Source organism: Natator depressus, chromosome 20 (genome assembly GCF_965152275.1).
Source record: "Natator depressus isolate rNatDep1 chromosome 20, rNatDep2.hap1, whole genome shotgun sequence".
Lineage (NCBI taxonomy): Eukaryota > Metazoa > Chordata > Testudines > Cheloniidae > Natator > Natator depressus.
The window spans coordinates 7,001,489-7,062,436 of NC_134253.1; the positions used below are offsets into that span (position 1 = coordinate 7,001,489).

Here is a 60,948-nt window from a genome sequence, read left to right on the forward strand (position 1 = left end):
GAAGCTAGGAATGAGCAACAGGGGATGGATCACTTGATGATTGCCTGTTCTGTTCCTTCCCTCTGGGGCACCTGGCACTGGCCACTGTTGGAAGACAGGGTACTGGGCTAGAAGGACCTTTGGTCTGACCCAGTAGGGCCATTCTTGTGTTCTTATCATTCCAGACCTCACACAAAATACCAGTTTCCAAAGTGCGCATTGCATCACTCAGGATCTTCTCATCTTTTCTTGTTGCTGATTTTTGAGATTCATCATTCTCGATGCTGTCCAGTGCTTCAATTATGTTGGGGTATCCCAGAACAACTGCATTCACAGCTTCTGCGTTGGCACTCCGCCCTGTCCCTGAGAGTGATTTGAGCACTGGGCATCCCTTTGGTAGTGAATCTCTAAGGGTATGTCTACAGTATGAAATTAGGTCTAATTTATAGAAGTCAGTTTTTTAGAAAGCGATTTTATACAGTCGATTGTGTGTGTCCCCACTTAAGACCATTAAGACCATTAAGTCGGGAGAGTGTGTCCATAGTACTGAGGCTAGTGTCGACTTCCAGAGCGTTGCATTGTGGGTAGCTATCCCAGAGTTCCCGCAGTCTCCGCTGCCCATTGGAATTCTGGGTTGAGATCCCAGTGCCTGATGGGGCAAAAAACATTGTCGCTGGTGGTTCTGGGTACGTGTCGTCAGGCCCCTCCCTCCCTCTGTGAAAGCAATGGCAGACAATCGTTTCACACCTTTTTTCCTGGGTTACCCGTGCAGATGCCATACAGCTCACCGTCACCGTACGTCTCCTGGGTGCTGGCAGACGCGGGACTGCATTGCTACACAACAGCAGCTCATTGCCTTGTGGCAGCAGATGGTGCATTACGACTGGTAGCCGTCCTCGTCATCTCCTGGGTGCTTTTGGCCCGCTTCGGGGAGGTCTGTCAGGGGTGCCTGGGCAGACATGGGTGCTCCTGGCAGATCTCGGTGAGGTCTGTCAGGGGCACCTGGACATAAATGGGAGTGACTCAGGTCATTCTCTTCTTTAAGTTTTGTCTAATGGAGATTCAGTCCTGCCTGCAATATTGGCAGAGGGATAGCTCAGTGGTTTGAGCATTGGCCTGCTAACCCCAGGGTTGTGAGCTCAATCCTTGAGGGGCCCATTCTGCCTCAGGCTGCTCTCCCAGCCAGCAGCACCGCGAGCACCCAGGAGACGATGACAGCTAGCAGTCGTACTGCACTGTCTGCTGGCGAGCACCCAGGAGACGACGGCGGCTAGCAGTCGTACTGCCCCGTCTGCTGCCAGCCTACCCCTTGCTCCTCCCTTCATGAACGCAACGGCCAACAATAGTTTCGTGCCTTTTTCCATGCGGGCACCATATTGCTGTCAGCATCGTCATCCACCCGCCGCTTCCACTGCCACTCTGCTCTCCTGCTCATGCCGTACCGCGGCAAGCATGGAGCCCGCTCAGGTCACCGCGGCAGTTGTGACCACTCTAAACACCACGCACATTATCCAGCAGTGTATGCAGAAGCAGAACCAGAACCGGCAAAAGCAGGCAAATAGGCGACGGCAGCGCGGTGAGGAGAGTGATGAGGAAGGACATGGACACAGACTTCTCTCAAAGCACGGGCCCCGGCAGTTTGGTCATCCAGGTGGCAGTGGGGCAGGCTTATGCCGTGGAACGCCGATTCTGGGCCCGGGAAACAAGCACAGACTGACGGGACTGCATAGTGTTGCAGGTCTGGGATGATTCCCAATGGCTGCGAAACTTTCGCATGCATAAGGCCACTTTCCTTGAACTTTGTGACTTGCTGTCCCCTGCCCTGAAGGGCAAGAATACCAAGATGAGAGCAGCCCTCACAGTTCACAAGCGAGTGATGATAGACCTCTGGAAGCTTGAAATGCCAGACAGCTACCAGTCAGTCGGGAATCAATTTGGAGTGGGCAAATCTACTGTGGGGGCTGCTGTGATCCAAGTAGCCAACGCGATCACTGAGCTGCTGCTATCAAGGGTAGTGACTCTGGGAAATGTGCAGGTCATAGTGGATGGCTTTGCTGCAATGGGATTCCCCAACAGTGGTGGGGCGATAGATGGAACGCATATCCCTATCTTGGCACCGGACCAACAAGGCAGCCAGTACATAAACCGCAAGGGGTACTTTTCAATGGTGCTGCAAGCTCTGGTGGATCACAAGGGACGTTTCACTGACATCAACGTGGGATGGCCGGGAAAGGTACATGACACTCGCATCTTCAGGAACTCTGGTCTGTGGGAACGGCTGCAGCAAGGGACTTACTTTCCGGACCAGAAAACAACCGTTGGGGATGTTGAAATGCCTATAGCTATCCTCGGGGACCCAGCCTACCCCTTAACGCCATGGCTCATGAAGCCGTACACAGGCAGCCTGGACAGCAGTCAGGAGCTGTTCAAGTACAGGCTGAGCAAGTGCAGAATGGTGGTAGAATGTGCCTTTGGACGTTTAAAAGCGCGCTGGCCCAGTTTACTGACTTGGTTGGACCTCAGCGAAACCAATATTCGCACTGTTATTACTGCTTGCTGTGCGCTCCACAATATCTGTGAGAGTAAGGGGGAGACGTTTATGGCAGGGTGGGAGGTTGAGGCAAATCGCCTGGCTGCTGCGCTGCACATCAGAGAAGCTTTGAAAACCAGTTTCATGACTGGCCAGACTACGGTGTGACAGTTCTGTTTGTTTCTCCTTGATGAAAACCTGCCCCCTTGGTTCACTCTACTTCCCTGTAAGCCAACCGCCCTTCCCTCCCCCCTTTGATCACCACTTGCAGAGGCAATAAAGTCATTGTTGTTTCAAATTCATGCATTCTTTATTAATTCGTCACACAAATGGGGTAGCCCGGGAGGGGTGGAGGAGGAGGGAAGGATGGAAGGACAAGGTCACACTGCATTTCAAAACTTATTGAATGACAGCTTTCTGTTGCTTGGGCAGTAGTCTGGGGTGGAGTGGTTGGGTGCCTGGAGGCCCCCCCCCCACGTCCTTGGGCGTCTGGGTGAGGAGGCTATGGAACTTGGGGAGCAGGGCGGTTGGTTACACAGGGGCTGCGGCGGCAGTCTGTGCTCCTGCTGCCTTTCCTGCAGCTCAACCATACGCTGGAGCATATCAGTTTGATCCTCCAGTAGCCTCAGCATTGCCTCCTGCCTCCTCTCATCACACTGATGCCACCTCTCCTCTCGCTCGTCCTGCCTCTCCTCGCATTCATTTTGTGCTTTCCTGGACTCTGACATTGTCTCCCTCCACGCATTGTGCTGGGCTCTTTCAGCGTGGGAGGCCTGCATGAGCTCAGAGAACATTTCATTGCGAGTGTGGTTTTTTCGGCTTCTAATCTTTGATAGCCTCTGGGATGGAGATGATACGTGGAGTGATGAAACATTTGCAGCTGCGGGAGGGAAAAAAGGGAGAGAAGTCTTTAAAAAGAGACATTTTAGGGAACAATGGGTAGACTCTTTCACGGTGAACCAAGCTGTTAACATTACATAGCATATGTGCTTTCTTTACAAAGTCGCATTTTGCCTCTTATATCGAGGGCCTGCCGGTATGGTGTGAGAGATCACACACACAGGGCTGGCAGGCAACAGAATTCGGCTTGCAGGCAGACATGGTAAGCTACAGTCTTTTGGCTTCTTTAACCTTCCTAACATGTGGGAATGGTTTCAAGCAGCAGTGCCCGCATTTCACATACCAAGCACCCATTGGGTTGGCCCTTTAAAATGGGTTGGCCATTTAAAAGGAGGGACTGCAGTTTTCGGGTTAACGTGCAGCACAAACCCAACTAACCCCACCTCCCCCCACAAACACACGCACCCAATTCTCTGGGATGATCACTTCACCCCTCCCGCCACTTCGTGGCTAACAAGTGGGGATGATTTCTGTTCAACCACAGGCAAACAGCCCAGCAGGAACAGACACCTCTGAATGTCCCCTTAATAAAATTCCCCTATTTCAACCAGGTGACCATGAATGATATCACTCTCCTGAGGATAACACAGAGAGATAAAGAACGGATGTTGCTTGAATGCCAGCAAACACCGGGACCATACGCTGCCATGCGTTGTTATGCAATGATTCCAGATCACGTGCTACCGGCCTGCCATGGTAAAGTGTCCTACCATTGAGGATGGAATAAGGCTGTCCTGCCCAGAAACCTTTTGCAAAGGCTTTGGAAGTCCATCCAGGAGAGCTTCATTGAGATGTCCCTGGAGGATTTCCGCTCCATCCCCAGACACGTTAACAGGCTTTTCCAGTAGCTGTACTGGCCGCGAATGCATCCCAAGTCTTCAGGGCAAATTAATCATTAAACATGCTTGCTTTTAAACCGTGTATTATATTTACAAAGGTACACTCACCAGAGGTCCCTTCTCGGCCTTCTAGGTCCAGGAGCCCACCTTCGGTGGGTTGGGGGGATACTAGATCCAGGGTGAAAAACAGTTCCTGGCTGTCAGGGAATACGGTTTCTCGGCTTGCTTGCTGTGCTTCAACCTTCTCCTCCTCCTCATCTTCCTCGTCCCCAAAATCCGCATCCCTGTTGCGTGAGAGTTCATTGACGGAGTCCACGCACAGGGCTGGGGTAGTTGTAGGGGCACCCCTAGAATTGCATGCAGCTCATCATAGAAGCAGCATGTCTGGGGCTCTGACTTGGAGTGGCCATTTGCCTCTCTGGTTCTTTGGTAGGCTTGCCTGAGCTCCTTAAGTTTCATGTGGCACTGCTGCGGGTCCCTGTTGGAGCTTCATGCCCTTGGAGATTTTTTCAAATATTCTGGCATTTCGTCTTTTCGAACGGAGTTCTGATAGCACGGATTTGTCTCCCCATACAGCGATCAGATCCAGTACCTCTCATTTGGTCCATGCTGGAGCTCTTTTGCAATTCTGGGACTGCCTGGTCACCTCTGCTGATGAGCTCTGCATGATCACCTGTGCTGATCAGCTCGCCACACTGGCCAAACAGGAATTGAAATTCAAAAGTTCACAGGGCTTTTCCCGTCTACCTGGCCAGTGCATCTGAGTTGTGAGTGCTGTCCAGAGCGGTCACAATGGAGCACTCTGGGATAGCTCCCGGAGGCCAATATCGTCAAATTGCATTCACACTACCCCAAATTGGACCCAGCAAGGTCAATTTCAATGCTAATCCACTCATCGGGGAGGAGTACAGAAACCAGTTTTAAGAGCCTTTAAAGTCAGAAAAAATGGCTTTGTAGTGTGGACGGATGCAGGGCTAAACCGATCTAACCGTGCTAAATCCGACCTAAACTCGTAGTGTAGACCAGGGCTAAGAATCATCCAACAACTGGTTGATGCCGAGAAAAAAGTGTACAATTCTTGGACGAATGCAAAAAAAGAAATTGCTTCAACACAACAATCCCCGGCAGCCTGGCCAACAAGGTTGGGTGAGTGGGCAGCACACGGTATGTAATCAGCCAAAGCATTGCGCTCTTTTATCTTTCCCTGCGTCCCTGAATATTTGCCACTCATATTACTTGCATTGTCATAGCTTTGGCCACGACAAAGGCTGATGTCAATCCCATCTTCGGTGAGGAAATCGAGTAGGTACAAGGCAAGTTTCTTCCCTGTGTGGCTGGTGATGTTTGTGAAGGTCATGAAATGCTCAACCGGTCTGCTGGGCAGCACATAACGCAGTATGACAGTCAGCTGATCTACCTGTGACACATCCGGTGCTGAGTCTATGGACACTGAAAAATATCCCACATCTTTGATCTAATCTAAAATGGCTGGTAGCGTCTTCTTTGCCAGCAGTGCAACGAATTCATCACAAATAGTCTTTGATAGATATGATGTATGGCCTTTTCCACGATTTGCATGTTCATTGATGTGCTAAGCTAAGGAAGGGTCGAACTTAGCCATTAGCTCTAGAATGCCAAGATAACTGCCATTGTGTTTCGATTGAACAGTCTCATCTGAGCCGTAGAACGGCAGACCACGCTCAGCAAGAAAAATTATGGTTTCAACTACGTGTCTGAGATCGTTCTTCCAATAAGCACGAGCTTCCAAAAACTGGTTTTCCATTTTGGTATCAATTCTGCCACTAACTTTCTTTCAGGCATGGCAGTTGGCTAACTGACAATGTGTGCGGCTCACTCATTGCATGATTGGTAATGCAGAGAGTATTCTTCCAATCACTGAAGACTTTGCAGAACATTCCCCACTTTTTGGTATCAGAAAACAGGCGGCAATAAAAACAGTTCACTTTCTTCTTAGAAAGCGAACAGATGAGCCGTTCTCGCTTGCCAATCTGTTTGTCAGGCTTCACATATTCAAACATGGCTTTGGTCAGACAACGATTCTGATTGGTGTACTCTTGCTTTGTCAATGAAAAGTCAGCATCTCGATCGGTGTTTCTCAAATGCGGCCACCATGGCCACATGCGGCCACCAGGGGCTTTCCTTGTGGCCACAGACTTCCGGGCTCTGATTGGGGGGGAGGAAAGGGCAAAGTAGCTGCCCCTCCTCCTCCCTGTTGCTCCTGGATGTACTTCCTTGGTGTTGGTTGCATGGGCCGCCAACAGGGGTTGGGATGACAGACACCTGGGGCACAACGCTGGAGGAGCTGGCAGCCGGGGAATTCCCCACCTTTCCGGGGTGGTGGGACTCAGGCTTTGGGCTTCAGCCCTGAGCCCTGGCTGTGTGGCGGCAGGCCCCACCCTCCAGATGCAGGGCTTCAGGCTCTAGCCCCTCCCTGCCTCCCCCATCCTTCCATCCAGGGCTTAATTTGTCCCCAGGCTTGGCAGGGCTAAGTACATCTGTTGTGAAAAGTGATACTTGTGTGTTGGTTAATATCACTGTTTACAGCAGACTTACTAGCTAGAAATGAATAAATGACAGTGATTTGGGTGTGTCTATGTGCACATTTATTTGGTTTTCCTAAAGCTAATTAAGTACTTCAGGAAAAAGTGTGAGAGCGGCCACCAGCAAAAGTTGGTGGCCGCACTCTGAGGCCACCAAAAAAATTGTCCTGAGAACCCCTTCTAGATCCTGGCATTTCTGTGGGCCCTCCTCAGTCCAATACGCCATGAGAAGTCATGTCTGGATGGCTGGAGAAGGATGTGTTTTTGTATTACTGTCACTGGGAAAGTCTTCAGAGGAGTGGGGTGAGGCTGCAGCCAGAGAAGTCACAGGAGGCTACTCCTTTTCATCGAGCGCAGGGGCAGCAGGTTCATAGGCTGGTCTTCGGCGGGACTTCCTCACCACCAGGCTGAGCAGGAGGAAAAAACGTTAGGAGAGAAGGAGCTCCTTTCAGCCCTACATCTTGTCTTTGCCGTCTTTCTTTGGCCTCCTTCAATTTCTGCCATCCTCCTTTCCTCAACATGGTTTCTGTGGTCCACTGTAGGCCTGCTGTGTACAAAGTTCAGTGTTGCCTGGGCCCACAAACACTTACTTAGCCCACAAAGACAAAATCACCACCACCATTAATTGAATTCACAATCTTGATGGATTAATTTGTACAAAGCAATATCTAATGAGACAAAAAAATTCTGATGGCCCTGCTACCGTCGCTCAGCTGTTACTTCAATATGGAATGGAGGACTTAAATTAGGGCCTAAAGTAGGGCCTAAATATAGGAGGGCCTAAGGCTATAGCCTTATTAGCCTATGGGTTAATCCGGCCCTGTAGACAGCCGTTCCTTTGCCTTGCAAGTTAACAATAGGTGCACCCCAGTCCTGGAGCATCTGTGAAGCATTCCCCTGTAGTGCCTACTCCCTGTCCACTGAACACGGAGACTTGGCAGGTCAGCTGTCCAAGGGACAGCGCACACCAGCTGGGATGGTTCAGCGTCGTGTCTAACACCACAGGGCTGAGTTCCAGTTCGGGTGAGAACAGGTGTACGGGTCGTATCGAAGAGCGATAGCTAAGAGCTAGTGAGTGAGGACGATGGAAATGGGAAGGTGACACAAGACAAAAGCGTAACATGATGCTTAGAGACTAAACTTCACTCGTCAGACACGTGGGCCCATCCATCTCCCCGAAACGTCCGTGGCAGTGGTTCCAGCCAAGGCTGGCTGGGAGCTTGTTTTCACTCATGTAAACGTGCTGTGCCTTTACTTCCTGAGTGCAGGACACGGGGCATCTCCTTGCCTCTGCTTGTATCCCCAAAGTTCACTCCCTTTGCTCAGTACTGGGTTTACCATGGCACTGGGCCCATGCTCCAAAGGGGCCCCAGCCCAGCCTGCTCTTCTCCACCCCCCGCCCACTGCTCTCTCCTGCGGGGGCAGCAGGCAGAAGCTCGGTCCTGTCCTGCCGGCTCCTGGGGCTCCTGCTGCAGCAGGGCAGGCTCCGCTGGCAGCCAAACTTCTCCCCCGCCTCTTCCCCCAGCATGCTGCGTTCCCGCCCCTCCCCCTCCCCCTCCCTGCCGCTGAACAGCTGTTTGCCGGCACGAGGGAGAGGGAGGAGCGGAACCGCAGAGTGCTTGCCACTTGAGGGAGGAGGCGGAGAAGAGGTGAGGGCAGGGCCTTGGGGAAGGGGGTGGAATTGGGGCATACCCCCTCCAGCCCCCTGTCATGAGCCGCTCAGCGCAGGGGGCTGGGAGCACCCCCACAACTCCAGCCCACACCCCCAGCCCCCAGCCCTCTGCCCTGACCCCTGCACGCCCCCACATTCCCAAGACCCTAGCCCTGACTCCTGCACCCCCCACACCCCCAGCCCTCTGCCCTGAATCCTGTACCCCCCTCACCCTCCCCAGCCCCCTGCCCTGACCCCTGCACTCCCCCACATCCCCATCCCCACCCTGAGCACCAAATGGGAGCTCCTGCACCTCCCCATTCCCACTTGCACCCCTCGCACCAAACAGGAGCTGCCCCAGGTAAGCGCTCCACACCCCAACCTCCTGCCCCAACCCTGAGCCTCCTCCCTCACCCTAACTCCTGGCCAGACCCTGCACCCCTGTCAGCCATTCTCTGTGCAGACAGCATCACACCTGCCTAGGGCTCTGCAACAATCACTCACCCTTATCCCACCACCTAGATACTTAAGAAATGCATAGGGGAAACTGAGGCACCCACACAGTCTTCAGAGAAAACATTGAAAACATTCCCACTTTGTCACACTGGAGGAGGGGCAGCTCAGTGCAGAGAGAGACGAAGAGAATGGGCTAGAACCAGGGAGAAGGTAGGTGCCTGCTTTATGTGGGCACGGGCGGGGGGGAGGAGATCCTATTTACCCCCTCCCCAGCCCTGCTGCGCTTGCAGTTTACCCCTGGCCCCTCCCTTGCTCCAGGGACCAACCCTAGCTACCGCCCCATTGTGCTTTTGTCCCCGGCCCCTGCCTTGCTCCAGTCAGCAGGGACTAATCCTCCCCCCATGCCCCACTGTGCTCTTGCCCCTGGCCTCTGCCTCCCTCCAGCTCAGGACCAATCCTTCCCCACCCACCATGCTCTGCTGTCAGGGTGGATACAAATCAATGGTTTTTTAAAAAAAATTAAAAAATCGGATTTTTTTATTTAAATCGGATTTTTTGATGAAATGCTTTTTGAGGAAAAAACCTATCTAAATATCATTTTAATTAAGATACATTATATCTCATCATGGAACAGGGATTATAAATTCTAATTCTATAGTATGAGACAATATATTCATGTAATGTTTAAGAAAAGTTTTGTAAATGAGTTCTAATAGTTCATGGATTAGGGACCCAATTTTATGGGGTTCCACAGGCTTCTGTAAAGATTATTTAGGTTAATCTTTCTATCTACCCAATGGGACTCAGTGCTCAGTCTAGAAGAAACCATCAGAGATGCTTAGTGTTGCAGTTCTAAACTGTGGATTTGTGTCTCCAGAGGTAACATGCTTGTTAACAGCAAAAATGTTTTTAAATAAATAAATAATATATAGAGGTGAGAAATAACAGACCTCAACTCTATTGTCCCTCTGCAAATTTGTATACACAGAGTCAATCACTTACCTCTCTCTAAAAGTGAAAAGTTTCAAAAAGTTCAATGAATAGAAGATTGTTGGGGACAGAATAGATCTGGACAAGGAGAAGTCGTCTGGAGATAAATGTGAGAAGTGAGGGACATATGCTTTTTTGTTAAAATATTATGTTTGCTGTTAAAGAAAAAAATCCAGAATACTTAACGTTGTTGTTTTAGTTAAATAAAACAATTTAAATGTCTGTCTGATAATGTTCTCCTCCTAATACAGCATGGCAAGAAAATCATCCAAATATTAATGATTAACTTGTTGAATTGGAGATAGTTCACCTCCCAATGACTTCATAAACATCTGCTTCAGTTACCTTTGGTAAATGAAATAACCAAACAATCATTCATTTTCAGATATAGCTGTAAAACTCATTTGAAAAGTTTTCAAAATAAATCACTGATTAAAAATGTATAGTGTGTACCTTCTAAAAATAAAACCTACATCTACCTCTGAGTTGTGAAGAATCATAGAATACCATGGTTGGAAGGGACCTCAGGAGGTCAGTCTAGTCCAACCCCCTGCTCAAAGCAGGACCAAATCCCCAATTTTTACCCCAGATGGCCCCCTCAACAATTGAACTCACAACCCTGGGTTTAGTAGGCCAAACCACTGAGCTATTCCTCACCCTAATATATTAAGGTTATAACAACCAACAAGGATGCACTTTGATGTAGAAAACCATGATTAAATTGAATCTTCCTGACTGGTGATTTAAATCATGATTTAAATCAAATCCACCGTGCCCGCTGTGCTCTTGCCCCTGGCCCCTTCATTCCCCAGGGGGGCCCACAAATATGTTTGGCACCAGGCCCACAAAAAGTTAATCCACCCTGCTGGCATGGCACCGCCCCCCCTCCCATGGCGCATCGCTTCAGGATGTCAATACCCCCAGTGGGTGCCTGGCATTTGTGCTGTCAGTGTCTGGGAGTGCTCAGTCAGGGTGGGGCAGCCCAACCGGGAAAGGGCAGAGCCTGGCCCCAGGCCGCAAGAGAGCCCGCAATGAGCCAAACCCAGAGCCTCAGCCCTTTGGATTTTTGGGAGGGGGGCGGGCTGATCCAGGTTCTGGTGCTGAGTCACACTGGAAGGGTCCTTCTCCAGATTTATCCAAGGCGGCAGAAACCTCACAAGAATGGGGTGTTTCACAGACTGCACCTGCTTTCTGCAGAAATGTTTGGAAAATGGCCCACGACATCCACGTCCGTCTAGTCCTAACCCAGCAACTGACCCCGCTCTCCAGCCCCACACCCCTCCTCTTTGCCACTCCATACCCCAACCCCATAGGAGCTCCAGCATTTACCTGCCTGCAATGTGCTCAGTGTTTTAGCTTCTTCCAGTGCAACTCAACAGCTGGGAACATGGGGGAGCTGGCACTGCAGGCAAGCCAGTGCTCCAGGCCAACCCAGCGCCCTAGATACCACTTGGGGCCCTCTGCACTAAATACATCTTGTGCCAGGGTGCGGTGCCAAGCAGGGGGAGTCCTGGGTCCAGGTGCTGCTGCCATTCCAGGAGGCAAGTTCGAATTCCCTGGGAACTCACCAGGGGGCGCTGTGGGACCGCTGTCAGGAGCTCATCTGTGGCAGCTCCTCGCGCTTCCTGCAGTGAAGAGCAGTCCCTGGCCAAATGCAGTTCGGAGCTCCCCTCCCTGCCACCATGCCCCGCTGGTGCCACACTCCACGCCCCGGTCTCCTGCTGTCTGACATGCCAGCAGTTCCAGTGGGAGCTGTGGACAGACTGACCGTGCCAGCGCCAGCCGTGCCAGCGGGAATGCCGACGGACTGACCGTGCCAGCCCCGGCCGTGCCAGTGGGAATGCCGACGGACTGACCATGCCAGCCCCGGCCGTGCCAGCGGGAATGCCGACAGACTGACCGTGCCAGCCCCGGCCGTGCCAGCGGGAATGCCGACGGACTGACCGTGCCAGCCCCGGCCGTGCCAGCGGGAATGCCGACGGACTGACCGTGCCAGCACCGGCCGTGCCAGCGGGAATGCCGATGGACTGACCGTGCCAACACCGGCCGTGCCAGCGGGAATGCCGACAGACTGACCGTGCCAGCCCCGGCCGTGCCAGCGGGAATGCCGACGGACTGACCGTGCCAACACCGGCCGTGCCAGCGGGAATGCCGACAGACTGACCGTGCCAGCCCCGGCCGTGCCAGCGGGAATGCCGACGGACTGACCGTGCCAGCACCGGCCGTGCCAGAGGGAATGCCGATGGACTAACCGTGCCAGCACTGGCCGTGCCAGCAGGAATGCCGACAGACTGACCGTGCCAGCCCCGGCCGTGCCAGCGGGAATGCCGACGGATTGACCGTGCCAGCCCCGGCCATGCCAGCGGGAATGCCGATGGACTGACCGTGCCAGCACCGGCTGTGCCAGAGGGAATGCTGACGGACTGACCGTGCCAGCACCGGCCGTGCCAGCGGAAATGCTGACGGACTGACCGTGCCAGCCCCAGCCGTGCCAGTGGGAATGCCGACAGACTGACCGTGCCAGCACCGGCCGTGCCAGTGGGAATGCCAATGGACTGACCATGCCAGCACCGGCCGTGCCACTGGAAATGCTGACAGACTGACTGTGCCAGCAACAGCCATACCAGTGTCACTGGTGAGGGACAGCAACAAATTCGCAGAGGTGGTGCAAATGGGCCAGCTGCCCCAGCAATACCAGGCTGTCTGGGCCAATGGGGCACTGAAGAGCTGACGGTTTGCAAAGTCCCTCTGGTGTCCGACTCCCCGGTGGCTGCATCTTGTGCCGCAGGATTTCAACTTCCGTTTAAAATAACCTAGTCTGGGTCCTTCTGACTGCAAAGATACCTTGCTAGTGTGGTGTGTGACCCATGCTGCACTTTCCTGGAGTATGCACAGCCCCGTATAGGAGCTCAGAGAGACCTGGTCCTGTTAACTCTGAAACCTAACGACGACGCCTATTGTTAACTCCTTGGCAGGAGGAGGGGGGACAGGGGGGTTGTGCCTGCAGGGGAAGGGGGGGAATGGGGTTGTGCCTGCCGGGGGAGAGGGGGGCAATGGGGTTATGGGCTCTGCCGAGCCTGTCATGGGGCCAGGCATGGGCGCAGCTTGGCATAGTCCCAGCCCAGTCCATGTGCCTGAGAGCACCCGGCTTGATGGGCCTGGGCCCAGCCAGAACCATGCCCCCATCCCATCCCCAATGCCCCCTCCTATCCCCTCTCCTGCTGCCCCATCCCAGCTCCTCTGCCCACATCCCACCCCCTCTCTGCTGGGAGCGGAGATGCCATCGGACCGCTCAGCCACAGGCGGAGGTGAGGACGAGATTAGCATCTGCTCCCTGATCACATGGGCCTCGCCACGGCTCAGCGCTGCCGGGGCAGAGCAGCCGGAGAGCGAGCGAGGGACGGCAGCAGGGAGCTAAGGTACCGCTCCCGCCGCGCGGGCTGCTGCTGCTGGGTGGGAGCCGCTCGGCACGGGTGGCCGGAGGGGGGAGCAGGGCGCCTGGGAGGGGGAGAGATGCGGGAGATCAGGGATCCCGCGGGGAGGAGGAGACTGGAGGGAGGAGGGGACCTGGGGAGATGGGGGGAGCAGGAGCCCAGGGGGAGGATGGAACGGGGGATGGGAGGTGATGGAGAAGAGGGAACTGGAGGGAGGAGGGGACATGGAGAGATGGGGGAGCAGGGGTTCTGGGGGGAGAAGAGGGAACTGGAGGGAGGAGGGGACGTGGAGAGATGGGGGAACAGGGGTTCTGGGGGGAGAAGAGGGCACTGGAGGGAGCAGAGGACTGGGGGGTGGGATAGAAGGGGGCTGGAGGGAGCAGGGGACATGGACAGATGGGGGGAGAGGAGGGGAAGCAGGGGTTATGGGGAGGCTGGGGGAGAAGAGGAGGGGACATGGGGGGAGGAGGAGGAAGAGATTGGGAGGGGGGGTCAGGGAAAGCTGTCAGCTCCATCCCCTCAGTGCTGCTGGGGAAACAGGAGAAAGTGGCTGGCACCCAGCCCCATCTGCCCGCGTGCCTGCAAACCCCCCACCCACCACCACTGGCACATATGTCAGCAGCACCTGAGGGGGCGCTGCTTCCTGCCTGCCCCAGGAACTCCAGGCAAGGGGGTCTGGTCCCCCCCCGCCAGCAGCCAGCAGGGTCACATACTGGGCCCATGTGGGCAGAGGGGCAGAACCACCTGTGATCTGGGGGCACGTAAGGTGTCTGGGCCCCAGAACCCTGGTGTGTGGTACTGGCCAGGTGGCCCACGTAAGGGTGCTGTGTCCCTTCCCCCACCGGTTGGTGTGGCTCACATGTGGGCCCACCGGGCTTTCAAGGGGCTGGTACCCGGTGAGGAGCCCTCGTGCTCAGGGCAGCCTGTGGGCTGTGGCCAGCCCTGTCCCTCCTTTCACTCCAGTCTGGCCCCCAGGAGCTCTGGCATTGGGGGCAAAGGCCCCCAGGGACTGCCCCCTCCCCCCTGCAGCCACAGGAACCTGGGGGCCTTTTATTTACATCAGAAACTGACTGAGCGCAGGGCCAGGTGCCGGGGAGGAAACGGCTGGGGGGGGGTTGGGGGAGGGGAAGCAGCAGCATAAGAGCCAGAGGGAGCGGAAGTGCCGCTGTCTGCACCCCATGGCAAAGGCTGCTCAGCCCAGGCCTGAGCGTCGCACCTCTCCCAGCCTGGCATCTCTGCCCAGCCTGGGAAGTGGAAGGACTGGTTCTGTGCAGGGCAGGGAGGGGCCATGCTGCCTCCCACAGCGTGCACCTTGCCTGGTGCCAGGGGGAGACCCAGAGCACCAGGGCCCCTCCCCCAGCCAGCACTCATCCTGGCCAGGTGCCCCAGGGAGACCCCTCTAGTCTGGCTACCCTGCCCCCAGCCTTCCCGTATCCCCTGCTGTCCCCACCAGGACCCTCTCCCATTGCTGCGCTGCCAGGCTGTAGCTGGCCTAGACCCCGTGGGGGCGCCCACCATCCAGAGCTACAAACCTTAGGTTTCCCACGGGCTGCAACACCAGCGCTTTCCCCACAGGCTCTTGATGCCCATGACAGGGGCAAATCCACACACCACGAACAGCCCAACCCTGCCCGGGACTAGAGCCAGCGCCCTGCACTCCAGCATCCCAAGCCTCAGCTGCTTGGGCTTCAGGTGACCGGACAGCCAGTGTGACAAATCAGGACGCTTTTGGTTTTTTGGGCAGGGTGTGTGTGTATTGTTATGCATATCAGACAACGCCCATAATATCAGGACGTCTGGTCACCCTACTTGGGCTACAGGAGAGCTCCCTTCACTGCCACTAACAGCAGGGGCCCTTCTCTTCTCTTTGGGCCCAGCCCTGAGCGGGAGCCTGATTCACACGTGCAAAGGCAGCCTGCTCGGACCTGCCTGTGGGCGCTGGTGGGTTCCTCCACTGAGACCAGCCAGGCCTGCGCCACCAAAGGAGAGGAAGGAAAGAAGCTGTCCCCAGCCACCCATTGCAGGCTGCCATGCTCCGGAGCACATGGCACAGCAGGCACAGCCCTGGGAGCCAGTGGGGCAGCCCACAGCCCAGGGAAACCATGGCAACCAGGGGGACCATCTGCCTCCATTGTCCCTCTTGGACACCCCTATCCTTTGCTACCAGGCCCCGCACCATGCGCAGCCCAGCGCAGCCGAGCTGCACTGTTGTTGCGTGAGTCACATGCGTGCCCCCAAGGGCTTGGCAGTGCAGAATAACCCCTGGCAGTCCCCCCACTCCCCTAGTACCCGGTTTGCCCTGGGAACTCATGGATACCTGGCCCAGGCCCCCTGCCTTTGCACCAGAGGCTGGTGGGCAGTCAGAAGCACCTTGGGCACATCAGAATCTCAGAGGCTTCAATTACTAGCCCACTCCCCTGCTGACCTATGCCTTCTTCCCCATGCCACCAACCTCTTCTGCTGCCCCATCCCATCCTCAATGCCCCCTCCTGCCCCCTCTCCTGCTGCCCCATCCCATCCCCTCTGCCTCCATCCCACCCTCTCTCTGCTGCTCCATGCCATCCCCAGTGCGTCCTTCCCACCCCATCTCCTGCTGCCCCATCCTCTCTGCCTCCATCTTAGGAGCCCCAATGCCTCCTCCCGCCCACCTCCCACCCCTCTCCTGCTGCCCCATCCCATTCCATCCCCTCTGCCTCCATCCCACCCTCTCTCTGCTGCCCCATCCCAGCTCCTTTGCCCCCATCCCACCCCCTCTCTGCTGCCCCGTCCCATCCCCTCTGCCTCCATCCCACCCCCTCTCTGCTGCCCCGTCCCATCCCCTCTGCCTCCATCCCACCCCCTCTCTGCTGCCCCATCCCATCCCCTCTGCCTCCATCCCACCCTCTATCTGCTGCCCCATCCCATCCCCAATGCCCTCTCCCACCCACTCTCTGCTGCCCACTCCCATCCCCATCCCCTGCCGCCTCCATTCCCATGGGAAGTGGTGGCTCCGGTGCCAAGGTCCCGTTTCCAGCCCAGACCATGTGTCACTGTCACGGCACAGTCCCATGCCACCTCTCTCTTGCTCCGCAGATGGAGGAGACGACACCACCACCCGCACCTGAGACACCGTCCCCGCTGACGTCCTACAAATGGCGGACAGGCCCCCAGGGCGGGGAGAGGGAGCCGGAGCCTGAGCGGCGCCCCATGCCCCCTGCCAGCAGCCGCTGGGCCAAACTGCAGAACTGGAAGCGCGCTCATAGCCAGCCTGAGACTGACACCCCTGAGGTGCGCATGGCCAAGAGCAGCCCAGGCACCGAGCCCCCAGAGCCTGTGGAGAGCAAAGCGGCCGCCCGGAGGTCTGTGTTCCAGAGAGCGTTCTCTGCCCCGACCAAGGTGCCCAAGGAGCCCAAGGGCCAAGAGGGCATTAAGCTGAACCTGCGAAAATACCTGCGTTCCAAGTCCCACCGCAGGAGCCAGGAGAGTGGGCCCAAGGCAGAGCAGACACCTCAGGAGGCAGCCAAAGGTAAGAAGGGTCCAGCATGGGGCTGAACGCTCTGGCACTGGGCTGTGTCCAGCGAGGGAACGGGCATCCAGGGCAGGGGGGCAATTGGAACTAGACTGGCCAAAGCTGGGCCATGTGAGGTATGGGTGGGTCGGGGAATCCCAGCCGTGGCACATCTGGGCCGTGTGAGGTCTGTGTGGGTCAGGGATCCCAGTTGTGGCAGAGCTGGGCCATGTGAGGTGCGTGTGGGTTGGGGAGCCCAGCTGTAGCGCAGCTGGGCCATGTGTGTTGTGTGTGGGTCAAGGATCCCAGTCATGGAACAGCTGGCCTGTGTGTGGGGATCGGGGATCCCAGCCATGGCACATCTGGGTCGTGTGAGGTCTGTGTATGAGTCGGGGATCCCAGACGTGTCACAACTGGACAGGTGAGGTATGTGTGGGTCGGCGATCCCATCCGCAGCACAGCTGGGCCATGTGAGGGGCTTGTGGGTTGGGGGTACCAGCCGTGGTACAGCTGGTCCGTGTGCAGTGTGTGTCGGTTGGGGGTCCCAGTTGTGGCACAGGTGGGCCACGTGAAGTGCGTGTGGGTCATGGGTCCCCATGGGCCGTGTGCGGTGTCTGGGAGTTGGGGATCCCAGCCATGGCACAGTTGGGCCATATGGCGTGTGTATGAGTCGGGGATCCCAGATGTGTCACAGCTGGGCCGTGTGAGGTATGGGTGGGTCGGGGATCCCAGCCATGGCACAACTGGGCTATGTGAGGTCTATATGGGTCGGGGATCCCAGTCGTGGCACAGATGGGCCATGTGTGGTGCGTGTGGGTCAGGGATCGCAGCCATGACATAGCTGGTCTATGTGTGGTGCATGTGGGTTGGGAATCCCAGTTGTGGCACAGCTTGGCCATGTGAGGTGTGTCTGGGATGGGGATCCCATCCGTAGCACTGTTGGGCCATGTGAGGCACTTGTGGGTTGGGGGTACAGCTGGTCCATGTGCAGTGTGTGTCGGTTGGGGATCCCAGTTGTGGCACAGCTGGGCTGTGTGCCGTGTGTGTGGGTCGGAAGTCCCAGTCGTGACAAGCTGGGCTGTGTGCCGTGTGTGTGGGTCGGAAGTCCCAGTCGTGACAAGCTGGGCTGTGTGCCGTGTGTGGGGGTCGGAAGTCCCAGTCGTGACAAGCTGGGCTGTGTGCCGTGTGTGGGGGTCAGGGATCCAAGCCATGGTGCAGCTGGACAGTATGCAGTGTGTGTGTGGGTCGGAGATCCCAGTCCTAGCACAGCTGGGCTGTGTGAGGTCTATGTGGCTCAGGGATCCCAGTCGTGGCACAGATGGGCCGTGTGTGGTGCGTGTGGGTCGGAGATCCCAGTCGTGGCACAGTTAGGCTGTGTGAAGTGTGAAGTTCGGGGATCCCAGTCGTAGCACAGCTGGACTGTGTACGGTGTCTGTGAATTGGGGATCCCAGCCAAGTCACAGCTGGGCTGTGTGAGGTCTGTGTGTGGGTTGGGGAACCCAGCCGTGGCACAGCTGGGATGTTTGAGGTTTCTGTGGGTCAGGGATCCCAGTTGTGCCACAGCTGGGCCGTGTGAACTGTCTCAGTCGGGGATCCCAGAGGTGACACAGGTGGGCCTTGTGCGGTCAGGAATCCCAGTTGTGGCACAGCTGGGCCGTGTGCGGTATGTTTCATTCTGGCATCCCAGTTGAGGGACAACTGGGCTGTGTGAAGTGCGTGTGAGTCATGGGCTGTGTGTGGTGTGTGTGACACAGCTGGGCCGTGTGTGGTCAGGGATCCCAGTTGTGGCACAGCTCAGCCATGTGCGGTATGTTTCAGTCGGGCATCCCAGATGTGGCACAGCTGGTCTGTGTGTGATGTGTACGATCAGGAATCCCAGTTGTGGCACAGTTGGGCCGTGTATGGTGTGTGTGGGTCGGGGATCCTAGTTGTGTCGCAGCTGGGCCGTGTGCATTGTGTGTGAGTTGGGGATCGCAGCTGTGACATAGCTGGGCTGTGTGTGATGTCTGTGGGTCGGGGATCCCAGCTGTGGCACACCTTGGCGGTGTGACGAATGTGTGGGTCGGGGATCCCAGTCGTGGCACAGCTGGGCTGTGTGAAATGCGTGTGGGTCAGGGGTCCAGGACTTGGCACAGCTGGTCTGTGTGTGTTGTGTGTTGTCGGGGATCCCAGTTGTGGCACAGCTTGGCTGTGTATGGTATGGGTGGGTTGGGAATCCCAACTGTGGTACAGTTGGGCCGTGTATGGTGTATGCGGGTCGGGGATCCTAATTGTGGCACAGCTGGGCTGTGTGTGGTGTGTATGGGTCGGGCATCCAATTCGTGGCGCAGCTCGGCTGTGTGCGGTGTGTGTGGGTCAGGAATCCCAGTTGTGGCACAGATGGCCTGGGTGTGGTGTGTGTCAGGGATCCCAACCGTGGTACAGCTGGGCTGTGTTCGGTGTGTGTGGGTTGGGAATCCCAGTCATGGCATATCTGGGCCATATGTGGTGTCTGTGGGTTGGGATCCCAGCCGTGGTACAGCTTGGCTGTGTGTGGTATGTGTGGGTCAGGGATCCCAGTTGTGGCACAGCTGGGCCGTGTACGGTGTGTGTGGGTCAGGAATCCCAGTTGTCGCAGAGATGGGCTGTGTGTGTCGTGGATCCCAGCTGTGGTACAGCTGGGCTGTGTGTGGTGCATTTGGGTCGGGAATCTCAGTCGTGTCACAGCTGGGCCGTGTGAGGTCTGTGTGTGGGTCGGGGATCCCAGTTGTGGCATAACTGGGCCGTGCGCATTGTGTGTGGTTCAGGGATCCCAGCTGTGGTGCAGCTGGGCCATATGTGGTGTGTGGGTCGGGGATCTCAGCCATGGCGCAGCTGGGCTGTGTGTGGTGCGTGTGGGTCGGAGATCCCAGCAGTCTCACAGTGGGGCCACGTGTGCTCAGTTGACCACTCCCTGGGTTATAGCCCCTTTGCTGTTCCGTGCCCCCTCCTGTTTCAGTCATGGCAATTTGCTCTGCAGAGTGACTGGCAGCTCTCTGCACAGGGGACCTTGTTGCGAGTGATCAGCCCATTACCACGTCACAGGCATTCTGGTTCTGGCTGTGCCGAGGCCTCTTCCCTCTGGTACAAGCAGCTACCTCCCAAGCCCTGATCCCACGAGCTGAGTTCTAATCTTGCAGGCTGCTGAGAGCAGTGGCCCCACCCAGAAGGTCACGGTGGCATCAGGGAGAGAATGGAGATGCCCCTGCTCCAGAGGCTCAGGGCCCTGTGGCTTGAGTAAAGAGGATTCTGTTAGCGACAGCGGGGCTGTGACACACGGTTGAAGTTCTGACTGTTTCCAGCAGAGGGCAGTGGGGCACATAGGCAGCCTCCGGGGGTCAATTACGTGCCTTGCAATCTACGTACAGCTATGGAGCTGGAGTGTGCATTGGAGCTGGATACAAATCGCAGGGAAGGTAGCCCCAGGATGGATTTGGGGCTAGGCCAGGCAGTGGGCTGTGGTGGGATGGGGCTCAGTTAAACCTTTATGAGCCCCTCTTGCTGGCAGGCTCAGCAGAGAAGCCAGAGACTGAAGAGGTGTCAGGGTCTGAAAGCCCAGCGAACTCCGCAGAGCTGTCTGGTGGGGCCAGCTCTGTGCAGGCAGGACCCCATCTCCAGGGCTGGGCTAGGCCAGCCCCCGTCACCATGTTAAGCTCACCATGACAGAACAAAGCAAAGGCTCCTGCTCGAGCAGGGACTCTGCTCTCACGATGTTCTCTCAGGTTTGCAGGGGGGAGATGCTACCATTGCTACCCTGATGTGGGCTGCCTGTGATTTGAGCCGCGTTTCAGCTGTGGCCCCTGGGCGCTGTTCTAAGCACTGGCCAGTGGCCAAGGCAGGATCAGGCTTTCAGCCACACAGCTCAAGGGTTGGTCTCTGCTGGGAGACGGGAGCTCAGGCCGATTCTCGTTTGCTCTGCTCCAGCTCAGGGGGAGTGAGACTCGATGAGCAGAAACCATCGTGTTAAACCAGAAAGGCAGTTAGGTCCAGTCCCTGTGGAGTCCATACAGGCATGCTGGCCCAGTCCCTATAGAATCCATACAGGCAGACAGGCCCAGTCCTGGTCCCTGTGCAGTCCATACAGGTGGGCAGTTATGGTCCCTGTGGAGCCCATACAAGGGGATGAGCAGGCAGCTGGGCCCAGTCCTGGTCCCTGTGGAGTCTATATCGGCAGGCAGTCCCGGACCCTGTGGAGTCAAAATGGGCAGGTGGACCCGGTCCTGGTCCCTGTGGAGTCCATACAGGGGGATGATTGGGTCCCAGCCCAGACCCTGTGGAGTCCATATGGGTAGGCGGACCCATTCCCGGTCCCTCTGGAGTCCACATGGGTGGGCAAGTGGGTCCCGGCCCAGTCCCAGTGGAGTCCATGTGGGTGGGCAGGCCTGGTCCCTATGGAGTCCATACAGGCAGGTGGTCCCAGTTCTGGTCCCTGTGCAGTCCATATCAGCATGCAGTCCCGGTCCCTGTGGAGTCTATACGGGCAGGCAGGCCCTGTGCCTGTGGATAGACTTGCAAAGTAAGATAGCTATGAGATCAGCACAGCCACCCCCCTCCCCCGCAACAGTGTCTCACAAAGTACAGCCTGATGGCACAGCAGCCCCCCTACCCGCCAGGCATAGCAGTGTCACAGCAGCCCCCCTCCCACTCCCTGCCACATGTCACAGTCACCACCTGGCGGCAGTTCCCCCTCACGTCCCCCCAGCACTCCTGGGAGCTCTTGCCCTTCCTCCCAGCCCCCCCCCCCCCACTGCCTGCCCAGCCCCCTCTCCTCCAGCGAATCTCCCCTCCCACCCCTGCATCAGTGACATTGAGCTGTTCTTCCTATGGAACAAGGGTTCTGTGGAAGAGGGGCCCCCTTCATGTGTCGCTTGTGGCCTGCCCCTGCCCCCAATGAGCGAGAGCCCTTTAGGGCTGCTCCCACCTGCCCTGCTGACATCTCTTCAGGCACCCCCAGCCCCGACTCAGCCCATGAACCCGCATGCCCTGGGATCAGCCTGTGGTGTGCAGGACGTCTCGCTGCACAGCCCTCGAGGGAGGGGTGGGTCTGGTGGGCAGCATGGACTTGCAGAGAAGAGAGGATGCTGAATCCTATGGGGGCTGCAGCCCCTAGAGTTGCTTTCCTGGGGCCCCTGCACAGCTCAGACAGGACTGGGGATCCACTGTCCTGGTGCCCAGTGAGGCTCAGACAGGGCTGGGGCTTTGCTCTCCTGGGGCCCGGCGAGGCTCAGTCAGGGCTGTGACCTATTTGCACAGCACTTCAGGACTCTGCTGGTGCTCCAGCAAGGGCTGATCTGAAGGTTGGTGCCATGAGGAGCCATCTGTGTCTTGTGTGAGTCATCTCACAACCGAGAGGCAGCGGGGACTGACTAATCCTGAGACCTGGGCAGCTAAAAATGGCAGACACACAATTCCTTTTAGTCAGAAGCTAGATGCTGGCGGGCCTCAAAGTGCCAGACACCTCCATCCTCCGGATACACCTAGCAAGTGTTTCTAGAACACCATCCGCCAGCGCACGTCCCCAAGTGCTAAACACACCAAGAAAGCTCGCTGCCCCCACCACTGAAATGCAGCCATCTCAGGGCTGGGATGCAGCAGCTGTTTAACACCACACAGACACACTGCACAAAAGCTTCGGATGGGACATGGAGACGAGTCCTGGTTTTGGAACACTGGGGCAATTGAAGAGGCGACTTGGCCAGGACACCACAGCTAGGCCCCTGGGGTTGGGGGAATGGGTGGCGGGGTCTTTGGAGAGAACTGTAGCTCTGGGGCTGGACGCTCAGTATGTCCTGGTCACAGAAAGGCCAAGGCTGACTCTCCAGGGCTGCACGTGCACAGAGTGGGTGATGGGATGATTTAGCTGGGGTTGGTCCTGCTTTGAGCAGGGGGTGGGACTAGATACCTCCTGAGGTCCCTTCCAACCCTGATAGTCTATGATTCTCTGGGAGTCCTGCCAGCTCAGCCAGCTGTACCGATGTCAGGATTCCCGGACTGGCTGGGCTGAGCTCAGGGTCTGTAGCACAAGATGGCAGGTTCCATATTGTGTTGGGGACGTTCTGCCTCGCTCTGTTGCGTCCCCTCGTATGGATGATAGTGATGGGCGTGGGCCCATGCTGTTCCCCTATGGCCTGAGCTTCCATTAGGGGGAGCAGTCATTACTCCTAGTCAGTGTACTCCCAAGAAGTTCTGTCCCTGCTTCCTCTCAGAATCCTGCTCTCTCTGCCTCCCACATCCACAGGATGGGGAGGCCGGCCAGGAGCTCACAGGGAGCATGGCCTTGGTGGCTGCCCTTGGATGGGGGGGTCCTGGGGCCAGCGCTCAGTTTTGAAAATTGTGAGACTCCTTCTGCCTGAGGTCTAAGCCAGAGGCGCAAAAAGGGGCCTGGCCTGGCCAGGGCGGTGGGGAAGGGCATCTCCGCTGTGCATTGCGCTGCGATTTCTCAAGCCTGGTTCCTCTTTGTGGCCAGGCCAGGACTGGGAGGGGGGGGTGAAGCCTGCTCCGGCCAGTCACATGCCTCCTCGTAGGTGTGGGGAGAGGGGATCGCCTTATCAGAGGGCCTGGAAGCTGCGGGGGGCGGGGCTGGTTGGAAGTTCCGCCCCTTGCTGGGTGCCCTGCGCCTTGTGGTGCTGCGGATGTGCAGGAAGGCACGCAACATGTTTGGCTCCCGTCCTGTGTGTCTTTGTTGGTGAGGCCATCTCGCTATGCACTGGGGCTCCAGGCTGGCTCTCGTGTGCAGAGAGCTGCCCCCGCACGGGAGGCAGAGCACCCCCAGCTCAAAGGAAACCTTCCCTAGGACGGGATCAGGAGAGGCCCAGGACCCAGCAAGGAGGTCCCGAGCTCTCCCCTGCCACAGGGTTCTGCTACTAAGGACAGGCACATTGCACCTGCGCTGAAGATGGACCTCACTGCTCCCTGCTGCTGTGGCAAAGCCACCATGTGCCCCACTGTACATTGGCTTGGTTGGCTATCCCCTCCCAGGCAACGGGGACAGGAATACTAATCCCTGAGATCTACAGATGAAACGCACTAGATAAGAGCTAGGTTATAGTTATTATTATTTATTCCCACCAGACAGAAATGTAGAGTTTTGTTTTTCTGTCTAACTCCTGCCCTCCCCCCACAAAAAAAACCAAAAAACTTTGGCAGGAGCCTCAGGAGGGGAAATCAGGCCTGCTCAAGTCTCAGTGAGGGCAGATCTTGCCTGGGACTGTGCTCTTTGGACCACTGCCTGCCTGTGAGAAAGTGGGAATTGTAATATTTTTTATGAAGCCTGTGTGTGCCTCAGTTTCCCTTATATGTTACGTGGCTACCCAGAGGCAAACAGTTTTGTCAGCAAAAGGCAGCTTTTGCCGACAAAGCAGGGGAGGTGTATGAACTAGAAAGCTACTTTTGGTGGCAAAACTCTGCTGTTTTGCTGACAAAATAAAACGACCTTCACGAGAGGCACAGAGCTTATTGAGGAAAAAGCGTCAGTGTAGACCAGTGGTCTCCAACCTTTTTACGCACAAGATCACTTTTTGAATTTAAGTGCAACCCAGAATCTACCACACTCCTTCCCCTAGGCGCCGCCCCACTCCCTCCATCCCCCGTCCCTCCGTGGCTTGCTGTCCCCCACCCTCACTCACTTTCACTGGGCTGGGGCAGGGGGTTGGGGTGTGGGAGGGGGTGTGGGCTCTGGGATAAGGCTGAGGGGTTTGGAGTGCAGGAGGGGGCTCCGGGCTGAGACTGGGGCAGGGGGTTGGGGTGCAGGAGGGGGCTCCAGGCTGGGGCAGAGTGTTGGGGTGTAGGAGGGAGTACGGGGTGCTGGCTCTGGGAGGGAGCTTGGGGTGCTGGAGGGGTTGTGGAGTGCTGGCTCTGGGAGGGGGCTCAGGGCTGGGGCAGGGGATTTGGGGTGCAGGAAGGGGTACAGGTTGCTGGCTCTGGCAGGGGGCTCAGAGCTGGGGGTTGAGGTGCAGGAGGGGTGAGGGCTCCCGCTGGGTGGCACTTACCTTGGGAAGCTCCCGGGCGGTGGCGCAGCAGGGCTAAGGCAGGCTCCCTGCCTGTCCTGGCCCCACGCTGCTCCTGGAAGCAGCCAACACGCCCCTGCGACCCCTGGGGGGTCACATGGCTCTGCCCACTGCCCCTCTCTGCAGGCACAGCCCTTGCAGCTCCCATTGGCTGCAGTTCCCCATTCCCGGCCAATGGGAGCTGCGGGGGCGATGCTTGCAAGCAGGAGCAGCACGCGGAGACCCCTACCCCTGTCCCTCCCCCCCTGGGGCCGCAGGGGCGTGCTGGACGCTTCTGGGAGCAGCGTGGGGACAGGGCAGGCAGGGAGCCTGCCTTAGCCCCTCTGTGGTGCCGGAGTTTTAGCGGCCAGAGATCGCGATCAACTGTCAGAGGCTCCAATCGACCAGTTGATGGTGATCTACAGGTTGGTGACCACTGGTGTAGATGCTGCCATTCGTTAAGTTGCTATAACTGGCCTCCCCCAGTATCCCACAATGCCTATCATGACCGCTTTGCTCACTGTTTTGATCTCGGCCACTGGGCAGGCATGCGCCCCTCCAGTTTCAAAGCTCCCAGAAGCTTTGACATTCTTCATCCTGGAGAGCTCACAGAGCTTCTGAGGAGGCTGTGGGAGAACTCAGAGGGATGTTCAGAACCATTAATGTGGAATCAGCAGGCAGGCAGAGCCGGCCGCTGCTGCTGCTCGGAGGGAGAGAGACCTGTGCTGTACAGAGCCAGGGGTTCATAGAATCTTAGAATATCAGGGTTGGAAGGGACCTCAGGAGGTCATCTAGTCCAACCCCCTGCTCAAAGCAGGGCCAATCCCCAATTTTTGCCCCAGATCCCTAAATGGCCCCCTCAAGGATTGAACACACAACCCTGGGTTTAGCAGGCCAATGCTCAAACTACTGAGCTATCCCTTCCCCCGTTGATGTGGGAGGGTATCCCCCTCCACCAGGGTTGGTTGCTCAGGCTGCTGTCTGAACTTAAAGAGACAGCACGCCGACACACTCTCCCCCAACACACACACACACTCCCTATAACACATTCTCCCCTCCTCCCCCACACATACACTTCAGTTGAAAAGCGCTGGCAATCCAGTAGGAGGCCTATGGAATGATGGGATTGAGAAACCTGCATAATGTGACACTGAACCTGCCCCATGAGGCATTGCAAACCCTTCCCAAAGCACCTTGCGGCCAGTTGGACAGTGGGATAGCTACCCACAGTGCACTGCTCTCTGTGTCAATGCAAGAGCTGCTAATGTGGATGCGCTCTGCAGACACAAGGAGCTAGTGTGGACATGCAACAGCAGTTTAATTAAAGTGGTATAACTTTTGTCAACAAAACTTTGTAGTGTAGACATGTAGTTTGCTGTCAGGGAAGACTAAGAGGCATAGGTGTGTGTATGTTACCTCCCTGTCTGGGTGGAATGAATAGTGTCATTAAGGAACCTGTTGAATCTGACCCAGATCAGGATGGTGTCCAGAGAGACAATGTCAGCTCCAGTAACTCCTGGATCCACTCTCTCAGCAGGGAAGGTGAGCACAGACCAGACTGCCCCCCCTCCCGCCCCTGAGAACAAAGGACTGGGATGGTCTGAGGTAGGGGATAAATGTTGGCTTCTGGTAGAAGCTGGACTCTCACCTGGGAACTGACCAAGGAGGTCAGACTAAGGTTATGTCTACACTGCGTACCTTACAGCGGCACAAAGGTCTCCTGTGTAGCTGCTCTTTGCTGGCAGGCAAGAGCTCTCCTGCCGGCAAAATAAAACCACCCCCAACAAGCAGCAGTAGCTTTGTTGGCGGGAGATACTGGTGCTTTTCGTCGATAAAACTTTTGTTAGTCGGGGGTATGTTTTTTCACACCCCTGACCGATAAAAGTTTTACTGACAAAAGTGCAGTGTAGACAGCCTGAGAGACAAACAGAGGCTGAACATGAGGTTCACTTCAGCTTGGCTGGGATCTGGGCTAACCAGAATGGTCTGTGCTTTAACCGTCATTTCTCTGTGCTGACCTAAGGACTTCCCGTGCTGAGTTCCAGGTGACTAATAAACCTGACTGTTTTGACAGCGCTGTGTGTCACTGTAACTATGGGGTGAGGGGCATTAATCCCTGAAGCATGTACAAATCTCTATCAGAGTCTCTCTCAGCTGGACTCACTGAGCAGAGTTCCTGGGGTGAAGAAGGAGGGCTGAAGCCCAGCGGTTCAGTCTCAGGAGTCAGTGAGGCTGCGTGGCCTGCCCTCGAGGAAGAGTGAGACCCCTTGGGGTCTGGCACATGGATGGAGTTCCTCTAAGAGACTGGCTCACAGCTGGGGGCCTAGCACCGACCCTGTGAATCCAGACACTGTTCTAGGGTCCACACGCAGCATTAGGGATCTCCTTAGAGCAGGATGCAGTGGTATTTTAAATGTGCTCTGTGGCTGGTTCTGCCAGGCACCACCCCGTGTGCGTAGAAACTAGAGTGGGTGTGTTCCAGGCACTGAATTCCTGGGCACGGCAGGTGCCCAACAACCTGCAGCTGCCCGCCCCCATCCCCTGCCACCGATTCCAGTGTAACCGGCTCCATGCCTTGGCAGTCCACGCCTGAAATGCACAAGTGCAGGCAGGAGCCCCCCCCGGGGGGACAGGAGGGGCCCGGTCCCCACCCCCTCTATTCCAGCCCAGCCCAGACATGGGCTGCTTGCTCCTGACGCTGCTGCTGGGAGCAAGGGCAGCCCTGCCGGCTGGGAGCATGAATGCAGGGGGAGGTGCCCAGGAAAGCTCTGACTCCCAGGTCCCGGGCAGCACCTGCCCCAGTGCCTTCCAAAGGCCCTAACTGCTGGTGAACACTGGGCCTGCCTTACCCGCCAATAACCTGGCTTGCCAATTGCCACAAGTCCCCCAGGTCCCCTGGCGCTGATCTGCGAGGCCGATCTATAGAGAGAGGGCCACTGCCAGAGCCTGCGTGCAGCCCAAAGGGGATGGACACAGACCCACAACTCACCAGGGCAGACCCAGAGTGGGGCATGGTGTGGTGGGGTCAGTGGGCCTCTTACATCGGGGCAGCCACCCACACATAGTGCAGCACAGAGGGCCCAGAGCATGACTGCAGCACTGATCCCACGGTGATGGGCATGGTAAAAAAAACCTGAACAGGAGAAGGGAGGTGGAAGAGTGGGGCAGGGGAAGAGTATACAGAGAGGGGAGGGAAAGGATGGAAAGGACGGGGGAGAGGTGGACTGAGGCGGGTGTGGAAAAGGAGTCGGGAGATGTGGGGGGATCTGATCCCTGAGGCCAGGTGTCACCCTCCTGACGAGCTGCCTCTCTCCCCCCAAGATGGTGTGCGCCCCGTGCAGCGGATTCCACTGGCCCCGTCCCCTGAGGTCCCTGTCTGGGATGTCTCAAACTTCTCCCTGGTGGATGGACAGCTGGTGCTGATGGCCAGGGACGAGGAGGTGAGGGGCCTGTGGGGAGTAGAGTGGGGGATGGGGAAAGGAGGGGTGGGATGAGAGGATGGGGATGAGGAGCTGAAGGCCCTGGGGGTTGGGAGGAGGGGACGAGGAGGTGAGGGGCCTCGGAAGTGGGGCGGAGGGGGGAAGAGGATGAGGAGCTGAGGGGCCTGTGATAGGGGCAGGGACATTGCTCCCAGCATTGCGCCCCATTGGTCACTGTGCTCCCAACTGGACTCTGGATCTGTGGAGGGCTCCTCACACCCCTGCTTCAGCCCCAGGGATCCCTACCCGGCAGCTTTAGAGTCTGCCAAGTCTCCCTTGGGGGCTGAACCTGCTGCCCTGGGGCTGAGCCGGTTCTTGCACCCCCTGCCGGAGGCTGGGGTAGCTTCTTGGGCCTGTGTGTTGTTGGGGTGGAAGAGGCACCAGGGGTTTAGGGAGGGGGGAGGACCCAATACCAGAAGCTACCCCACAGCAGCCACTGCCCAGGAGGGCTGGTGGGGGGAGACTCTGCCCTGGGGAATGGAGGGGTGAGCAGGGCATGGGGAATAGAGAGACTGGGCAGGTGGCAGGGAGGGAGGCCAGGCGGAGGGCATGGAGGTGGCAGGGAGCGGGGGAGGCTGGGTGGAGGGGATGGAGGTGGCAGGGAGGGAGGGAGTCTGGGTGGAGGGGATGGGAGCGGTAGGGAGGGAGGCCCAGCAGAGGGGATGCGGGCTGTGGAGAGGGAGGGAGGTCCAGTGGAGGGATGGAGGCCATCGGGAGGGAGGGAGGCTGGGCAGAGGGGATGGAGGTGGCAGGGAGGGAAGGAGGCTGGGTGGAGGGGATGGGGGCCATGGGGAGGAAAGCCAGGTGCAGGGGATGGGAGCGGTAGGGAGAGAGGCCCAGCAGAGGGGATGCGGGCTGTGGGGAGGGAGGGAGGCCCAGTGGAGGGATGGAGGCCATGGGGATGGCAGAGAAGGAGACGGGCCAGCAGAGGGATGGGGACGACAGGGAGGGAGGCCCAGTGGAGGGATGGAGGCCGTGGGGATGGCAGAGAAGGAGACGGGCCAGCAGAGGGATGGGGACGACAGGGAGGGAGAGAGGGAGGGAGGCCCAGTGGAGGGATGGAGGTCATGGGGATGGCAGAGAAGGAGACGGGCCAGCAGAGGGATGGGGGCGACAGGGAGGGAGGCCCAGTGGAGGGATGGAGGACATGGGGATGGCAGAGAAGGAGACGGGCCAGCAGAGGGATGGGGACGACAGGGAGGGAGGCCCAGTGGAGGGATGGAGGCCATGGGGATGGCAGAGAAGGAGACGGGCCAGCAGAGGGATGGGGGCGACAGGGAGGGAGGCCCAGTGGAGGGATGGAGGCCATGGGGATGGCAGAGAAGGAGACGGGCCAGCAGAGGGATGGGGGCGACAGGGAGGGAGGCCCAGTGGAGGGATGGAGGCCATGGGGATGGCAGAGAAGGAGACGGGCCAGCAGAGGGATGGGGGCGACAGGGAGGGAGGCCCAGTGGAGGGGTGGAGGACAGCGGGGTCAGTCAGTTGCTGATGTTCTAGTCTCTGTTCCTTACTCCCAGGTTTTGTACACGAGCCGGAACAGAACTGGCAGCTCCATTTCGGAGACCAACGCTCAGCTGTCCCTGGGCAGCAGGAGGGACACCGGTGAGCGAGCCCTGACACAGTGCTATGCACACTGACACACATGTACACACACACACGTGCATGCATGCATTCATACACACACATGCACCCTGCCGTATGCACCCTCATACTCACACATGGGTACAATCACATACTCACACATGTACGCTTACACGTGCACTCTCACATACATGCACGCGCACATGCCACCTGTAGCCCCCCGCCCAGGGCTGTGTGTGAGCCATGCTGCTGTGGGCTGTGCGGATGCAGCTCTGGGGAGGAAGCGCTCTGAGCAGAGATGTCTTGAGTGTACCATGGCTTCCTCTGTGCTGCGTGTGCTGATCCTGAGAGATAGGGCCAGGCTGCTTCCTTCCCCCTCCCCACCCCCCAGAGCTCCCAGCTGCCTCGGCACTGATGGGGGAGACGCCCTAGTCCAGGGATCAGCTGGAGCGATGGGGTCGTGGTGCTGGCTGCTCTGTGCCACACGGAGAGGTGAGTCAGGGCAGCCCCACCCAGCTTGCCCTCCATGGGCACCCCAGCCACTCCCACCCCCAGGCACCGGCCCCCTTGGTGCTGGGAGCAGGGGCATTAGGAGCCATCCCCTGCCAGCCGCAGCTGCTCCTGCTGGGGCTGAGTTTGGCCTGAAGGGGAGCACGCCAGCTGGGCGAGGGGGTGCAGGGGCAGGGAGGGGGTCCGCTCTAGCAGTTCCGTTTGGGAATTGGTCCTTTGTCCCTCCCCTGAGCTCAGAGCAGACTGTTGGAGAGACATCATGGGGGCAAAAGATGCTATTTGGCAGCTGCTGGGCTCCACCCCAATGGTGGCTGCATTACAGGGGCAGGGATAGCTCCACTGTATCCACAGGCAGGATGCAGTGCCCGGACACTTGGCAGGTGGGGAACTGGGGGCATGTGGAGGTTTTTATATTACTAATGGGAGCAGAGACTGGTTTTATTGATTTTGCAGCTGTGTTGATTGCACTGTGACCAGAAGGCAACATGGTCTAGGAGTCAGGGCCTGAAAGTGGGAGCAGGACTCCTGGGTTTTATCCCTGGCTTGGCCAGGCTTTCTGGGGGACCCTCGGAAAGTCACTTGACCCTCCCTGTTTCCCTGTCTGTGATGGCACCGAGCTTTGTGCACCTGCCAGATGTGGCTGGGTCTCATCTCACCCCTACTATGCTCTGGGTATGAACCCCAAATCCAGCAGTTAGTGCCTGCGTGAACCCCCTTCCCTGGAGCACATGCAGCCCAAATCTTGCAGCACAGGGCTAGTACCTGAGAGCTGGGCAGTGACACCACCCACCAGTGGATGGCACTGCTGTCCAAAGGGGCCGTGTGACAGAGTGGGACCCATGGTTGTCCCCAGGGTCCTACCAAGTGCTGGGAACTCAGATGACTTTTAAATTTGGTGCTGACCCTTTAAAAAACCCCACCCCCTTGCTCTGAGAAGGGGCTGGGTACCATCTGCTCCCCCCACTGTCCTGTCTTGCCTATTGGATGCCAGCTCCCCCATCCCCTGTCCTGCCCACCCCTGGGGGTCAGCTCCCCTACTCCCTGCCCTGCCCTGCCCTGCCCCACCCTGCCCCAGGGGTTCAGCTCCCCCACACCCTGCCCTGCCTAACACCCCCACACCCTGCCCTGTACAGCCTCCAGTGGGGTCAGCTCCCCCACCCCCTGCCCTGCCCCACCCCAGGGGGTCAGCTCCCCCACCCCCTGTACTGCCTAACACCCCCACCCCCTGCCCTGTCCAGCCCCCAGCGGGGTCATCTCCCCCACACCCTCCCCTGCCTAACACCCCCCACCCTGCCCTGTCCTCCCCTCCCAGGGGGCCAGCTCCCCCATAACCTGCCCTGCCCAGCCCACAGTGGGGTCAGCTCCCCCACCCCTTGTCCTGCCCACCCCCCACCCCGGGGGTCAGCTCTCCCACTCCTTGCCCTGCCCAGCTCCCCCCCACCCGGTGATTAACTTCCCCACACCCTTCCTTCCCCCCTCCCCAGGCTCCTGTTCTCCCATCACACCCTCCCCATTCCAGGTGTCCAATCCCCTCCTCAGCCCTGCCCCCAGTGCCTGCTCTCCCTCTGCTCCCGTCAAGGGCATCCAGATCTGGGATGGGGCCATCTGCAGAGGGTGACTGAGCCCTAGGTGACGCTTTCTGAGCACTCAGGCGCTGGTGCTCCGTGCTGAGCCTCTTCCTGTCGGTGCGGCTGGCTCTGCACCCCCCACTTCCTCCCAGAGCAGCTCGACTGATGCGGGGGGCGGGGCAGGAACTGGGACTGGGGGGGCTTGATCCCCTCCAGGGGCAGCGGTAACCCCATTCCTGCCCCCCACCCTGGGAGGCTCCGGCCCTGGGTCAGACATGCCTAAATGGCAGCCCCACAATCTGCCCCCCAGGATCCTCCAGACTGCCCTCGCCTGGGAGACTGCCCCAAGCAAACAAACAAGCAAGGAATCCCCTGCTCTCCCCTGCATAGCAAGGGCCTCACCACGGCCCCTAGGGGGATACAGGTCCCATTGCTGGGCTGCAGTGGGCTGCATCTTGGAAAGCAGCGACTGGAAGGGACTTCGGGGGTCACGAGTGCCCAGGAGCTGCCCGTGCGATGTTGGGGCTGAGAGGGCTAATGCCAGTGTATAGACAGAGCTATCGAGGAGCAGTAGGGAGGAGTCTTACTGCTGGATCCGGCACTGGGGAGCCCATCACTGGACACTGGGGCCGGTTCCTGGCCTGCTGCTCCTCAACGCCTCTGTCTACACACTGGCATTAGCCTTCTCAGCCCCAGCATCGCACGGGCAGCTCCAGGGATCCTGGGAATCAATTCTGCATGAGAGGGGAGCGGTGTAGGCCAGGGGTGAAGGATGTGGAGGCTGCTGGGGGGGCTGGGGGGGGGATGCCACACAGAGCAGGGGCCAGGGGAAGCTCAGAGACAGAACAGTCACCGAGAAAGGCAGAAGGGACCAAACCTTCCTGCTTTGGTCCCTGAGCTGCCCCCTAAGGGCCAGGTTGGGGTAAACGGCCCTTGTAGGCCAGTTATTCCAGAGTTGGCCATGAAGGGGAGCTCTGTACCTTTCTTGGGAACATCTGGTGCTAGCCAGAGTCAGTGGTGGGAGACTTCTATCCGCTCTGATCCAGCATGGCAATTGAGAGCTCAGGATTGAGGGGCACGAGAAGATCTGGGTGGGGGACGGCACGGACAGGACTGGGATAGCAGGGGGCTATGGGTTGGGGCCAAGGGGCATTAACAGAGCTGCAGGGGAAGCCCTGATCTGGGTTAGCAGGGGGCTGCAGATCAGGATTGAGGGGCACCAGCTGAGCTGTGGGGAGAGCCCACAGCTGGGATACCAGGGGGCTGCGGACCAGGACAGAGGGGCACCGGAAGAGCTGGGGGGAGTCCTGTGTGCAGTGACATCCGCAAGTCCAGTGGCCATTCAGGCTCCCAGGGCCCCTCTCCCAGGTACCCAGCTGGTTTGGTTGACTCCCTCCTGCCTCTCTGACCCCCCAGCACTGTCCTGGGCTCACAGCCCTTCTCCAGTCCCCTCCCTGAGCTGACCCCCCAGGGGGCTGGGATCTCTTGCTGAGTGTGGCTGATTCTTGTAGATCTCTCCTCCGAGGGGAAGAGCTCACCCAGCCCCCGGGCCCCAGGGAGAGGCACCGAGAGCGACATGTCAACCGGCTCCCAGTTCAGTAACGTGAAGGTAAGAAAATCCCAGCTGCTGAGGTAGGACTAGAATCTTGCCCCCACCCGGGGAGCTGGGAATGGGAGAGGGGACAGGCCCCAGGTGTCACACCCCATGGACATAACTCTGGAGAGGGACACAGATCCCAGAGACGCTCACACACCTCCCTGGGGACACCCAAGGACGCTCACACACGCCCATACGGCTATGTAGGCGCACACAGAGACCTGGACCTTGAGCCCAGCGGCCAGGCAGGCTCCCAGGTGCCCAGCTGGCCTGGTTGACTCCCTCCTGCCTCTCTGGCTCTCCAGCACTGTCCTGGGCTCACAGCCCTTGTCCGGTCCCCTCCTCTAGCTGTCAGGGTAGCTCTGCTCTGGCTGAGTGGCATGAGAGCCTTGTTACTGTTGGTTATTCCTCATCCTAGGGGCTGATATGGAAGAGGCTAAGAGAACGGAAGGGCCGGACTGCATCCAAGCCCGACTCCCCAACAGCACCCCCTATGGACGGTGACAGGTACACCACTGCTGCCCCTGGCATGAGAGCAAGATGCCTCAGCTCCCCTGTATAGGGTTCAATAGAATAGCAGCCCCTGGTGAGCAGGGAGCTGGGGGTTCCCCCCCAGACAGGACTGAAAGTGTGGATGCCCCTGGGAGGTGCCACCACCCTGCAGCCTCCTCCCTTCCCAGGCCTAGGGCAGGTCATCCCCATGTCCGCCAGGGGCCCTGCTGCGAGTGTGTGCCCCCCCTCCCCCCCCCCCGAGGCCGGGGCCTGGGCAGATGGGTGGAATCACTCTGCACAGTGAGGAACTGGGTACAGCACTGCCAAAGGATCCTGTGCAGCATTTATCCATGGCAACAGAACCCCCCTGCCCCTAGGCCACCCCAGTGCTCTGGGCACCAGGAAGCTGGTGTCTCCAGCGGGGAGGGGGCGGGCATGGGCAAGTGCTGATCACTGCTCCAGGAGAGGCTCTGGACTAGGCCCCCTTGCTGTGAGCAGAGACTGGGTAGGGACCGGCAGGAGGGCTGGGCGGGACGTGACCGGCTCCTTCTGCTCCCCAGGCTGCCGAGCCGGCATGGCTCCCGTGAGTCCCTGCTGCCTGCACCAAGTGCAGCCGAGCTGGATCTGAGTGGGGAGGACGTAGTGATCCGCCCGCTGCACAGCAGCATCCTGGGCGAGAAGTTCTGCTTCCAGGTAATGCTGCTGCTGGGCCAGGGACTCGGGGTGGGTCTCCCTGCCTCCCCCATGCTCCCAGGGCGCCTCCCTGTGCACAGCGCCCTAGGGACCAGACCTTCCAGGGCCAAAGAGCATTGTTGCCCTGGGGCACCAAGGGCAAGGACTGAATACAGGTCACCCATGGAGCAGCACAGGCCCTAGCTCCGAGGCACCGGCCCCAACCCATGAGCACCAGCCGTGTCCTTGGAGCGCAGGACAAGCCTGAGCAGATTCCCCCTCTTCCCCCATGGCAATGCTGGCCACTGACCCAGCATGACCCAGCACCAGGTCCCTGCGCTTTACAGCAGCTGTGCTCTCCTGTCACGGAGTCCCCAGGTGATGCTTTGGAACTGCTCCCTACAAAGCCAGGCAGGACTCTGGGGCAGTCTCCTTTCTGTGAGCAGCCTGTCTTCAGGACACACAGCTCACACAACTTCCACCTTCCTGGGTCTGACCTCAGAGCATTCAGCATCCTCTGCCCCTCCGTGCGCTTCCCACAGCGAGTCCGCCCAGGCAGGCTCCTGGGGAAGCCAGAGGGTCCTGCCCCCAAACTTCGCAGTCAGACGTGACTCTCAGCCAGCCAGTAAAACAGAGGTTTATGAGATGACAGGAACATGGTCTAACACAGAGCTTGTAGGTGTAGAGAACAGGACCCCTCAGCTGGGTCCATTTTGGGGGGCAGTGAGCCAGACAAACCCGTCTGCACTTCACTCCATGTCCCCAGCCAGCCCCAAACTGAAACTCTCTCCAGCCCCTCCTCCTCTGGGCTTTTTCCCTTTCCCGGGCCAGGAGGTCACCTGATTCCTTTGTTCTCCAACCCTTTAGCTCTCACCTTGCGGGGGAAGGGCCAGGCCATCAGTTTCCAGGAAGCAGGGTGTTGGCCATTCTTTGTGTCCAGACCCCTGTACACACCTGCCCTGTAGGGCGCTGCAATGATCATATACCTTTATCCCACCACCTAGACACTTAAGAACTGCATAGGGGAAACTGAGGCACCCCACACTCTTCAGAGGAAACATTAAGAACAGTCCCACTTCCTCACATCCCCCCACTGACAACCTCCCCACCCCCATCCCGCAGATAATCAATGCTGAGGGGAGCCGCTGTTTCAGCTGCACGTCGGTGGCTGAGCGGGACCGGTGGATTGAGAACTTACGCAGAACTGTGCAGCCCAACAAGGTGAGATGGCATCAAAACGCCAGCTGTGGACCGACTACGTCGCCCGAAAACACCAGCTGGGGAGTCGCTGCGCCCCCCCTGAAACACCAGCTGGGAAATGGCTATGTTCCCCCAAAATGCCAGCTGGGAAATGGCTTCCCCGCTCACATCAGCTGGGGAGCGGCTGTGTCCCTCCCGATACGTCAGCTGGGGATGGGAAGTGCAGCCACTCCCATCTGCACCGGGCACAAGGAATTCACGCTCTGCCAGTTGCCCTTCACATCACCTGGTCCCTCAGCGCCCCCCTACCATTGCCCTGCCCCACAGCACCCCAGCTTTCTCCCTCCCCGCGAGCTGCTCCCCCTCCATGTGAGCAGGGAAGCTCTCCCTTCGCCTGCATTGCCGAAGCATGTCTGCACCCCTCACACTGTGCCGTTTCCCCAGGACAACTGCGAGCGTGTGGAGAACACCCTGAGTCTCTGGGTGTATGAGGCCCGAGACCTGACCCCCAAGAGGCGCTACTTCTGCCAGCTGCACCTGGACGGCACCTTGTACGCCCGCACTACAGCCAAGCCAGCGGGTGCGGGCGGGGCCCTCTTCTGGGGCGAGCTCTTCGAGCTGGCCACGCTGCCCGCGGCGCGGGAGCTGCGCATCAGTGTGCTGCGGGAGGAGGAGGGGCGGCGGCGGGAGACCAGCCCCCTGGGCACCGTGACCATCCCACTGGGGGAGCTGGCTGCCTCACGCCAGCCCTTGGAGAAATGGTACCTGCTGTGTGGAGCTGCCCCCAGCCGGGCACCTTCTCTGCGGCTGCGCGGACGCTACCAGGAGATCCAGGTGCTGCCCATCGTGAGCTACAAGGAGTTCGCCGAGTACATCACCTTCCACTACCGAGAGCTGTGCGCCGGGCTGGAGCCTGCCATCGCCGTGCGCCACAAGGAGGAGCTTGCCAGTGCCCTGGTGCATGTGCTGCAGAGCACGGGCAAAGCCAAGGTATGGCCGAGCCACCGGGGGCTCTCTCAGCCCCAGGACATCTGAACTGTACAGGAGAGCCTGAGCCAGAGCCGGCTCAGCAGCCGCAGTGAGCCCTGCTGTGCTCCGAGGGGCAGGAGCCTGGGAACAACCTGCTGCAGGGGGGCAGGGAGCTGTTCTGCAGGGCTCTGGGGGGGAATCCCCCCTGCTGCCCCAGGATGTGGGTGGTGGGCTGCCCAGCATCACCTTCTGGGGTATAACTGGGGGGCTCAGCCCAGAGAGGAAGGGCTGTCCTGCCTGGGGGGGAGGACTGGGGGTGGCACTGTGATGGGGCGTGTGCTGGGCAGTGAGTCACTCACAGGCCCCTGCGGGAGGGGAGGTAGGGTCCTTCCCCAGCTGCGCAGCGGGTGGCTGCTGCCCTCGGTGCCTGGAGGGGCAAATGGCCATTAGCAGCACCCCCTCCCTCACCCCACAGCCAAACACAGCCCGGCGATGCTGCAGCACTCCAGGCTGAGTGTGTGCTGCAGGGATGGGGCATGGTTAAGCCCAGGGATGGGGTCGGGGGTGGAAAGTCTGGATCTCAATGACCCCACCCCCTCTGGCCCCATAGGCATTTCTCATCGACCTGGGGGTGGCGGAGCTGAACCGCTTCGACGACCGAGAGGCACTGATCTTCCGTGAGAACACGCTGGCGACCAAGGCCATCGACGAGTACATGAAGCTGGTTGGGGGGCAGTACCTGCTGGACATGCTGGGTACGGGCCAGCCAGCAAACACACTGCGGGGGATGGTAACGGTTGGCTAATGCGCTTGGTAGTGGGGGACCTACGGGCTGATGGGCTAACGTGTGTGTGTCTGTGTCTTTGTGTGTGTGTGTGTGTGTGTGTGTGTGTGAGAGAGAGAGAGAGAGATGGGTCAGCTGGCTAACGGGCTGGGGGGGAAATGGGTTGGCGGCTAGCCCATGGGGTGTGTGTGTGTAATGGGCCAGTTGGCTAACACATGGGGAGGGGGGGTAATGGGCCAGCTAATGCACTGGTGAGTTTGTAGTGGCAGGCTAATGCCCCAGGGGGCAATACGCATTGCAGGGGGGCGTGCAGAGAGAGGATGCTGGCTTTGGAGCGAGATGGGCCTCCAGGCCCTGTTCCTTGCAGCACTTAGCTTTCTCCCTTCTGCCATTGACGTCCCCCTCCCGATCCCTCAGCCCCCATGGCCAAGTGCGTTTGCATCAGGCTGAGCTTTGGCCCTTCAGCTCTGATCAGAGAGTCCTGGCTCTGGCCACGCATGGGGCAGGGGCAGCCAATGTCATTCTTAGCCAGGCTCAGACCTCACCCAGCAGAAAGCAGCAATAGAGTGCAGCTGTTAACACACGTACACACTCATGCATGTACATGTGCATACACGCACACCTTTGTACACATCCACACATGCACACTAGTACACGTGTGCATACACACATGCTCATACACACACGTGCACTCTTGTATGTGTACATACACCACTCATGCACATACATGCTCACACAGACACTTGTACAAACACACACACACGGACTTGTGCACACACATACTTGTACATCTACAAACGCACACACTTGTACACATGCACACACGAGCCCACTTGTACATGTATGTGCATACACGTGCATGCACACTCTATATATTCACACGCAAGGGGGCACATTCTTTGGGGGTCTCCAAACGGCCAGCTGGATAGTACTATGCCCGTTGTATCCTGCCCGGCCGCAGCCCTGGCACTGCATCTCTGGACCTCCCCCCCACCCTCCAGGCTCCATGTCATTCTGGGCTCTTCCATGTGTGTTGCAGGGGAGGCTATTGCCCAGTTCTACGAGTCGGAGGACAGCTGTGAGGTTGACCCCAGCAAGTGTGCAGCCAATGATCTGTCTGACAACCAGAACAACCTGCGGCAGGCATGCGAGGAGGTCTTCCAGAGAATCACCAACTCCTGCGAGTGAGGGAGAGCCCTCGGGGGACGTGGGGCTGGGCTTGCTCGAGGGAGAAGGGATGGGGCTTGGCTTGCAGAGAGGGAGGGGCAAAAGCAGGGCCAGTCTTGCCTGGGGGGCAATGCAGGGCTGGGCTTGCCTGGCTGGGGGAAAGGAAAGGGGTAAGCAGAGGCTCAGTGTCCTCCCACATGGACAAGTCCCAGCAGCCCTGTGATGCTTTCTTGCCACCCTGTTGCCTCCAGTGTGAAGGAGTCTTTCTTATGGTAGCTGGGAGTCAGCTCCCTGGCACCACCAGCCTTCCAGCCACTCACGCCGTCTCCTCAGGACTTTGCCAGTCCTATTGTGCTTGTAGGTTAACAGTCGGGGCCCCCCATCCCTGAGCTCCCTTTGAAGAGCGTAGTCCTATAATATCCAGCCCCTGTCACTGGGTACTCGCCGGCATTACTAGGCTCGCTGTCCCCCAAAGGGAACAGTGCACACACCAACTGGTTTGGTTCAGCTGAGGATTCACACTGCCTAATACCACAGCACTGAGGTATGTTTATGATAAAACAAAAATACGTTTATTTACAAAGATTCAAAGACTCGGATGAGTCGTGAGAATATTGGAGGCAGAACTGGGTACACAGATAAAACAAAACATGAACTGCAATCCCAGGCCCACACTCACGCATGGTGGCCTTTCTTGTTTAATAAAGTAGATTCTCTCCCACGGATACAGTCTTTGACAGAGCTGCTAGTTTTCAGCCACAACCAGGATCCAGGGTTTCATGACTCCCCACCCCTTCAAGGGGTTTCCTCAGCAAATGAGTGCTCAGATGTCCTTTTGCTTCTCTTTAGCTTTCCCCAAACTCACTGTTTTGTCCCCCGAATCCAGGCTGACCCATGTGGTTCCCTTCCTGGGGTGCTGGTCCCAGGGAATGCTCCCACACTCCTGTTTGTTGCATAGCCCCCGTCAACCTGTTTTTCGTGTTGACTTTCACACTTAAATGGGGTCCCCATTGTGTTGGCTTTACAGTGCATCATCTACATCAGAGGTAGGAGAAGAAACATACTGTGTCTGGCAGAAAACCTGTGTGTCAGCTCTGCCTGGTTCCATAGTTTAGAACGTACTGTAGTAGATACACATAATTTCTTACGCGCTGACTGTACGTACATCTCCCAGTGCTTACAATGACCAGTGTGCTATAAGCTTTCATTTGACATCCCACATGACACTCTGCCGATAAATACTATGACAGCAATGTATTAGGTGCAGTGAGTTTGTCAGGCCTGGTAGGCGTTTCTGTTACAGACCAGGGAACCCTTTGCCAGTTGACACTGAGGTGTTGTTAGGGTCCCAAGCCCACACTGTGGGTTCCCCAAAACTCCCGCTGACCTAACGTCTCTCCTTTCCTGACCCCAGTAGCTGGGCTGGGCCACAGGAAGGATTCCCCCTCCTCAGCTCCTGTGGGCTCTGTGGGGTCTCCTGGTGGGTGGCCATGGGGCCTGTTTCTCCCCAGCTGAGGCCATTGCAGGGGCAGCAGAACCCCAACCAGCCTCCCTCAGGGCTGCCTGTTCACAGGGAGCCTGTGTTCCGTGGGGCAGCCCCAAGGGGAGGGAGCCACTACTGGACAGGTTTTGCCAAGAGCCACGGCCCTAGAGTTGGAGGGGGGGGGGTCCGGAGGATTGCCCACTAAGCTCCCATCACCCCGAATCTGGGTGGGAGCTGGGCCAACACAGTAATGGGCAGCCATGCCTGACCTCGGGGGAACAAGGGACATGGGAGCATGAGCAGAACATTGGGGTGAGGTCCAGCTCTGGGACCCCATGGGCAGCGCTGGCCCCTGTGGACATGGGGAGGTTAACCCCTTCTTCACCAGGCTGTTTCTCAGGGAGGCACCACGAGGACCTCTGGTCCTATTGGCTGCCAGGGATTGTCTGAGAGATGCTGGTGTTTAGCTGGCACTGTCTCCCTCCCCCTCACCGTCTGTGTCTGTCTCCTCAGTGCCTTCCCAGCTGAGCTCAGCGAGATCTTTGCGGCATGGCAGGGGGAGTGCCTGGAGCGGGACAAGGAGGACATTGGGCAGCGGCTCATCTCGGCCTCACTCTTCCTGCGCTTCCTGTGCCCGGCCATCATGTCCCCCAGCCTGTTTGGCCTCACCCAGGAGTACCCAGATGATGCCACCTCCCGCACCCTCACCCTGGTGGCAAAAGTCATCCAGAACCTGGCCAATTTTGCTGCGTACGTATCATGGCTTGGCTCTGCCCAGGGCCCTGCCCCTCTGCAGGGTGATCCTGTCTGTATCACAGCTCAGCTCTGCCCACAGCCCTGCCCCTCTGTGGGGTGATCCCATCTATATCACAGCTTGGCCCTGCCCAGGACTCTGCCGTTCTGTGGGGTGATGCCATCTGGATCAGAGCTCAGCTCTGCCCACGGCCCTGTCCCTCTGCGGGGTGATCTCGTCTGTATCACAGCTCGGCTCTGCCCCTCTGTGGGGCAGTCCTGCCTGTATCTTGCACACAGCTCTGCCCTGTGTGGTGTGGACCCAGCTCTGGGTGAGCGAGCCAGGCTGTGCCCCGTGTTACTCCAAGTCCCTTACCTCAGTTTGCCTGAGTCTTCCCCTTCCTACTAGCAATTCAAGGGCCTCTGTCAAGGAAAGGAATTGGGGAAAGGTGCTGGGTTTGCATCTCCCTGGGGGATGAAGAAACTTTGGCTGGTTTCTGTAGAAATGTGGGGTGATCCCTGCTGGATCCTACCCCTGGGCTTGGTGCTCAGCCTGAGCCACTGGGAGATGTGGGCTGGGAGGTTCCTAGCAGGCAGGGGCTGAATCCAGGTCACTATGAGCTCTGGCCCAAGTTGAAGAGCTGTAACCAAGCCCCAACAAGCTTTAAGAGCCTGAACAACCCCCAACCCCCATCTCCATCGCTCAGGCCTTCGAGTTGTGGTGCTGGGCTCCGGCCCTGGGGCCCGTGGTGCCAGGATCTGCTTATTTGCCAGGGGCCCAAAGTCACATTATTAAAAGAAGCAGGAAAAACCCTTCCAGCCTCCTCAACGAGCAAAGGCCGCGCAGGAACCCCAGGTGGGTCACCTTGAAATGCATGTGCACTCCAGAGCAATTCAAAAGGCCAGTGCTGTGTAACCCCTGGGCTTCCCCCTCACACACATTTGCCCCCCATTATCATAGTCCCTGAGCACCTCACAGTCACCAGTGCCCTTCTCCTCCCTCATCTCCCTGGGACAGGGCTACTGTCTCCATGGGGCTGCGGGGACCTGAGGCACAGAGTGACTTGGCCACACAATGAGTCTGTGTCAGATCAGGAGCTTGATCCCAGGTCTCCTGACTCCTAGGCTAGTACACAAACCACAGGGCCATCCCTCAGCTACCAGCGGCTTCTTGGCTATGGTTCCCAGTAGCCCTGACAGCCCAAGTGCTAGCCAGTGCCCATCACTTTGGCAGCGTGGGGGGTGGGCTCAGTTTCCCTTGCAGAGTCAGCTTCTCACTTTCTCCTATGGTTTGTTTGGACCATTCACCCAGCAGCTGGGCAGAGACACTGGGCAGGAGGCAGGGAGATGTGGCTGTAATGCCCCCATGGGCAGGGGCACTTGGGCAGTGTGATTACCTGTATCTGTGGTTCCTCCACCCGGAGAGGGCAGCATAAGGCTGTGGCATTCCCATGTCCAGCAATGCTAGTCACAACCCCACACCAGCTGCGTGCTGTCCCCTGCAGATCAGCTGTTCCGTGTGGGACTGTTCAGCACGGGCCAGCTCACCTGACCCTGGCTCCTAGAGCTCACCTGTGTGGATGTGTGGGAATGTGCTTGCCCCGCCCTGTGCATGACACCCGTGCCGTGTGTGTGACGCCCCTGCAGCACTCACTGTGTGAGTGATGCCCACGCTATGTGTGTGACACCCACACCGTGTGCGTGACACCCATGCTGTGCGCATGATGCCCCTGCTGTGTGTGTGATGCCCGGGCCACGTGCATGATGCCCACGCAGCACCCCCATGTGCGTGACATCTGTGCCGTATGCGTGATGCCTGCACAGTACCACCGTGTGTGTGACGCCCGGGCCATGTGCGTGACACCTGCGCCCTTTGTGATGCCCTGTGTGCGATGCCCGCGCAGCACCACCGTGTGCATGAAGCCCGGGCAGCACCACCGTGTGCAGGACACCCTGCGCCGTGTGCATGATGCCCGGGCCGTGTGCGTGACGCCCGTGCCATGTGCATGATGCCCGGGCCGTGTGCGTGACACCCGTGCCGTGTGCGTGATGCTCGGGGCGTGTGCGTGACACCTGTGCCGTGTGCGTGATGCCTGGGCCATGTGCGTGATGCCTGGGCCATGTGCGTGACGCCCGTGCCGTGTGCGTGACGCCCTCACCGTGTGTGTGATGCCCACGTGGCACTGTGACTCCCGCAGGTTCGGCGAAAAGGAGGCATACATGGGGTTCATGAACGAATTCCTGGAGCACAACTGGAGCCGCATGAAGTTGTTCCTACAGAGCGTGGCCAACCCTGACAGCAGTGCCCACCTGGTGGCTTACGATGGCTACGTGGACCTGGCGCTGGAGCTCTCCACCCTGCACTCGCTGCTCTGCGACATATTCACCAGCCTGGACCAGGTACTGCAGGCTGGGGGTGGGATGCAAAAGTGCCAGTTAGGTAGGGCAGAGGGGGGCTGCCCCCTGCCCCCAGTTTCATACAGGAGGGGGGCTCCCTGGCGGCGCTCTTAGCTGCTCAGCGTTAGTGTGAAATGTGAGTTCTGCAGAGAGGTGCTTCTCCCAGCTTGTGTCCCTGTGGCAGGGAGTCAGTGTTTTGTTTACAGACAGAGGCAGGGTGATTAAGACAAGAAGAGGCTGGTAATTAAATTAAGGATCTGGAAGTCGTTAGATGAACAAAATCCAGGGGGTGGGGGGGATTGAAGAGAGAATGCAGGGGACTCAGAAGACATACAGCCAAGCCTTCTGAGCCAAGGTTACATTCAGAAAAGAGGAAGATGTGAGGGGGATAAGTGAAAAGAAGGGGCCAAAGCCCCTAAGGGAAGGGATAGCAGTGGTGTAGAGAAGTTCCCACTCTACTTGTGGTACGTATGTGGCCCAAACACTGTAGTATCTGAGTGTCTCACATGACAGCCCCTCGGTGAGGTCGAGCAGTGCTGTTATCCCCATTGTACAGATGGGGCACTGAGGCTCGCACAGACTAACAGCCAGATTTTGAAAGGTATTTAGGCACCTAGTGGGATTTTCAAAGGCTCCTGGAAGAAGAGTGAGGGGGGATTTGATAGCTGCTTTCAACTACCTGAAGGGGGATTCCAAAGAGGATGGATCTCGACTGTTCTCCGTGGTACCAGATGATAGAACAAGGAGCAATGGTCTCAAGTTGCAGTGGGGGAGGTTTAAGGTTGGATATTAGGAAAACCTTTTTTCACCAGGAGGGTGGTGAAGCACTGGAATTCGTTACCTAGGGAGGTGGTGGAATCTCCATCCTTAGAGGTTTTTAAGGTCATGCTTGACAAAGCCCTGGCTGGGATGATTTAGCTGGGGTTGGTCCTGCTTTGAGCAGGGGGTTGGACTAGATACCTCCTGAGGTCCCTTCCAGCCCTGATATTCTATGATTCTATGGTTTGGTGTTTTGTAAATCCCACTAGATGCCTAGCTGCATCTTTGGGTGCCTAAAAACCTTTGAAACTCTGTCCCTGAGGCACTGACCTGAGGTCACACAGGAAGTCCATGGGGGTTTGGGGGGGAGTAGAACCCAGGTCTCTCAGGACTAGGTCCCTATCCACTGGACCAGCCTTTCTCTCTGCTGCATGCTGCAAAAAAGAGGCCTCTGATGGATGGGAGCAAAATCAAGAAGGCCAGTTCTCTGAGATTCCAGCAATTGGTCCCAGGTGATTGGGAAGAGTGTCATGGTTGACAGTATCAAAAGCAGCACAGAGGTCAGGAAGGATGAAGAAAGAAAGAGAATGAGAGTCAGGTGAGAGGAGAGCGCTTAACCCCCGAGGGGTGGCAGGTTCTGCCCTGTGCTGGGTTGTAGAGCAATAGCTGCTGTGCAATTTTATATTTTAACTGAAAACCATTTGTTTTGTCATGTTTTGTTCTGAGTTTGAGAAAAGGAAGGAATGAGAAAGTGTCATATGAATATCAGATGTGATTATATATCAAATTCTTAAGGTTTCAGCTGTATTCAGGCCAATTCCAGAACAAAGAACAGAAATTTGTCCACAGAGTCCATAAAGTCAACCATTATTGTCATGATTTGTGTTATTCACTGGGCACGATCTGTGTGCTCAGCACTGTTCTGAATATTCCAGAAAATGTAGTCCCTGAGCCAGTGCATATCAGGTGTGTAACTCTGGATAGATGGCTCAGATATTTAAGTATGAAGTGTGTAGTTATGGACCACACATGTTATCACATGGTCACTGTGATGTTTATAACTAGGAGTGGAGGCACTGATGACAATAGAAGTTTTACTTGATTAAGGACTAGAAGATTTGATCCTCCAACTTTCTTTCACGAGGAAGAGCTGCCCAGAGCTCCAGTGCCTCTTTATTTTCCTTTCCTACCTGCAATGGCCCTGATAGACCTCAGAAGTCTCAATTTTCCCCCCAACTTTAAAATGTGGAATTTTCTCGGTGTTTGATTTAAAATACTCTCCTGTGAAAACTGCAACTCAGTCACTGGAGTGTTGTGTTTCAGAGCCTTCTGGAAAGTCACTTGCCTTTAAACAGAAGTGCAGTGTTGCCAGCTCTCATGATTTTGTCATGAGTCTCATGATAATTATTGTTTTCCTTAAAGCCCCAGCTCCTGGAGTCAAGTGATATGTGATGATTTCAGCCTTCATTCTTAAAGAAAAATGAAGTTTCTAGCCCTTGTGGCTGTGGAGAAAGCTTCAAAATGTGACCCCAGTGCACCCTAAAGGCTCAAAAAGCAGAATGTAAATAAAAAGAACTCCACATCTATTATTTTACATAATCTCATTATTTTAAAGCCAATCTTATGATTTTTGTGAGCCTAATTCTTGATTTTTGAACATTTGGGGTTGGCAATACTATGAAAGTGACTTGAAAGTGTCAGTTTCACGCCTGTTTAAAGTCATTTTCTACTCTATTATTTGTAGTGGGGTAACTCTTCTAGAGCCCCAGGCAGGTGCAGTATAAACTCACAGGGCCTTGCCCTAATAGGAGGTTTCCAAAAGTTAAATGATCTATTCCAAGCTTGATGAACTGCAAAAAAGTGATAGAAAGTCATCTAGGTTTTTCTACAATTGTTTCAATTGTTGTAAACAAAAGTTAATAACAAAGTAAGAATATACATTAATTTTTTAAACCTGACCAGTGTCCCTTAAGTCAGTGGTTCCCAAACTGGGGTTCGTGAACCCCTGGGGGTTAACAAAATGTTACAGGGGGTTCTTGAGAAAAAATTCCTTAATGGCGGACAGAGCTGTCCCTAGGGACCCCGGGCAGCACGGGGCCAGCAGCCCAGAACCTTGGGGACTTCCATGAGTGAAGCAGATCAAAGCAAGCATATCTATCACACTGAGGAGATTTAAACTTCAAGAGTCCTTTTACGAAATACAAAGGGAGGTGGATATTTTTTGCTGTTTTTAAAATTAAATAGGCTACTAGTGCTGTTTTTAAATTATTATGAACAAGTTTAAACTTTGTTCTAATGTGCATTGTTTGCCTGGGCTGCTGAAGACCTGAATGCTTGTGTAGGAAGAACTCTTTGAGTTGGCTTCTTAAATACCTTCATGCTGTTTCACATCTGATACTCCTTGATGAAACATAGGAGCCAGAGGTGCCAGTATGGGAGGCAATGAGGGTCACCTGCCGCCCCCCCGCATTAGCGCCCCCCCACGGGTCCCTCCCCTTTTTTCCCTCAGCCCCTGTGCCCCCCCACTTTTTCAGCAGTGCCCCCCCAGGCCCCACACCCCTTTTTTCTGCTGGCGCCTCTGATAGGAGCCTTGTCTTATAACAGGCTTAATTAAAAGTGAGATCTTGGAAGCTACAAAAGTGAGATCTTGGAAGAGTGTTGCCGTTTTCATAATGTAATAAAAATACTGTGATGATAAATCATAATTAATAAATAGTGTATAATAAGCATGTCATAAAAACAAGTATCCAAGATCACTGCTTTTATAATTTATGCTGAGGTAAGGGAGAAAATCCCTGGAAATATTCATTTTTAGGAGGGGGTTCATGAGACTAGAAGACATTTTAGTGAAGGGTTCGTGGGTTGTTAAAGTTTGGGAACCACTGCCTTAAGTGAATTGACACAAGATGTCAGAACAAGTATTAGAGCTGAGCGGGTCTAATATTTATTAAATTTTCTTTCTTTATATAGGAATTAGATATTATTATCTGATGGAAGAGGGAGAGCTCAGTGGTTTGAGCATTGGCCTGCTAAACCCAGGGTTGTGAGTTCAATCCTTGAGGGGGCCATTTAGGGATCTGGGGTAAAAATTGGGAATTGGCCCTGCTTTGAGCAGGGGGTTGGACTAGATGACCTCCTGAGGTCCCTTCCAACCCTGATCTTTTATGATTCTATGACAGGAGCACTGTATCTAAGTTATTATCTGCAAAAAAACAATAAAGTTTTCAGGTGCCCAAGTAGCCTTTGGAATCACGGTTAAAGTTTCCCCCCTGCCCCTACCAAAATCTGAAATGGCGCCCCTGGTGGGATGGGAGTGCATTGACAGAGCACATCTGCCCCCTTGTGGCCAAAAAGTAGAAAGGGCTTATCCATGGCAGGGTCCCACAGCCAGCGGCCGGCGTCACTGTGTATGTCTGGAACCCGCCAGCATCCTTGAGGGGTCTACCCAGCAGCTCCATCAGCGGAGACCGTAGGACCTGCATGGGCTGCGCTGGGTTGGTCTGAGCTGGGAACTGTCTCCCCGTGGCTGTTCCAGTTGGAACCATGCTCAGCTGGACCCAGCTGGGCATCGCCACCTTGATGTGCTGATGGAAGCTGCGCTGAGCCGACCCAGCTGGGCATTGCCCCTGTGACACTTTACACCGGTACCCAGAGTTGGGTGGCATCTTGCCGGGTTCAGCTCCCTGACTCCATCAGCCATTGGCAACACAAGCACTGCCCTCTAGGCCTCTGAAGGCCCTGCTCTCTCTGCCAGTTAGCGATTGGGACACCCCAGCCCCCAAAGCCCCTGAGTGTGTCCCTGGAGTGTCCAGCCCCTGGTCCACTGGAAACTGCAGTATTCAGATTGACTGCTTCCAAAGGAACAATCCACCCCTGCTTACCAGTCCCACCTCAGATCAGTGCTCTGTTTAACACACAGCACAGATATAGCTAGAGTGAAATCCACAATAGTTTCACTTAACAAAGCAGAGATTTGAGTAATAGCAAGGAGAAGGATTGGAAACTAATGGCCTCATATCAAATAAAATCATAACACATTCTAGGGCCTAGACTTAGTTAGTAAGCTACTCTCCTGGCTAATCAAGTATTGCTCACTAGAGCTTGACAGCCAGGCTGGTTGTGACCTTTTTTCATGAAGCAAACCACATTGCCACCTCAGTGAAGGATCCAGGGCATCTCTTGGTACCCCTAGATACATCAGAGCAGTCCTTCATCCTTATTCCTAAACAGAACAGCCTTGCTGATTGACTCTTCTATGGCTTTCCTCTCACCTTGATTTTGCAATCTTGATTAGCATCCAGTTAAATGTGCAAATAGACCTCTGGGAAGCAGACAATACGCCAGACGCTTGCAACCAGACAGGGAGATAAGCGTCTGTTACCTCTGTCCCCTGGGTGTGCCAGTCAGAGCCGTGCTGAGTCGGTCCCGGCTGGGCATCGTCCCCTGGCCATGTGTTGTAGCAACCAGGCAAGGTACTAACAAACTTCAACTTTATTTTTAAAGTGGAAACCTCTTTTCCAAGCTGCTGCTGCACCCTCAGTAGCTCTCACGCTGCCTCCTCAACTTCCCCCCCTCCTTCCGGTTTCCTGTCCTTTCAGACTCCCAGCAGCCAGTGCTCCCAATTCTAATAATTACAAGCAACATCTAAACACCACATTCCCTCCTCTCTTAAGAAACTCTCCCAATTACAATAAACATGGTTGTTCTAACCACAGGAACAAACAGGAAACAAGACACTATACTGCTGGCAGAAATATTAACTGAAAACACTGTAGATACTACATAACAGAGTCCCTAGTCCAGACAGGTGGTCGTCTGCGTCTGACAGGCCGTCTCTCAAGCCCCGGTTCCAGTGCAATGTCTTGTTGAGTTGATACTACGGTGAAGTCATCCAGTGCAGGCTTGGCGTTGGCGTAATCTCCTCTTGGTGCATAGGCAGGTGCAAGATAAGAAGCATTCCATACCCGCCCATCAGAAAGTCGAAAGGTGTAAGGTCCCTTCTTCTCTATGATTTTAAGAGGAGCTGTGAATTGATGGTCCCCTTTGCATAAAATTCCAGGTTTTCGTATTCTAATGAAGGAACCACACTCAAACTTTGGTTTCTTAGGACCCCGCCTCTTGTCTGTGAAAGCCTTAGACTTTGCTTGGTTCTGTTCAACTGTTTTTCTCACATCATCCTCGGCTGGGGCATCAGGTCGTGCCTTTAACAATCCAGCAATGTTCAGTTTAGTATTCATCTGTTTCCCATGCAGTAATTCTGCGGGTGATCTTTGCGTTGTGGCATGTTGTGTAGCCCGGTATGCTTGCAAGAAATCAGTAGTGAAGGTTATCCACAATCGCCCTTCCAGTTTAGCTGTTTGCAAACTCTCTTTCAAATTTCTGTTAAACCATTCGATTTCCCCATTGGCTTGAGGGTAATATAGGGATGACCTTCTGTGTAAAATGTTCCTCTCTGCTAGAAAAGTTTCAAACTCCAGGGAAGTAAATTGACTACCATTATCTGAAACCAGTTCTTTGGGGTTACCTTCCCTGCTAAAAACTGAAGAGAGGAACTAATTACTGTAACAGAAGAGATTTGTGATGTAAACGCTACTTCAGGCCATTTACTGAAATAAATCTATTAAGGTGATGGCATAATGGCAGTCACTTGGAGCAGTATCAAAGGGTCCTACAATGTCAATCGCCACTTTTTCCCATGCAGATTCAGGAAGAGGAACAGGCTGTAATGGAGGGGTACATGTCACTGCTGTCTTATCATGCATTTGGCAAGTGACACAGGATTTTATGAGTGCTTCAGTTTGAGAGTCCATCCCTGGTCACCAATACAGATTCCATAGTCGTCGTTTGGTTCTGACAATTCCTTGATGAGTATCGTGTGCCAGGTGTCTGAGTTTTGGCTGTAATTCTTCTGGCACAAGTAGCGGGTGTGTACCTCATAGCACACAGCCATCAAGCAAAGAAAGTTCATCCTGAACTCTAAAATAAGGCAGCAAAACTGAGTCAAGGTTTTTAGGGTTACTGGGCCATCTCTTTGTCAGAAATTCCCGTAGTTTTTGTTGAATTGGACACGCTGAACAAGCAGCTTGAAATTGTTCTCTTGTGACTGCAGTAAGAGTGTTTGTAATAAGCGCAACTACTACATCCTCATCCTCCTGTGGACCATCTGGTGAAGGCAAAGGCAGGCGAGAAAGGCCATCAGCTACCACATTTTGGTTTCCAGGCTTATATTCCAGCTCATAATTGAAAGAGAGTAGTCTTGCAGACCATCTAGCAATACAATATCCTGCTCTTCCCTGTCCTTTCCTGGTGAGCAACGTCGTCAAAGGGCTGTGGTCTGTGTGCAACTTGAACGTGCGGCCCCACAGGTAAGTTCTCCATTTTTCAGTAGCCCAGACACAAGCAAGTGCTTCTTTTTCGACTGCAGAATATTTCCTCTCAGCATTACTTAGTGTCCTTGAAGCAAATGCAACAGTCCTCTCTGTGTTGTCCTCATGAAGTTGTGTGAGGACAGCCCCAAGTCCATAATCAGAAGCATCAGTAGTTACAATTGTGGGCAATGCAGGAGTGAATAGTGCAAGTACTGGACTATGTATAATCAAGTCTTTCACTGTTTTGAAACTAGCTTGTGCATCCGTTGTCCACACTAAGGTTGAACTTCCCCGTAGTAATTCTCGTAACGGTTCAATGACTGAAGCATAATTGGGAATGAATTTTGCATACTAGGAGGTAAGACCCAAGAAGGAACGTAAGGTTTGCAAATCTGTTGGAGGAGGAGCATTTGAAATTGCCAGGATATGATCTGGATCAGGTTTTAGTCCAGCCTGTGAAATTGTATGCCCCAGAAGGGAGAGTTCAGTTTGTCTAAATTTGCATTTGGACCTATTGAGCTTGAGGCCTGCTTTGCTGATGCAGTTTAGTACAGACTGCAGGTTATTGTCATGCTCCTCCAGTATTTCCAAACATGATAATATCATCCAGATAGCACTGAACTCCATGTTGATTCTTCAGAATCAATGACATCGTTTTTTGGAAGGCACTTGGGGCAGATGCGAGACCGTATGGAACACGTTTAAAATGAAATAGTCCCTCATGTGTAATAAATGCTGTGAGGTCTCTGCTATCTTCATGCAACATAATCTGGTAGTATGCAGTCTGCAAATCAAGAGTAGAAAACATCTTTGCTCCACGGAGTTCTGCAAATACTTCTTCTATGTGAGGAAGAGGATGGCTGTCAATCACAATAGCTTTATTTAGCTCCCTTACGTCCATACAAAGACAACTGCCTCTACCCTTCTTCTGCATCAATATTAGGTGAAACCCATTCCGAGGGGTTAATCTCTTCAATAATGTCCTTTTGAACAAGTTTTCTAAGTTCCTTTGAAACAGATTCCCTGACTGAAAACGGTAAGCGCTGTAATTTCTGTCGAACAGGCATCACATTATTCCGCATTTTAACTTTATGCAGAAACCCATAAGCACAGCTGAGTTTCTCCTCAACCTGGTGTTGGGTCCCAGCTGAAACTGGTGTGTGTACCGCAAGAGTGCTTTGCTGAGGAAGATCAATTCGTCCATTAACTACCCTGAGATTTAAAGCAGCCAATAAATCTCTGCCAAGGATAGGAGTGCCTTTGTGGACAATGTAGAACTCTGCAGTTACACAGCAATCACCAAAAGTAACTATTGCTGACAGGCAGCCATGTACTGGAATATGGTTTTTCAAATAGCACACCAAGTGAAGCTTGGGTTCAGTAAGAGGCACATCTTTAAAGTAATGCAAATAGATGGAATCAGGTAGTATAAATACTGCTGAGCCAGTGTCCAACATTAGCTGAATAGAGTGTGATTTGCCTAAGGGTATGGCAGAAACGTTTACAGTGCACTTTATTTGTTCTGGAATATGTGCAGTAGTGATTTTGTCCCGCTCAGCACAGTAACATCTGGTATTGTAACTGCATGCACCTGTTGATTGAATTGGCTGCTGCGACATACTTTCGCAAAATGCCCAATCTTTTTGCAATGATTGCACTGAGCTACTTTTGCCGGACATCCTGTGTAGCTTGCAAGGTGTTGTGCAAGTATGAAAGCATACTTTTACTGTATTTTCAATTTGCTGATTTGGTGGTTTTCCATTAGTTTTCCTCTTGTAATTGTTTGTCTGCAGCGATAGTGAACTTTTTTGCAAAGGAGTCACAGCCTGGACTGTGCCTCCTGTATCCATGCTCATTATTTTGGGTTCAGCTGTAGCTGACTCAGTCTGGGTAGCAATGGTTATTGCTTTTTCTAGTGTAAATTGTGGTTCTAGAAGTAAGCGTTCTCTTACACGAAGCATGGTTGTTTTCTCAATGACCTGGTCTCTAATCATCTCATCTGCCGTATTCCCAAAGTCGCAAGTTACAATCAGACTCCTCAGGGAAGCAATATACTGCATTATAGTCTCCCCTGTTTTCTGCTCACGCTGGTGAAATCTGTAGCGATTAGCTACTACATTCACTTTTGGCACAAAAAAGTTCTTTAATGCAGTGAGTGCAATCTCATATTTATCGTCTGCAAGGGGAAAAGTGTGAAACATACGCTGCCCTTCTGCTCCAAGGCAGTGGATTAGCAGATAACACTTTCTTACTTCAGATATCTCTGTAGCAGTGATTGCAAGCAGATAAGTCTCAGACATATGGATCCAGGCAGTAAAAGCAATTGGAGGCTCACCTGGGCCTTGCAAAAAGGGTGCAGGTGGGTTCAGAGGCAGAAGATCCATCCTCGTCGCCAAAATGTTGTAGCAACCAGGCAAGGTACTAACAAACTTCAACTTTATTTTTAAAGTGGAAACCTCTTTACCAAGCTGCTGCTGCACCCTCAGTAGCTCTCACTCTGCCTCCTCAACTTCCCCCCACCCCCCATTCCTGTTTCCTGTCTTTTCAGACTACCAACAGCCAATGCTCCCAGTTATAATACTTACAAGCAGCATCTAAACACCACACCATGCTGGTCAGAGCCGTGCTGAGCCGGTCCTAGCTGGGCATCACTCCTTGACCATGCCTGTCAGAGCCGTGCTGAGCTGGTCCCAGCTGGGCATCACCTCTTGGCCATGCCGGTCAGAGCCATGCTGAGCCGGTCCCAGCTGCGTGTCACCCTTGGCCATGCCGGTCAGAGCCGTGCTGAACTGGTCCCAGCTGGGCATCGCCCCCTTGCCGTGCCGGTCAGAGCTGCACTGAGCCGGTCCCAGCTGGGCATCGCCCCCTTGCCGTGCCGGTCAGAGCTGCACTGAGCCAGTCCCAGCTGGGCATCGCCCCCTGCCTTTGCCGGTCAGAGCTGTGCTTAGCAGAGCTCCTCCCACAGAGCTGGCGGGGCCAAGCTGGGTTTGTCTCACACGAGACTGAGGGACACTGCTGTTGGCAAACCCAAAAGTGGTGAATTTTCTCCCTTTGTGTTTCCCGGCAGCGAACGAGGGAGCAGCTAGAGCCCCTGCCAACCATCCTCAATGCCATCAAAGAGGGGACGCCAGTGCCCGTCTCCATCAGACTTGGCCCCGGCATGGACAGGTACCTCCCCTCCCCATGAGCAGTGGTCCAGGCAGTGCAGGGCTCCATGGGCCTGGGGGGTTCTGTCGTTGACAGCAGCAGGAGCAGGACAGGGTTGTTGGAGCTGCCAGAAGGGCTTAACATTGTGGGGTGATGTTGGGAGATGAGTCTTGGGAAATCCACTCCCTGCGAGATGTGCTCCAGAGTGGCCTGATCCTGCCAGTGGGGATCAGACAAGTGATGGTGCTCTGGCTCATGGGGGTGGGGCCTGGCCATCATAAGGCCCAGGGGAGGTTTTGAGCTTATGCGGGGTGCTAGGAGGCAGCTCAGGTGTCGGGCCTGGAGAGGGTTTGGGTCTGCAGTCTCAGGACCAAAGCTGGGCTGTGGCTTTGGGTTCCTGGGCCAGGTGGACAGGTAAGAGGGACAGCAGGGAGCGGAGACTCAGGCGACGGGCTGGGTTGGAGATTCAGGAGATGGCTCCAGTCCAAGGGTTTGCTTGAAGAGCTGGTGACAGGCCGGGTGTGAATTTGGGGTGAGTGTAGCTGGCAGATTGGCTCTAGTTCAGGCTGGGTTCAGGGGATGGCTCCGGTTCAGTTTGAGGTTTGGGCTTGGGTGATGGTTTGGGTTCAGGGAATGGTTCTGATTGCATTCGGCTGACGGTTCTGGTTCCAATTTGGGGAATGGTTTTGGTTCTGGTGATGACTCCAGTTCAGTTTGGGTGTCGTCGATGGTTTTTGCAAAAAGAAAAGGAGTACTAGTGGCACCTTAGAGACCAACCAATTTATTATCAGATGCATCCGATGAAGTGAGCTGTAGCTCACGAAAGCTTATGCTCAAATAAATTGGTTAGTCTCTAAGGTGCCACAAGTCCTCCTTTTCTTTTTGCGAATACAGACTAACACGGCTGCTACTCTGAAACCTGTTGATGGTTTTGGTTCAGGTGAGGATTGCGGTTCTGGTTCGGTTTGGGGTTCAGGGGATAGTTCTGGTTCTGGTTCAGGGATGGTTCCGGTTCTAGGTTCCGGTTCAGGGGATGGTTCTGCTTTGGATTGACGTTCAGGAGACAGTTCCGATTCTAGGTTCTGGTTCAGGGGATGGTTGTGAAATCTGGTCCAGGCTGTGGGCCCCGAGCAGCACAGTGCTCCAAGCTCTGTCCAGCGGTGCTCAGCCCCATCCGTTGTGTTTCAGCCCCAGCGAGAAGCCAGGTTTCTTGCCGCCGAGGGAGTTGAGCAAGCACAGCCCGCTGATCAAGAGCCACTCCATGACCAACATCCAGAAGGGCCGGGGGAAGGAGGACGAGCAGCACCTCCAGCAGCTGCCCTCCTCCCCACTCCAGGCCTGGGAGAGGAAGAAGGTGCAGCGCACCCAGAGCGTGCCAGCCCAGAGCAAGGCAGGACGGAGGCTGCAGAAACAGAGCAGCATGGAGCATCTTGTTGAGTCCCAGGGAGAAGAGAGTCATGATGGGAGCCCTCGCCCCTCTACCTCCCGCCCACGGGATGGCCGAGCCCACCCGGTAAGGGGGTCTGGGCAGCTCCCACCCCGGGGGACAGCCAAGCCCACCCAGTAAGGGGGTCCGAGCCCACCCGGTAAGCGGTACTGGGCAGCCCCCACCCCGGGGGGACAGCCGAGCCCGCCCAGTAAGGGGGTCCCAGCAGCCCCCACCCCAGGGCACCATTGAGCCCACACGGTAAGGGGATCCAAGCCCACCTGGTAAGGGGGTCTGGGCAGCTCCCACCCCGGGGAATGGCCGAGCTCTCCCGATAAGGGGGTCCCAGCAGCCCCCAGTCTGGGGGACTGTTGAGCCCACCCAGTAAGGGGGTACAAGTCCACCTGGAAAGGGGATCCTGGCACCCAGCTGCCCTCACCTTCTCCAATCCATGCAGGCTGCCCAAGCTGCAAAGTGATCACTGCCAGAGCCACCCCCACAGAGGCCGCGCTCTGCCTGATGCCTGCTGGGGACTGAGGACAGGGGGAATGGAGCTGAGCACACTCACCCCTCGTGCCCCCACCCCCACCCCCCCCAGAGGCCAGCCACAGCCTGCTCTCCGGAGCACAAGGGCTGCCCTTCCTGGGGCACTATCAGTGCCAGGGCCCCACCCCAGCCCCAGAGAGCCAGCACCGGAGCCCATTCTGTGCAGAGAGGGGCAGGGCAGGGCTGGCCCTGGAGCCATCATTGTCCCCATTCTCTTGCCATTGGGTAGGGTCTGGTGATGGGCTCCAGCGGGAATCACCAGTTGTTCCAGCCTATCTGGAGAGGAACCGGGAGGTATCTGGCCCCATGTCACTGATAGGCAGAGCCATGGCCTCCTGCCAGCCCATGCTGCCCGCAGCGCCCTGAAGGGCTCTGTGCTTTGTGTTCTAGGGGCGATCCAATCTCCGCCAATCTGCCTCGCTGCCCCGGAAATCCACGGTGCCCTGGCAGCGCCATGCTGAGGAAGCGGGCAAGGCGCAGACTGAGCTGTATGCCATGCGGCCGCTGGAGAAGGTAACACTCTGCACCCCCAGAGACCCCAGGCAATACAGGCTCCAGAATAGGCTCCAGAGCAGTTCAAGTATAGGGCCGTGCCAGGATCCCTCTCCCCACCTCAATGCCCAGTCTCTGCCAGGGTGCTGGTGCATCACTGCTATCCACCCCGGCCCACAGAACCAGCCCCCATGCCTGCAATGGGGAGGGCAGTGCCGTCCCCCCAACCTCACCACATTAGCCTGGTAGGGGGCGGTGAATGCCTCACCATCCTTTCCCCAGCCCTACAGCCTCCAGGCCAGGATCCTAGAGCGCCTCACACACACAACCAGGAGTCCTGACTCCCAGCCCCCATGGCTCTAACCACTAGGCCCCCTCCTGCTGCCAGCCTGTGCTGGACTCTCCGCCTTTGTGCAACTGGGTAAGGAGCCCAGGTGGCAGAGCGGTGCCCACTCTGTGCCAGCGGAGTGCTGCATGCCTCATGACGAGCTGACCTTGTCTTGGGCTCCCCTAGCATGGGAAGCAAATTGAGGAGCTGAGGAAGGAGCTGGTGGAGGCCAAGAAGAAGCAGAGGCTCTTTGAGAGCCAGCTGGAAATGCTGATCACCCAGAACCAGACACTGCTGGAGGAGCAGGCCAAGAGCCAGGGGCAGGAGGAGAGACTCCAGAGGCAGCTGGAGCAGCTGGAAACCCACCTGGCAAACCTCAGCACCAGGTAAGGGAGCCCGTCGGGGAGAAAGGAAGTGCAGTGGCACCATGGCCCTGCTGAGCCTCTGAGTGACGCTGGGTGCTGGCTCAGCAGAGAGCCCTGGGTGCCCCTCCGTGGCCCAGGCATATGCTGGTCAGCCAGGCCGCGAGGAGAGCAGAGTGAATCTCCATGCACTGCACTAGCTTCTAGTGGGTCCCAGGAGCAGCTCAGGCCCCTCCATAGCTTGGGTCCTGGCTGATTCAGGACGGGCTGGGCACTTGCTGATGGCTCTCAGGGGACTCTGGAACACGCTGCCCAGGTGGGTCTGGCCGAGCCGAGGGCCATGGCAGCTGGCCCACATGTTCCCACCAGGGCGGGGCTAGCTCTCTCCTGATGCTGACAGTGGCCGGAAAGGGGCAGGACGGCTGGCACAACGTGCCCCAGGGTGGTTGCTCCCGCCCCTGCACAGTTCGGGGCGGGTTCCGGAGCTGTCAGGGCCCTCGGACAGTCTGATTCCATTTGGTGCAATGAGGTGAGGGGAGGTGCCCCATGATGGAATGGGGGCAGGTTACCAGGGGATATAGGGAGGTACCCCAGGAACAGTGCGGAGTGAGGTGGGGTGAGGTTTTCCAGGAGCAGGATTTCCACCGCCCAGGGGCGGTGTGTTGAGGTGCTCGGGGGTGTGGCAGGACGAGGTGGCCATGGGCAGGATGATGAGGTGCCCATGGGTGGGGCAGTGAGGTGCTCAGGGGTGTGGCATGGGGAGATGCCCAGGGGGAAGATGGTAATGGGTCAGTGGGCAGGGCAGTGAGGTGCCCGGGGCCAGGACAGGGGAGGTGCCATGGGGCAGGGCAGGGTGAGGTGTCCAGGGGCCGGGGTAGATTCACACAGGTGTGGCAGTGAGGTGCCTAGGGGTGGGGTGGTGAGGTGCCCAGGGCAGGGTGGGGTGAGGAAGTGCCCGGGTATGGGGCAGTGAGGTGTCCCAGGGCAGGGCAGTGAGGTTCCCGGGGGAAGGGCAATGAGGTGCCAGGGGGTGCGGCGGTGAGGTGCCCGGGGACAGGGTGGGGCAATGCGGTGTCTGGGGTGGGGCAGTGAGGTCCCCCGCAGTGGTGAGGTGCCCTGGGGTTGGGCAATGAGGTGCTTAGGGCCCTGGCAGGGGGAGGTGCCAGGGGGCAGGGTGGTGAGGTGTCCAGAGGTGGTCAGGTGCCCGGGGATGGGGCGATGTGATGGTTGGGGGGCAGGTCAGTGGGAGGTGCCGGGGGCAGGGCAGTGAGGTGTCCATAGGGGGTGAGGTGCCTGGGGGCAGGGTTGGGTGATGAGGTGCCCGGGGGTGGGGCAATGAGGTGCTTTGGGCAGGGCAGGTGGAGGTGCCAGGGGGCAGGGCGGTGAGGTATCAAGGTGGTGAGGTGCCCAGGGGCAGGGTGATCGGGTGCTTGGGGGCAGGGCAGTGGGAGGTGCCCAGGAGCAAGGCGGGGGAGGTTCTGGGGGGCAGGGCAGTGAGATGCCCAGGGTGGGGCAATGAGGTGTCCGAGGGTAGGGCGATGAGGTGTTTGGGGGCAGGGCAGGGGGAGGTGCCAGGAGGCAGGGCAGTGAGGTGCCCGGCGGTGCCCCGATTAGCTGCTTAGAGGCAGGGCAAGGTACAGTGAGGTGTCCAGCGGTGGTGAGGTGCCCGGGGTGGGGAGGTTCCTGGGGGCGGGGCAGTGAGGTGTCATGGGGCGGGGAGGTGCCAGGTGCTGGGGCAGTGAGGTGCCCGGGGTGGGGAGGTTCCTGGGGGTGGGGCAGTGAGGTGTCATGGGGCGGGGAGGTGCCAGGTGCTGGGGCAGTGAGGTGCCCGGGGTGGGGAAGTTCCCAGGGGTGGGGCAGTGAGGTGTCATGGGGCGGGGAGGTGCCTGGTGCTGGGGCAGTGAGGTGCCCGGGGCGGGGAGGTTCCTGGGGGTGGGGCAGTGAGGTGTCATGGGGCGGGGAGGTGCCAGGTGCTGGGGCAGTGAGGTGCCCGGGGTGGGGAGGTTCCTGGGGGTGGGGCAGTGAGGTGTCATGGGGCGGGGAGGTGCCAGGTGCTGGGGCAGTGAGGTGCCCGGGGCGGGGAGGTTCCTGGGGGGTGGGCAGTGAGGTGTCCAGGGGCGGGGAGGTGCCCGGGAGCAATGCGGTGAAGTGCGTGGGGCCAGGGCAGAGGGAGGTGCCCAGTGCTGCGGGCTCATTGACACCCTCCCTCCGGCAGGGTGGCGGCGGCAGAGGGTGGCCGGAGGAAGGACCAGGAGAAGCTGAAGGCCAGCGAGGAGAGGGCGAAGCGTCTGGTAAGATCCACGGCCCCCTGGGGCTGACGAGCCCAGCAGCTCCGCCCCATTGGTCTATCAGGGAGTAACCGAGGGGATTCTGGGAGCCACCCTGCACAATGTATTATGGGACACGCTGGATCCCAGCTCCAGCCTGTGCAGCCCCATTGCTTTCACTGCATGGGGAGGAGGAGGGGAGGCAGGGGGAGTTAGCCTCAGGAGTGTGTGATGTCCATCCCCCCGCTCCCAGTCAGACAGGGCCCAAGGCTGCCCATGGGTGACCCCCAGCACCTGAGCTCCTCCTACACCCACAGTAAGTCAGACAAGAGGAACCAGTGTCCTCCACCCTTATGGCCAATCCCTGCTCAGCGCTCAGAGAGCAGGAAAATACCTAGAGCCATTGAGCTGGGAGGGCAGATATTAGTGGTGTGAAGTAGTCCTTGCTATCCCCACCAGCCCCCACTTCCCTACCAGCGTTGGGAATAGAACCCAGGAGTCCTGATTCCCAGCACCTCCACTCTGACCCACCTGATACTCTTTTCAGAGTAGCAGCCGTGTTAGTCTGTATCCGCAAAAAGAACAGGAGTACTTGTGTCACCTTAGAGACTAAAAATTTATTTGAGCCCATGAAAGCTTATGCTCAAATAAATTTGTTAGTCTCTAAGGTGCCACAAGTCCTCCTGTTCTTTTTGCTGATACTCTTTGTCTCCTAGACCTCATGGGAGTGGGGTAAGTCCGGCCACAGCTCCTGCAGGGCAGAGTGGAAGGATGGCTAAGAAGGCAGCACTAAAGGGGATAGGGGAGGTTGGGGCGGGTCCCTTAGGGCAGTCTCTCCTGGGATGGAGTGTGGAAGACCCTGGGAATGAAGGGAGCTGCCCCAGACCTTGCCCGGGAGTGGAGGGCAATGGTGCTAGATGCCTTTGGCGTCAGAGCCCTGTGCAGTGTGGGGTGTGCTGCTGGCTTTGGGCGCCTGGCTAGGGGAGCAGGGCAGCAGGCTGGGGTGACTGAGCCCTTTGTCCCTGTAGGAGCGCCGCCTGTCGGCCCTGGAGCGGGAACACGCTGAGCTGCTCTGTGCCATCAGCCAGCGCCGGGGACTCCAGGACAAGCCACCCAACTCAATGCTGAGGCCAGGGCCACAGGACGGGACCGAGGACTGGCAGGAGGTTTAGCCAGCTTGGTGGGCCCAGACGGCCAGCCCCGGGCCCTGCGTGGGACGCACCCCACCCCAGCAGCTGCCATCCGCTTCGGACACCCTGCCAGCCAGACCTTGTCTCTAGAAATTTGTCACAGACCTGAGCCCAGCAGCCCTTTCCTGGTACGAATCCAGCCCAGGAGGGTCCCGAGTCTGCCAGGGATGTTGTTCCAGATAATGGAGCCCCAGGGAGCTGCCGTCTGCCTCTGTGAATCCCCTGCAGCTCTCCACTCCCCAGGACTGGTGGAGAGTGATTGGATTTGTGAGAGGCAGAAATCCTCTCTCAGAGTGTCCCTCTCTCAGCCCAGCTAGGGTTCCCCTCCCTATCCCTGCATCCAAAGGTCACTGTCCCCGGGTACTTCCTTCTGAACCCACCCCCCACACTCCTGATTCCTTGCTGCCCCCTCCATCCTACCCATGCTGCCATCCCAGCAGTGGAACATTGCCCCAGCATGCCCAGGCTTCCCTGGGGCTCTGGCTGCTGCGTGGCACCAGCTGCCCAGGGCCACTGCCCAGTGACTGCTGGCAAGCCCAGCCCTGGGGCTGAGTAGAAGGGATGCCCCCGGACCAGTATTCAGGCCTCATTTGGCTTTTGGG

The 60,948-nt window shown here is 56.8% G+C and overlaps 1 protein-coding gene across 1 annotated transcript; it reads left to right on the plus strand.

The window, feature by feature from the left end:
* Nucleotides 1-13,256: 13,256 nt before the first annotated feature.
* On the plus strand, nt 13,257-60,328 carry RASAL3 (RAS protein activator like 3). Its single transcript, XM_074935560.1, has 19 exons — nt 13,257-13,325; nt 16,413-16,845; nt 28,152-28,270; nt 29,827-29,911; nt 33,480-33,577; nt 33,984-34,072; nt 34,618-34,750; nt 35,852-35,950; nt 36,374-36,919; nt 37,509-37,653; nt 38,722-38,866; nt 40,846-41,082; nt 43,263-43,464; nt 53,656-53,756; nt 54,924-55,248; nt 56,098-56,220; nt 56,714-56,913; nt 59,105-59,180; nt 60,185-60,328. The coding sequence occupies exons 2-19, from the start codon at nt 16,413-16,415 to the stop codon at nt 60,326-60,328; spliced, it is 3,300 nt and encodes a 1,099-aa protein (XP_074791661.1). The 5' UTR covers nt 13,257-13,325.
* The last annotated feature ends 620 nt before the right edge of the window (nt 60,329-60,948 follow it).

What these genes read in the sequence shown, in the direction of transcription:
- RASAL3 (XM_074935560.1), top strand. Translation starts at nt 16,413, where the DNA reads ATGGAGGAGACGACACCACCACCCGCACCTGAGACACCGTCCCCGCTG. An exon ending in AGAGCACGGGCAAAGCCAAG is followed by an intron (nt 36,920 to 37,508) that starts GTATGGCCGAGC and finishes CTGGCCCCATAG; the next exon opens with GCATTTCTCATCGACCTGGG. An exon ending in CTGGCAAACCTCAGCACCAG is followed by an intron (nt 56,914 to 59,104) that starts GTAAGGGAGCCC and finishes TCCCTCCGGCAG; the next exon opens with GGTGGCGGCGGCAGAGGGTG.